Genomic DNA, 71,916 nt, shown 5'->3' with positions numbered 1-71,916 from the left:
TTAAAGGTGGTTTAGCTAATATGTCTTCTAGATTTGGCTTACATGTCAAGATTTGATTAACTGAAATTAAATAACATTGTGGAGTTGAAACATGATTTGAAAATCGCACACTCCTAAAACAATCACTAAAACTAAAAATCCTGCAGCTCAGCAAAGCCTCTTCGGGAATTATAAATGTGACTGTATCCACAGGGCATACTTTTTGTTGCTTGCAAGACATGGTGTATTTATTTTCAAGGTCTCCAAGTTTCTTGTTATGCTCTGTCATAATGTTCGCTATCTCTGCTGCAGGAAAACCTGCTCCAGCTGTTTCAATAATAATAAAATCTTGTTTTAAAACAAAATGGGTTTAATACTTTTAAATAATAAAAATAACACCAATAACTAGACTTTTTGACATATTAGAAAACATTAGGACCAGTGAATACAGAGTTTAACAATATAGTAAATTTAAAAAGATGACTGAAAAAATTAGGGTTGGGCATTTGACCAGTCAAATAAAATCCGGCTAATTGACCGGCCAAATACTCGTCAAATAGGTCAAATATTGGCCGAATACTATACACACCATCAAAATGCATTTGAAATTAAAAATAAACCTTGATTTTAACTTTAAACAAATATATAAACATTTTGGCTCAAGTACAATGGTTTGTAAAACAAAAACAATTATTTTTTGACTATCAATAAGAATTTTTGCAAAACCATGCCCATCTTGCAAGCAATACTATAGCAGTTAACGAGAAATTACCAACAAGTAAATGCATCAATAAAAAAATATTTTTTGTCACTATCTGCATTTTCTAAATAATCACCAGGGTCCACTGGAGACAAGGGATTTGGTTCTTCTAAATTTTTAAGTAGCCTAAAATTGGGATATACCCCAACTAATGTTTCCTTTTATGACAAATGCGATTCATCATATACATTCATTTATTTTAAACAAAATAAATCTACTTTGATATTACAAACACTTTGTTATTCCCACAGAACATGTGTTTGCATCAGATAAACCCTACGATGCAATCAAGATTATTAAAAATTCAAATCACAAAACAACCCTTAAAAAAAATTACAACATTTGAATCCAATATGAGTATTTGACCGGTTTAATAAAAAGTGCGGTCAATTGACCTTATTTGGCTGGTCAATTGACAGGCTTGCCAACACTAGAAAAAATTATCATCACCTTTGTAATATTTTGCATTTCAACATTTCTGGAAGGTAATAAGCCATTTTTGCTGTTTTTGTAAGAAAATATTGAATGTATTTATACAATTAAAGGCTGCAGTATAACATTAGTCATTGATAACTCCATGTTATTTTTGTCAAACCATATTTTGATAGTACCTGAAAACATGACTGTAGGCAAGTCAGGCTGCTCAGCTTTATAGCATATGACGACTTCATTTTCTGGCTTGTGAATATTTGCAAAGTACCCTTAAACACACAAAAAGTTTTAAGAAAGTGCTGTGCAGTTTAGCATTTAAAGCCTATATGTATATACTCACAGCTAACAGCTTTATCGGCTATCTCACTTCCGTCAACTGCAAGCAATACTTTCATCGTGAACAGTAAATTTACTTTTTTTAAACTGAAGTTTATATCCTGCAAACGTTTATTACAAATTAAAGTTTAACGATTTTTAGTAATATAGCAGGATGTCCAATCACACCAGTCTGCATTTTTAATTAATGCTGAAATTTTGCTTGTGCATAACTAAATTTAGAGGTGTGCAATTATGTTTTTTTGCCCACCACCTTAGGTTGGAAATCCTGACACAATTTACCCTTTTTTTTTCGAGCTTCCAAGTGTGCAATATACCAATTCAGGTGTGCACACAAATTTGTTTCACAAAAATTTAGGATGTGAACCTGCCAGGAAACTTAGACTGACAACCAGTCATCCCTGAGTGGTGAGCCATATATTTCAACTTGTGGCATGTTTCTTATATATAATGCAGCAGGTGGAGAGTTTTCGGCGCTCTTTCACTATTGTACGTAAAATTTAATAAAAATTTTTTTTTATCAAATGCCGCATACCACAACACATATTGTTTGGGTTAGGGTGCGGGTTAGCGTTTGGTTGAGGGTGGGTCAAGTTATTATTAACAATAAACATAATAGTACTTGACCCACCCTCACCCAAACGCTAACTCGCACCCTAGCCCAAACAATATGAGTTGTGGTATGCGGTATTATTATTTTTTTTTTTTTGCATAACTTTTCACGTACAATAGTGAAAGAGCGCCGAGTTTTCTTTACTTAGTTGACTTCATTCTTACATAAATGTCACATTTATAAACAATATATTTTTTTAAACTTAGTTAGTTTAATTGGATTAGTTTGACCATCAAACAGATGCTTTTTCACAGAAATAACTTGGAACAAAACAAAATCCGGCTAAATGAACAAATTTTAAAGGTGCACATGGTTGATATGTAGATAAATGTTTAAGGTTGTGTAACAGCATATAAAAAGCTTTAACTGCAAAAATGAGACACCCATTAAATTTGGTTAGGCTCGTTCTCAATATACTATGCCCTGCAAGGCCAGTCTGTATTCTATAGTAGCTGCACACCAAATATTTTTACAAAGCAATTTGTGTTGTATAGTAATTTTTTTATACTAAATTTCTCAACAAAACCAAAACGTGCGCATTGTGCGTACAATGTGCAATTGCGATATGTACAGGGTTCAGTGCACATTCTCCGACGCTGGTCTAGAATCCTACCATAACGCACATTGTTATTCGGGTTAGGGTGCGGGTTAGCATTCAGGTTCAGATAGGTCAAGAGTTATTTTAAAAACAAAAGTAATATTACTTGACCCACCCAAACCCAATTTTTAATGTCAAGCCTACGCGCCCTCGGCCAAGCAAAGCAATGCAGTATGCAGGTAACAGCAAGGTCAACAGAAAAAAAATTCTGAAGTAACGTGCTCGTGCTGACGCAGCAACGTCACGCCTAAAACAGGGTCAAAGGTGAAAGACCAAAACCTAGTCAGCAAAAAATTTCTGGCAAATTAGTTTAACGCTAAAATAAACTCATTTAAGTATAATTTTTTCGAAAGGTAAAGGAAAACAGTCAGCAGGAGTTAAAAAGAACGCAATGGTTTGGTAAGAAGTTTTGGATTAAAATGTTCACCTTGAATTATTTTCAAAAGACACATGGCTAAGCGACAAACGTATTGATTTAGTAATCTATATTATGGCAACACAATTTCCCCAAGTTAGAGGGTTACAAAGCATTTATGCTTATTAAACTCCGTTTTATTTTCCCTTCAGTAGATTCTCCTGGCGGAAAGTTTGTTTAAATTATAAATCTTCATTCAAACTATTGGGTAACGGCGTTCAACATTTTTTAAACGAAGTGTAATTCGATATCAATATACGACAAACTTTGGAACACAATACACGGGTTTCTTTAGTAATTTCAATAAAAATATAAAAGCCATAATATTTGATAAAAGCGACATTTCGCAATTTACAGACGTTTCAGCAATAACTCATGCCATCATCAGTGTAAAAATCAAGTGAAGATAAAAGCGATAAAACGTAAAAAGAAAGGAAAAAAGGACAAAAAATAGCAGATTCACCATCGCTACTCCACAAAACCAACGTGGTATACCGACTGCGATGCAGCTGCAACCAGACATACATCGGCCAAACGCAACGCAACCTAAAGACCCGTATGAAAGAACACCAGTCGTCACCTAAGTCGGAAGTTTGCGCCCATTTGCTCACGAATCCTACACATAAGGTTAATTTCAATAAACCGGAAATATTGGGTTCGCGGCATGACAAATATCGCCTTTTTTGCTGGAATCGCTGATGATCCAACATCATAAACCAGAACTCAACATAGATACAACCTCGACACCTTTATATCTTTTTAACTCCTAGCAGTATGAACTGACCCATACATCGCCTTTTTTTCGCTGCTATTTTTTGTCCTTTTTTCCTTTATCTTCACTTGATTTTTACACTGATGATGACATGAGTTATTGCTGAAACGTCTGTAAATTGCGAAATGTCGCTTTTATGAAATATTATGGCTTTTATATTTTGATTGAAATATACGACAGTTATTATAGCGAATATAACTCGGACGATCTATCCAAATTGTCCAACTTTGTCTACAAACATCGAGCTTGAATTTACTAAGGTATGCCAACCGAAGGGAAGCTCAAATTGTGGTCCTTTTGCAATAGCTTTTGCATGCAGTTGCATAACTATCCGAAACAAACCAGAAGAGGAAACATTGCGCAGTGACATTCAGAAAACTATTTTAAATCGAACTGTCGCTCCTTTTTTACGCGTACAAATAGACCAGGTAAGAAAACCTTCATCTACACACACTCGCATTTACTGTAATTGTAGATTAGCAGATAACAGAGCTTTTCTTCATAGAATGCAGCAATTGTAAGGAATGGGTTTAAACACTCATTCCTTAAAGAGTAATCGATAACAACGACGAACTATGGTTTTGCAATCAATGTTACAAAAAACACAACATAAATATAAACAAATACTTTGTAAGATTATTTTTATTAACCTTTAGAAAAGGTTAATTATATGGGCCGAAAATTTATTTGCGGAACATATCTTGTTTTTGCTCGAATTATATGGGCCTTCAAATGTCCATACAAGATGGAGGCGTATATGTAGATGAGCCTTTAAGGGTTTAGAAGTCTATTTACCCAGGGGCCTTCAGCTGGGGGTAGAAATTGAAAACAAAATATGACGTCATCGTAAAATTGGTTTTAGCTCTGTACTCCAACCTAGCGGTGGCAATATTTCCTAAAAAAAGGATCTGGTAAAATGACACCGGTTATACAGACTGTCTCGCGTTAATACGCGACAAAGGGTCAATGTTAAAGCAGCGAACCAGATTCCGCCAAAGGAGTACATTCTGCTTTGGACCGCCAGACACAAATATGTCAATATTTACAGCCGAAACCTAAACATATTCCCTGCCATCGGCTGATATAGGCCTACGCAATAAGAAAACTGACCATTATGTTTTTATAAGCCTTTAGATTTGTGTATTTTTATTTTTATCGTTAATGCAATAGGCAAACCATAATATAATCAATTCGTATAACGTCACTCTAAAAAACACCTACTACGGTATGTTATGAATTCTACACTTAAAGCTAACATTGTATAACGTTGTAGCCCTAGTATGATTTAGCTCGTTTCAAGGGAATCGTTGCGCAATTCTACAAGATTTCCCAAATTCAACTCTGTATCTCATGCGGCCCTTTGTAATAAACTTGCCCATTTTGGATTAAATGTTTACAAAACGATTTTCAATTAAAATATCATTTTTTCAAAGTTAATGTCACAATAATATGTCAATTACAGTCTTGTGATTTTCGGAAAATCATTTTTAAAACAAAAATACAATTTATCAGCTTCTTTCATCCATTATGTCACGGCTCCAATGCACCCAGTTGGAACAAACATACATAATGAATAGCGAAACATAATAATCAAACCGAATTAGGTTACGCTTAATCAGAACCGGAACCTTTTACGCGCTTGCGGTTACCCAACAACGTTTATTTATTGCTTCACTACCATAAAAATAATATTATTCGCAAGGACTAGGAAGAATTTCAATTTTGAATTTTAACTGGAAAAATTATTACATAAAAACTGCAAAACTTTTCGCTTGCAATGGTAGAATATAATGGGCAATTATAAAACGAAATTAGTCTTTGAATATAACGCCACAATTTTTTGTGGTCTTGGAAATTTCGTTTCCTGTTTAAAAGAACTAAACGAGTTTGCCGCAATCCATTAAGTGGAACATGCACTAAATGTTTTATAAATCTACAGAGCAAAATAGTTTCACTTTTAGCCAAAACACACACTTCAAAGAAACATTACAATCTCCATTACCAGGATTACCATCTAAAACGCAAAGGCTGGCATAAGTTATGTTAAAATTCGAATATTGGAGAAGATTCATAATAAGTGTGGTATAACTTCAATATTTTTCACAGTTTTAAGAAGAAAATGTAATTTTTGAAAATCCGCAAATTATTTTGACTATATTGTTAAAAGCAGTCATCTATTTATACAACGAAGATGATATAATAATTTTTTTTTCACAAGTAAACAAAACAAAATCTGTTAGGGAATACTATTTACTAGGGTTGCCATATTTTTTAAATAATCTCTGCTAAACAACATGATGGTTTGCAAAAAGGCCGAAAACGTCATAACGTTTTTAAATTTTTAAGAAACTTTCTGTTGTCACGCGAAACAGACCGCAAACAAGTTGCTGAAGTTAATTGTTTTTGCGCAAGGCGCGAAAATGTTTTTTTAATGGTTTTTACCATGTTCATTGTTCTTATTTAAAAACGGATTTTGTTAATTGTGCCTCAAATAGTTTTGACGGTCTATAATCTGGTACCGGTACTCATAAAGTTAACCTTGAAAACTTGACATATTCGGCTTTCATCTTTAAAATTCATGTTTATTATGTAAATTCGGTTTATAGGTTTAAAATTATGAGCGGGTCCTATTTTTTCGCTATAAAATAGTGTGATCTTAACTTATTTGAAGCTCTCTACGCCTACCTAGCGACAGTAATATCTAGTTATTTAAATCAAACCGCTAGAAAACCATAAAAATGATACTACGAATCCCTTTTTTGTTTATCAGGCCTAAACAACGCAACATTTGGGTGCTTTTGTGGAAAATTAATAAAAAAAGTTAATTTGAATTTACATAAAAAATATTATTTTGTTAATGAAATATTTACTCCCGGGTGGAGAATGTTGGTTTTGTTTATCGTTTATCTTTGGTTTCGGGAGAATCAAACATATTTTTTAATGGATTGCGGTTTTTTTAATAATATGGGAAAATAAGTTTTTTTTTTGGTTTGGGGGGAGGGGGTTAAATTAATAGGAATTTTTGTTTTGTAAAAATATTTGCATCTACGTCAGAAGTGAAGGCGGCAATTTTCGGCCCATATTCGTTTTTGCTTGCAGAAACAAGACAGGAGAAAGTACAACTTAATGTAAAGCGTAAAACGAATAAACCAAAGTATAATACGTAAAACTACAAAAACTAACCTGGTAGAGAACTCCATTTATAATGACCCAATTATTGAATCACCCATGAAAATAAGGCCCTGAAAAATACCCCATGACACAATATACAACAACCGCAACCCCGTCTAGTTTATTTTTGTTTTTCGACAAACTTGGCCTTTCCAAATGAACGTGTAAATGGTTCGTTTGACTCTGATTTATAATGGATATATTTGGGGTATGAAAAATTATTACGATTTACGGGCAATTACCGAGGAGCGTGCTTCTGTGATGAGTACAGCGTCACTTTCCCGCTAGTGGATAGTCTGCTGTACGTAGTAATGTGGCAAACTTTTCGGAAGCAAGTTCTATGCGAAGTCTGAGGACCAATGAAAAGGATCAGGTGAAAATAAAACTCGCTCGTGTTTGACGTTGGAAAAAAACCTATAGTAGGAGGCTATACAACACCTCAAATCATATAACACCCTGCTTTTCAGGCACAACTCGAACGGGAGGTCCAATCGAACCCCTAAAATTTTCTTTTAGTAGTATGTATACTGGAATTCGTGCTGTCAGTTACGTGCAACTCATCCGTTCAACATCACTTATCGTTTTTACTTAAAATTGTCCCAGTTCTTGTTAGAAATTAGAGTGAGGATCGAGGTAAAACATTATGCTTTTGCTGGACTTGTTTTTACTATTGGCGTTATTAAATCACTGATGAGGTGGCACAGGATCAATAAGGGTGCATCATAATTTAAAATATTATATCCTCGAGAGGATGTTGTCAACGTAAGGGTCTCAACTCGTATTCTAAGCAAATGGCTGTTTTGTCGCCGAAGAAGTGCAAAGCCTGCAATGAAAATGACAGTAGATTTGTCCCGTCAGGCTTTAGATGGGAGGACCGCTCGTCGCACACCTGCGTGAAATACTTTGGATTCACAATGATTAAGCACAAAAGTGAGGTGATGCGCCATCTTTAAGTGCATAAAAATGCGCACGATTTACTTGGAGGTCGCTCAGGATATATGGACGGATGACTTCTTTGAATTTATGTAGCAACGTGGACCAGTTGAAAACATATATTCGGACAATGGAACGAGATTTGTTGGCTGCTTTAGAATAGTGCGAGAGGCAGGTGTCGCTTAGAATGTGCATCAGATACCCGGTAAAGTGCGACAAAAAGGATTAAAGTTTTAAAAACCTAAGAAAGGGCACTGTGAATAAAAACATTAGTTACGTAATGTAAACGACTAATTAATGCATATATAGAGTCAGTGAAGCCGATTAAAGCAGGGATCGGCAACCTTTTTTGCACTGCGGACCGGTTTAAAACTGAAATTTTTTCGCGGACCGGCCTTAAAAAACAACAAATATTCAGTAAAGGAAATTTATTAGAACTTTTTTCAATGCGAACTTTTAAACTTGTTTTGCTGCAAAAAGATGCTCTCCTCTAGGAATTATTGAAACTAATGAAATCCGCCGTTGGCATTAGGCCCGCCAAGCAATTTTTTAAGTCCCAGTTTGTATTATATATCATAATGTATTTCAGATCCCCTTTGCTATAATGTATTTTCAGATGCCCTTATCATGCAGATCCTACACGGCACTTTCCAAAGTTAATTAATACAAAACCTTTCACACGTACATGCCAGATTGGCTTTTTGCAACAAAAATATATGCATTTTTGGATTTTGCGAACCTACCATGTAACTCATATGGTCACAGCACACTAATTGTTTTGATCCTCAACGAGAACTTGATACTAATTGTGATTTTTATCATATCGATTAACCGTGATGTATATTTAAACAAAAGTTAATGTATTTCGAATATAAAAATTTATTTTGACAGCCCTGCTACGGACCGGTAACAAACATCTCGCGGACCGGCGGTTGCCGACCACTAAATTAAACGGCATAAGTAAATCTGCATTTGATTGATTCAAGCCACGAATGGTTAACTTTTTTTAAATAAAAAAACTTGGTGAGCAACCTTCTTCTTTTCCAAAAGACAACTTTACTTACATGTGAGGCTAAGAAAACCAAACGATTAAAGTTGATTGGGTTACGTGTACTGGTTACCGAAAAAGGTATGCGCTTTACGGAGAAGGCGGTGGTAGGCTAATAACTTACGTATAAAAGTATATCTTTAAGTTCACTAGCTAAGTTTGAAATATTCTAAAATGGGATACTTGCCGTTCGGAATACAATCGGGTTAATTACACGGTAAATTTTTGGAGCATGGGCTCATATATATTTGCTGTAGAGTAAAATTTGTACGACTCAAATACGAAAGTTAAACCAATTTAGGAATTTAGCGCGGAGTGCAAACAAAGTTACATTTAGCTAATTTGAGTACTGGTATGCAAAGCTTGTGTTTTTGGAGGATGTGCGCATTAAAAACATAAAAAAGACACCTCTATAAAATGCCTCACCGCTTTATGGTTGCACAAAAACTAAGTTAAATCATCAATTTTGTTTAAGAAAAAAAACTCATTTTAGGAAAAAGTTTACATTTGGAACGAGTGTGTTACTCACAATGCTCTATAGGCCAGTGGTTCTCAACCTTCTATGCTTCGTGACCCCTTTGAAAGGCTCTCGGCCCTCGTGGGCCCCCTGCTTATAAAAATGCCTAGCGTCGTGTTTAACATCTTTTTGCGTGTTTTACTTCTTCACGTTAATAACTAATACAGCCATTAACAAAATAACAAAAAAGTCATTTTAGTGTAAGTTAACTTAGTTAGTCATTAAAAAGCTTATTCTTGGACTACACCAAATTATTTTGTTATATTCGGCTCTGTTTTGTACTGGGCCAAGTGATGCCACAACATTCATTGAGATAATTTCTTGATTTTCGTTTAATTAATGCTTTAGGCTACTATTACTTGACAAATAAATTGTGCATAAACTTGCTAAATATTGGCCGAAATTTGACTTGAGTAACCTTGTAGCGTACTTCATGCGTTTTACCATGGAATGTTTCTTTTGCAACCAAACGCCCTTCAAGGAAATTGCAAAATCGTTGCACCTGGCATTACACGTTAGTTGCTCACCCAACAGCATTTGCCACACTCTATAACAGTAATAGATCGCCCGAAAAAACGCTATCGCCGCACTTTATGGCTATGTATAAAGAAGCACAGTTTCGCTTTACCAAACTTGCCACTCGCGGGCGTTCCATTAGGCGGCGTAACTTTTCGCGATAAAAAGAATAAAAATGATCCAATTATCTGCTTTAAACATTCCTGCGGACGAGCCAAAGCAGGTGTTAGAAAAATGTGTTACGTATAACGTTACAAAAAAGTTTTACTGTCATAATTTAAAACACAAATTTAAGTTGACTGGCATATTGAAAAAAAAACGTGACACTTTGGTTTTGCAATACTCATAGCTAGAGAGTTATGTCCGTGGCCCCCCAATGACCGCTTCGTGGTCCCCCATGGGCACCGAGGGCCACGGTTGAGAAACCCTGCTCTAGGCTATGGTCAATTTTACCGATTTTTGATAAAGAATGAAGAAAATACTTTTATTAGATTACGTTTATCGAAGAAAGATTTATCAAGATATAGTTTGCTTTACGAAGACTAACGATGGTTCACAGTAACTTTAACGATGGTTTACAGTAATAATCAGGGCCATCCTTACATCTACCTGGTACCGGTAATAGAACAGCAACGTTGTGCATTTTTTGAGACGAATACTGTAAACACGTAAAGGTCATTGTAAGCAAACAGGTAAACATGCACTGCTTCAACAAATTAGGTTTAACATTCCAGTGCAAACATGTTATAACCTAGAACAGTGATGGCCAACAAGCGGCTCGCGATTATTGCCTGTTTGCCTTAAGCCCAATGTATTTTTAGCTACACTTTTAAAACAAGATAAACGCAAAAAATATTCTCAAATAATATTGATAAACGACATTATATCGAGAAATGTGTATTTTTTCAACCAATGCATTGAGTCTCCTTAAATAAATTAAAATTTTGTCTAGTTAAATAAAGACTTTTTTTCGCGCTTCGTGCGATCGCTTTGTGGGAGTGAGTGAGAAATGGAGTGATAGGCTATTCTTTTCGTTCGATGTGTGTAAGGTGTGGCTCTTTGCGGTTAACCAAGTAACAAACGCGGCTCTTGGTATCTGATTGGTTTGCCACCCCTGACCTAGAATATCAATATTGTATCAAACATCACGGATAATAACGAATATTAAGGTGGTGAAAAGTGCGACACCCTAAAACAGGGGTCGGCAACCTACGGCCCGCGGGCCGGAAATTCATCCGGCCCGCCGCCTCTTTGATAAACTGTAGGCACGATTCCATTTCAAATACTTTTTAACTATTTTAACTACGTATTGTCGGCAATGTAGGCTAATGAAAACTTGCAAGAAATGACGTTATACCAAAATAAAATCGCGCTCGCTTCGCTCGCCAGGTGTGCCCCAACTTCTAAAGGTTGACAAACACTCAACTAGATTAACTATTGTTATTGCGTTTCCTCGTAGATTTATTACACTTTTCATTAGTAGTATGGATGACGATTTGTGGACTCGGATTTTAAACCAAACAAACGCATTTTATTCGCGCTTTGTGCCAATACTTTATTACTGCCTCCTTAAATGTAATTAAACACGTTTTTAGGCGCAAAAAAGATCCGAGGTCCGCCTGATTCACGGTAGTTTTAACATTTTAATAACATAATTCCTAGTTAACATTTTGTGCGGCCCGCAGAGACCTTTCTGAGTTTGGTTTTGGCCCGCGACTACGAAAAGGTTGCCGACCCCTGGCCATAAAACCTGATGTCATTAATGTAAAATATTAATGTCTATAAGAGTAAAGACCATAAATAATTTTCATGTTATTAGGCTACCGACTTTATGTTTAAGTTACCTGAAAATAAAGAAATGGCAAAGTTGTTATTGGATAATTATATCATGAGCCCCTTGCGACCTAATCTGGCTTTTAGTGGTTGGCTAGATTGAAGCAATATTAGTGTGTTTTTGTGAGTTAAGGTTAATTTATAACCTGCAAAAAACGTGTTTGTTCGGAGATTTGGCTTGATGAATGTCAAACAGTAGATGGTTGTTTGCACGGTCACTTTGCAGTTTTGAACTGCTAACCAGGTCAGTGCATCTGTGTGTGCTCATCGTAAAGTGCGGCGCAGCTTTAGTAAATATCAACCAGGGACTGAAGGATATATGTTTAAGGGGGCATGCAACTTTTTAGTGATGATGTCACAGAGTTATGTCATTAACAATTAGTTTTAAAAATACCTCTCAATCTTAAGTAAACGCCTTGGCAAACATGTAGCCAGGGCCGGATCATGACTTTTAAAAGCCCTCAGCAGTTAAAAGATTGGTGACCTATATGTGTCATTCAAAAAAAAAACCTGGTCACGTTTGAGGTCTGAGTCGTCTGATCAACTTGAAATTCGTCTATTCGGCACCAAGTATTTAAACAGCATGCTTGGTCATCCTAAGCACTTGCTTATTTTGCTTAATGGTTAATCCAGCCCTGTATGTAGCTGAAATCCAAATTGATAGTTGAAACGTGAAAAACTCCATTAATATGGTTTAAATTGGCAAACCTTTTAATTTACAAGGATTCGTGATGTCTTAGAGCTAGGCAGATTGGCATATTGCTCGGTGTAATGGCATTTGTAGTGTAGTTTACCAGAAACAAGTATTTGTAGAGTTTATTGGTTTTCTTTAAACGGGTCAAAACATATACCAACAGCAGAAAAAAGGTTCCATTTACTTTATAACAATAGCCCGTTTAAGTACATAGGTGCTATATTCGTTGAAAGCTGCAGCAAGAATAGATATGCGTTTTCAGGATAAAGTAGTGCTGATTACTGGTAGGTATATAATTAAGTTATAAAACATTTTTTATTAGGAATATTACAGTGGTTGCCAACATGAACTACTGTAAGCAACGCTTGTAGTCTTATTTGGTAGTAAAATAATTATAACTGAATGGTTTTATTGGTTTTTATTTCGACTAAAATCAAACATTAGTTTAACAAAACTTAAAACCGCCATGATATGAACTGGCAAACAAGTTTGTTGCCTTCCGAGTGCCGCAAATTAAAGGCTTCATTACGATGTTTTTTCTCAAGATATATTTTTATCGGCAAACTGCGACTTATTTTGAAGTCATGCCACTCACATTTAAAGGGAAAGCTAAGCGACTTATTGTGTAAAGAACAACCTAAGCCTAAGACAAATAACGACTGAATACTATTACAATGGTTGTTGGTACGAATTTAACAAATGGCTTTTTTTTGTCATTTAAAAAACCCCAGCTCTTCCACAGATTTTATAAATACGGCCGTTTTAAACGACAAAGTAGTATCTTTTGAAGTAATTGGACCGTTATTTACTTTTAAAAAGCCTTTGATCACAAATAAATGTTACTCCCATCCATGCACAGGGAACACCTTGGGTGACGTTTGTTGCCCTATTATGTCTTTCGCAAAAAAATTACAAAAATAAGAAAATGCATTATTTAATGCCTTTTTATGTTTTTACTGAATTAATTTTTGTCATTTCTCTTTTACTGCCGGAGAATACAGTTGTTTAGTAGCCTAAAATTGCACTGCAACCTAATTGTATAAACCGCTGCATCAAAACGTTAACGAACAAAAGGTTCCATGACGTGTTATTTGTTTGCCTTTTACGCTACATGTAATTCTTTCAACAAGGTGCATCGAGCGGGATAGGAGCTGAGACAGCAATTCATTTCGCCAGAGAAGGAGCATCCTTATGTATCACTGGTCGGAACGAAACAAGGTTGGAAGAGACTGCAAGCAAATGTCGCGAGTTGGCAAATAACGTGAAGGTAACACTGTCGTTTGCCATGCTTGTACTTCGATGTGTTTACATGCTTTTAAACGTTTGGGGATCAAAGCCTGACTTTATCTCTCATTCAATCGCGAAAAGGTGTTATAATGCTTTGGAAGAACGTTGGCAGGAACCTAGGGCTGTGTAAATTCATAAATGGCGATTGCATTACAATTTAACATACTTTACACACACTTAAAATAAAAGGTTTAAAAAATACAGTCCGGCAAAGTAAAGAACGTATACACTCTGATGTGTTTTCTTAGACCTACGGTAGCCTACTCAATACCCCTTTGGCTGGTCGACGAGACCTGTGGTTGTGTGGTGTACATAGTAGGCCTAAAGAATCGTTACTATGATAATTCCAGGAGCTATTGTAGTACAAATTTTATTATTGTTGCTATTATTGAAACTAAGTTTAAAAACCAAACTTTATGATGTGACCCAGTGACCATAAAACAAGCAACATGGAGACTTGTTAGCACGATTCTGCTAAATGCTTTTACGGCCAAGCGATGTATACTAAAGCAGTGGTCGGCAACCGCCGGTCCGCGAGGAGTTCCTTACCGGTCCGCAGCAGCGTTGCCAAAAGAAAAAAAATTAAACCCAAAACGTATACGTAAAAAGCCGAAGAAAGCCAGATAAAAGTCAAAAACAATTTAAGTATTTTTACATTCAAAACATATCAACTTTCGTTTAAATATACTCCATGGTTGATTGGTATGATAAAAATCACAATTAGTGTCAAACACTAATATAATTCAGACAAAACTGATCTGCTGTGGCTATATTAGTTACATAGCACGTTCACAACCAGGGGCGCCCGCAAAAATTTTCCAGGGGGGGCAACCAGGGGCGTAACCAGAAAATCAAAGGGGTCCTGAATTTTCAACTTAGGGAATTCCCTATTTTTCGTCTGACGTTAATGAATAATGACGTCATAAAACAGTGACAGTATGACGTCATAGAATGGTGATTGCAAGACGTGATAAAAAAAATGATCAGAAACAGACAAATACGTCCAGCAAAAGCGACCACGTGCGTCGTCGACAATCCTGTCAGGCGCCAGCTGCGAAATCACGGTGTGCAATCGTTAACTTCAGGCAAAAAAAAACAAACCAAGACCGTGAAACATGTGTGATTAATTGTGGTAGAATCACACATAATTCGACTATCAGCAGCGCAGTTTTCAAGTTCCATGAACGGAACGAGCGCTAAATTACAAGCACGTCTTTCACCACCTGCAATACTAAACGAAGATCGTTTTTTTCGGGTGTTATTATGCCACGATAAGCGCAACATCTGCGCCGAGCTGTGTGCCAAGTCACCTAAATTACAAGCTGCGGTTGAGGGGAAATAAGTTGTGTCCTATGCACACTTAGTACGTGGTCTTAGACTTAAAGTATGCTTAAAGAGCATAATTTTGCTTTAACCATCATTACTTAAAATGGAGACTTTGAAACGCGCACGACAGTCAACATTATAATTCCTTTTAAAAATCTGCTTCAGTTAAACAAATGTCGATGTTACACCTACATCGGATATTAGCGCAGAGACCGAACAGCGAGGAACATACTGCGTATAACTCGACGTTTTTCAGCGAGAAAAAAAGAAAGAAGGTTTGACTTAGCGTTGTCAATTGTCGAATACACACCTGCTAATCAGTCAACCTAAACAAATAACGAAAGAGAAAAACTTCCAGCGTTTACGGTCGACCAAACAAAAGACGAAAAACGGCGTTTTGCACTCGATTTTGGTTTCACAACTCCCGCCCCCTGGATACGCTACTGGGGGGGCAATGGATAATGTATAATATTTTTAACCTTCATAAGTAATACATATTACACTTATAAATAATACTAATAATCGCATTTTGAAATTCCAGGGGGGTGCAAGTGCCCCACCTTGCCACCCCCCCGTGCGGGCGCCCATGTTCACAACATCTACTTGCGTAGAAGAATGTTGTAATAAATTTCCTTCACTGAACATTTGTTGTTTTTTAAGGCCGGTCCGCGACAAAATTTTAGTTTTAAACCGGTAGTGCAAAAAAGGTTGCCGACCCCTGTACTAAAGGATTGGCCATAAGCTAAAGGAGGCAAAATACCCCCTAAAAAAATTTTTTTGCAAACTTTTGCTATGAAAATCCAATTTTACGGGATTCGCGCAAACTATTATCCGCTTTTGTTGTATTTTTAAAAAAGTGTTATGGTCCAAATAACAAAAATCCTAGATCCGTTGCTTTTTATTACACCCATCCATGTACCTACAATTGGGTGGATATAAAGCAATCGACTCCTTTGAGTGTCGTACATACGTCGACATACGTTACATCCTATATTACAGTTTGACGACTAACAGTGTGCAGTCGTATCGGTTTGGAAATTGCTACTGCACAAACATAGCCTACTTAATACATATATGTAAACCGTTCATGAAACATCAAAACAGACGTGATGTTCTCGGCACGCCACAAACACTTGCTAAATGACTAGAACAGGGGTTCTTAAACTTTTTACACCGCGGACCCCTAAATTGTTGTTTTGCTTCACGTGGACCATGGTAAGCGATAAATTTAATAAAATGACGTCATAAATTGACGTCACAATACAAATCGACTGTAGAAATCTGCAGTTTTCGATCTACAAAATGTGAAAAGGAGAATAGAAATAGAGACATTCAGTGCAAAAACGTTTTATTTTTAATTAAACTCTTTCCTTAAAAAAATTGATTACTTGCTCAATATTCACCAATATTTCAATTTGGCCTTCACGGACCCCCTAAAAGTAGTTCACGGACCCCTGGGGTCCATGGACCCCAGTTTAAGAACCCCTGGACTAGAGGCAAAACGTTATCGCTAATTATTTTCATTAAGGTTTCGTTGCTCGGGTGTTTTCTTGCATTTTTTCCTTTGTGTTTTTTCCATGTATTTTACAAGCGTTCGGTGTCATTCATCCTGACGAAGGCGACTTGGATAGGTTGCCGAAGCGTTGGTAAATAATTACATCTTCCAGAGGAGCTGATTTTTCATTTAAACATCTTTGATGAAGTCCCGTCTGAAGCCCGACAAAACGACTCATTTAAACACAAAGTTTTAAGTTTGGCTCTGATTAAAGTTAAATTTTGCGGTTTGTTTACCTCGTCTGAAGGTAGTCAACGTTACCTTTTAGCGGATTTTAGATTTCAGATTTAGCTTTGCCCAAGCATAGAGCAAGCTAAACATGTTAGCACAGTTGCAAAAGCAGTGTCTAAAAAAGTTTTGCAATTTTGGACGCTTTCGAAAAAGCATTAACTGAAACTTGTGTTTACGCGCGGAGCTAATAGCCTACTTTGTTATTTAACCGTATTTCACGTAGACCTAAATACTAGGTGTAATAACAGCTAAGTTTTAGCGACCCAATAGTTTTCACTGCACTTTTTAAAGTCATAAGACATATCATTAATAAGTTCTCTATATGTCTTTATATTGCTTCCACAGTTTATCAAGTCTTGATCAATTCTTTCTCAGAATTTCAGTCAATAAATCTTACCACATAACACTACTACAGTGTTACAGTATACGCAACCCATTAGCAAGTTAAGAGTGACCCAATTCTAGGCCGCGACCTATATGGACATAGTAGACTATGATGCGAAAATTTGCGGTATGGTTAACTTCACTGAAACAAAATAAGGAGGAATTACATTATAGGAAATCACACAAATAGAACCCACGCAACCTTCCTCTAAAACAACAACGAAACCATTTTAAAAAAAAAGAAATTGCCCCTACTCGCGATTTTTTTTTGAAATTTGAATGCACAGAAAAAACAAAGCTTTAAACAATATTTCTTACTATTTTCGAACGTGAGGTTCATCTTTTTTTGTTAAAAACAGTCATTATACGTAAATAAATTAAACAGTTTTTTTTTATCTTGGAATAATAGTGATACCATCCGCGCTTACAACTTGATAAGTTTGTGTCTCACCTTCAATCTGCCTTTATTTCGCTCCAACCCATTCGCTAAAAGGTTCGTTTTATCCAGATTTTACAGGTCAAATCAGATTTAAGCACGACTGAAGGATGTGAGCATATTTTTTCAACATTTGCAAAGAGTTTTGACAAGCTGGACATCCTTGTTAACAACGCCGGAGTCGCATTTCTTGGTGGCATTAAATCAGTAAGCTTATTGTTTTTATTTTGTTAGTTACTACCTGTTTCTCAGACATACAATATGAATATTATATCGTTCTGTCATGCTTTTTCAACAAACAACATTACAAAACCAAATCTACATTAATAACTTTAGGAAGGAATACGACATAAGCTTGTTTGAATAATACCTAAACTGGTCGTAATAAGTCCCAATCCATCGAAATAAGATCTAAATTATCTAAATAATGTTTGAAAACAGACGTATGGTCGCCTTAGTTTTGTACCTGACTGTTGGCCCTTGTTTGGGGCTAGGGGTGGGAAATAGGTTGGATTGTAATTATTAATGGAGTTAGTGATAAGGTTTGGGTAGGGTTTAGGATTAGTTAAATGGTAGTAGTTTAAATTTCACTTTGAACGTTTGTGTGTTATTCCGATTTATACCTTCTTCCGAATGTTAGCTTATTCCGACGATGTTTCTTACTTATTTCCATCAAACTTCTGGAATTCATAAACTTTTAAAAATGCAGCAAAACACATAAGCTTTATTTAACGTTCGCAGACAAATATGGATGACTATGATTTTTTGTTCAACGTAAACGTGAAAGCAGTTATCCACTTATCGAAGCTAGCAATTCCCTATCTTGAGAAGACCAAAGGTATATTGATAACTATATCATTATGACAAAAATTTGCTCTTCCGAGGCTATAGCAATAGGATCGGTTTTCGCATTATTGTTTTTTTAATCTGTGCATCAGTACAGTTTGTGTTTTATGATCCGACGCGGAACAAGAGTTTTTTGGGGGGAGGGATTTTTCAGAGTAACGTTACGTCACAAGTTATTTCTAAACATGGCGTAATAAATAAGCAATGTATTAGTTTATTAAATGTTTTTTTGTAGTTCTGACCATGCTTCTGGACCCATAATTACAATGCTATTTTTTTAAACGTAGACCAGGCCGAAATATAACTCCCTAAAAAGCAATCTAAGTTGAAGCCTTAATTATTAAAAAGGTATGAACATAGGCCAGAATTTAGTCAGACGTTTTAAAACTTTATTCTTGGATCAGGTGGAACTTAAATGTTAACGGTTCTTACCCGATCCAAAGAGCCCGACCGTAAAGCTTTGTATTAACCTCATTTATAAACGTTTTATTAGTTTTAACCATTGGCCTCAAATATTACTATTCTTGCAGGTTGTATTGTAAATGTGTCGAGCTGCATAAGTCTTGTTGCGTCTAGCAAATTTTCTTTATACGGAATAAGCAAGGCAGCTCTTGATTATTTAACCAGGAGTGCAGCTTTAGGTAAGTAATAGAAATTTACATAATTTTCATGATAGTTTGTGTCACGACAGAATGCAAAATTATTTACAGATTTGTCTTCATCCGGGGTGCGAGTCAATTCTGTAAAGTAAGTACTTAGCATTGTAATAATTTATTAAGCTTTTTAAAAACTAAAACATACTTGCCTCAAGAAGTGTTGGTTTGGTCCCGAAACGCTTACAGAATTGCAACAACTTTAGGACTGTAACAAATGGTGTGCTGTTAAATGTAGTACAAGTAGCCTAGTTTATACAAACTGGTAAAATTTAAATTCGTTAAACTAACTATAGAAACAGGTTGTGAATTTCTTCGATAGTATGTGCAGTTACACTTTTAAGACATGGGCGCCTAAAACAATCAAAATAGCTTTTGGTCGGTATATTAGTAGCAAGATTTTAATAATAATCTTTAATGAACTTTTCTGAATGATTTCGGTAATGAAAATGTTACACCCAGGATACCTACTTATTAACGTCCTGTCGGATGCCAAGCGCTACACGTGTCGTAAACTGTATTAATATAAGCTAACTGGAATAAAACAATAAAACACAGATAAAATAAAAAGAGGCAACGTCTAAAAAGGTAGCAGAAACACCATTAAGTGCCAAACGTAACTAATTATTGGGTGCCAACAGATAATAATTAATTTGTCAACCGCTGCTGGCGCTATATGTGCGAAAAAGCGCTCTACTTAACGCAAAAAATCTCTTAAACTTCTTGCTGTTTGCGCAAATCTATGGCATCTTTACTATATGGCAGTTCCAATTGTTAAAGTAAGGTAAACGCAATGATTGCTTGTTTGCTTTCGTGCGAAATGTTACTTATTTTTGGCAATGTATGCCTATATTGTATTGACCGATGTCAACGCACATGATTACTGTTTTCAAATGTCTTGACTTGACTAAGATTATATTTGCGCCAAACAAATTTGACCTTAAACATATTCTTTTGCGATATGTTACTTTTTGGTTTTGTAGTTGAGTTGTTCATAATCAGAAATCTGTCAATTTGAGTGAATTAACATTTTATTTTTGTGTCAATTACTTGACATGAAGTTGCCTAGCACCAATTATGACTTTGACTGGAACTTGACTTAAGGAAACTCGTGACTTTGGCTGGGAATTCACTCATTAGTCATGGCAAAGTGCCTGCCTTTCCAGTTAGTTTGCGAATCACTTCACTAGGATTTAATTATGCCTAAAAAATATTCTGCCTCCCCAACCCAATATCCTTGATCCGTTTCAGGTAGAATGCATTTTCACCAATATGTACAGTACATGCAGTCATGCACATTTTGTAGATTAGTTAGAAATCCGTAGCAAAAATATGTGTTTGCTTTCAAATGCTAATATTTTTTAATGAAAACAACGCTCCTTAATCTTTTTTGAAACAGTTTTTCAAAACAGGTATTTTTTACCGTTTGCATTAATCATACTCGAAATCCAAATTACGCAAAACATTGAAAAAATTGGGCATGTCCTATAAATACTGTCGCACTCAAAACGGCCTACTCGGATGTATTTTTTTATATTGGTTATTAAAGACGCAAAATAATATATAATATCGGTTTAAACGTAACACGTCAATTAAGTATTTGTATCAAAGCGGCATTTTAAGAAAAATATTTTAAGTATTTAACAATATATAATGTATTTCAGCTCTGTCAATAGATAAGTGTCTCTTGTTAGTGTACCGCAAGTTGATAACGATTGCGGAGCAATAATGTAAATTTTAAATCAACAGTTAGCTTTCGCTCATTCGTTCTTTGTTTAATGGAGCATAACAGTGTTAAAATCTATTTTAAGACTTTTTAATTAAGCAACTGCGCAAGAATCCTGATTTAGGAAGCGACAAACAATTATTTTAAAAGCGAAGTTATATATGAGTAACAGATCTAAAGTCATTCGGCCCGCAGCGGAGCTGTTTCTCTCGTGTTTTGTTGACAATAAACATCCTAGCTACATTCATTTTGACACCGTCGACTGCTCGATACCACATGAAAGCATGTCATTATTTTATTTCTACCACTAAAGCGGGTGACCGTATCGGTCGCGCACAATTTGTCTACTCCTATTTATTAATTGCCAAAAAATATAAACAGATATCAAAGTGTAAAGCTAATACTGATAACACCGTAACAAAGTGCCATTGCTAGTAAAGTAATGGAAACAAACGACATGAAGGCTCCATAATACATATGAGTGCCGTTTACACCAATTAAAACCTAACGTTCAAACATCTTACCGTGCGCAGCCCAGGCCTAGTTCGGACACCAATTCAAACGTGGTTTGGCGATGACGAAAAAACAAAGGACGAATTCTACAAGCAAGCAGCTCGTAACTGTCCACTTGGTCACAACGTCCCGATCGCTGAAGTAGCCGAATCGATCCTCTATCTTTCTTCGGATGCAGCTTCCTCTATAACTGGCACATGCTTATTAATAGATGCCGGTTTAAGCATGAAAATGCCTTAACATTCGTCTTGTGTTTCATCCTTCATTTTCATTAAATAGATAACTCCAAATAAAAAAAATGTTTTGTTAGATCGGTTGGCATTTTATTTACATTGATCAAATTTGATTATTATGATAAGGCGATATTTTCGTCGCGGCTCAATTCATCGTATGGCACAATTTTAAATACCATCTTATTGTTACCCAACTTATATTGTCTATAATACGCATAGAGTTCCAAAGCTATATTTCTTGAATCACAAAACAACTAGGTGTACTTTGTCTATTCCTTGGTTGCTTTGTATTAATTGCTTTTTCAGTCGTTTGTGTTTGCCTGTAAATGCGAAAAATTAAAACATAACACACCCACACATTTTTGTGAAAAAAAGTAACTAAGACCGTTAGATTTTGCCAATCTCGTACTTATCAATAGTCAGTGTATTAACACGTTCGCTCCGAGAAATGATTGAGCCGGGACGGAGAAATGATTTAGTGATGGATTTCGATTATACATTATTTCGGTAACAATTTTGCGGAGACAATTAACTTTGCGAGGGGAGGCGCTACACTATGCATGACCGGTCCGAACGAGACCGCACACAAATGGCTCAATTCTAGTAATGCGCGATTTTACGTGAAGTCATGTGTAAAGAACTAAGCATATTCGTTTTGTGTTTGTCTGTAAATGAAAGTAACAAAGCAGAACGTGCACGCACACTTTTTCCCAATTAACATTTTTTTCGTCCGGCATGCTAGCGTCACTATGCATAGCTTCACACAATCGCTCCGCAAAATGATTGAACCCGTGCAACAATCTTGCCCTAGAAACCACTATTGTGTCTGTTTTAAATCTTAGTGTATTTGCCATAGTCCATATAACAATCTTCCAGTAATTCACCGATGTCTTCGCAAAGAACTAGATCAGGTCCGAACTAATGACCTCCGGCCATACAGGGACTGACCATTGCCTGTTGAATCCTGTTCGTACATGCAACAACACAATGAGTATGTGTGCCGTGGCTTGATCACAATATAAAACAAAGAAGTGTAGTATGTGCTGTAACAAACTCCAATTCGATGTATAGGGTCCATTTTAAACCTTACTTATGCATTGGGATGCCCGATAATATCAAATCGGAGCAGATACACAATATATACCAAAAATGCATGAAGTACATTGATTTAGCAGTAATTGCACTTCGTATAGTGTATGGGTTTTTGCAGTCACATAATATGGAACAATAAATTATTTTCGGAAGATAAAATTAATTCGTAATATTAAGTCATACAAAATTGAAATTGAAATAGGGTCGTCATACGTTCACCACAATGTTCATACTAAAATCATGAAATATATGACATGGTATGAACGGCGCCTTTTGACTCATAGTAGCCTTTCCTCAGCTACACCTAAAACACGTTAAAATGTTGCCTTAACATATCGTTACTTGTGGCTATAAATATAGCTTTGTGTACATGGTCTGATGAAATTATTGGTGATATATTTAAAATCTCAAAGTTTTGAGCACATTTTCGCGATTTGTTATCACTCAGATATAAACGATTAATCACTGTTAAGTGCATCATTACTTGAGTTAGTTTTGCTTAAAAAGTCGTAGGATTCTCTAAAAAATTCAAATTTTAACGAGTGAGGTTGTATTTATTTCTGTTCTAAATATAATGCTAATTTACAAAATTGCTCTTTAAATTTCTAACTAACCCCCATGTTATTGAGCTAAGCAGTTGAGATATAGTATACTTACCAAGCTAAACTATCGAATAAGTTAATTGAGGAGACGGGTCAAGATGGGCCCGAGGCCACGCACTATAAAATATTTGTTAAGCAACTTGCCCAATCAATTTCTGTAAAACTGGATCCAGCCTGTACTGTTTTACGAGGCGTGATATCCAAGAAATCAACAGACACCTTAGGATGGCTTGACGCGAATATTTTAGCGTCAATTAACCGGTTTTAGGGCAGGCTTCAGTTAAACATTTGAATACGTGTTCAGCTGTGCATAGTACAACTCACGTATTGCACCCGCGGGGGCCATGAAACATATAAAGTTGATAACCACGGTTCTAGACTTTTTTGCCTCAAAAAAAAAGTTTCTCAAAAAAGATGGCCCATGGCTGCTGCAGTAACAAAAACTGCAGCAGCCATCGGCCATCCTTTACAAAAAAACACATTGGCACAAATTCACTTTTTGTTTACGTATAACACTATTATTAAATAGAAATGCTATATATTCCTAACAACCAAGGTATATATACGTAGTTTTATCAGGCGCGTCTAACGGAATAGGCACCGAAACAGCAATCCATTTCGCCAGGGAAGGGGCGTCTCTGTTTTGTTACTGGTCGGGACTAGCCAGGCTGGCAGAGACCGCAGACAAATGCCGCGAAGTTGCGAAAGACATTAAAGTAAACTTTGCTTTCTGTTCTCTCCTTAATACTTGCGTCCCTTATGTTAATATTTTTAAGAGGTTTAGATGTCAAAGGCAGAGCGATTCGAATCTTTCAATAGGTAAAATAGATTTTTTGGATGACAAGAAGCATCACAAAGCGCTGTGCACAAAATAACGACATTTATACGGGGGCTTAAGTATAAAAATTAATCATGGTTTAAAACTTTGTTGTAGGTGATACAAGTCATATCGGATTTAAGCAATGCTGAAGGATGCGAGCATATTTTTTCAACGTTTGTAAAGAGTTTTGACAAGCTGGACAGTGGACATATTTGTAAACAAGGCTGGAGTTGCCATAATTGGTGGAATTGAATCAGTAAGATGTAATAAGAATATCAAAGCCCATACAGAAGTATATCATTTTGAACGTTTCGAATAACTCTTTATTCATTTTCAACATCTGACAAATGAATAAATGTTGAAAATGAAACGTTCAAAATGATACCTATACTTCTGTATGGGCTTTGATATTCTTATTACGTCTTACTACAACCTCCAACCATAATGCACCTGAATCAGTAAGCTGTTGCGTTTTTAATTTATTTATCACTAAAATCGTTTAACAGGGCTTCTAAAATTAAATTGTTTCTAATGTTGCCCTAATTGTACTTTTAAAAGCATATTACGGACCTTAACACACGCTGTCAGGCCAACGTTGTTTAGCGTGACAATCTGCTAATTACACATTCAAACTTAACAATTAAAAGTTTCATAAAACAAAAACCACGAAGGATTTTTTTTAATTTACGTCAATTATTGTTTACGGAAAACATTTATACCATACGACCAAATGCAATAACTTTTATTCATTGATTACAGGAAACTATGGAGGACTATGATTTGATGTTTATGTAAACTTGATAGCAGTTATTCGTTTATCCAAGCTAGCAATCCCATATCTTAAGGCAGGGGTCGGCAAGCTTTTTCTAGTCGGGCCAAAACCAAAACTCGGAAAGATCTCTGCGGGCCGCGCAAAATGTTCACTGCGAATTATGTTATTTTCATGTTAGGACAACTCGTTTTTGCACTTAAAAACGTGTTTAATTACGTTAAGGAGACACTAAAGTGTTAGCGCAAAGCGCGAAAAAAGGCGTTTGTTTGATTTAAAATTTGAGTTCACACGTCGTCATCCATACTACTAATGCAAAGTGTAATAAAACTACTTTGAGGGAACGCGATAACACCTAAAGTTAATCTATAGCTGAGTGTTTTTTACCCTTTTTCATTAGGTAAGACCTGGCGAGCGAAAGTGAGCGCGATTTTTTTGGGTATACCGGTATTTCTTTTAAATTTCTTGCATTTTTTATTTACAAATGCCGAAAATAGAAAAAGGTAAAAAATATATGTCCAATATTTTGAATACGTTTTCCGTTTTTCCGTGACGCACTTGGCTGCCTTCCACGGCGCAACGGTAAAGAAGAGCTGATCTAGGTGGAAAACCGCATCAAATCGTAAACAAACCGTAGCTAGAACGATGATTCGTATTTTTTGCAATTACGTAGTTAAAATAGTCAAAAAGTAATTGAAATGGACTCGTATCTAATTTGTCAAGGAGGCGGCGGGCCGGGCGAATTACATCGACGGGCCGCGGGCCGTAGGTTGCCGACCCCTGTCTTAAGGTGACCAAAGGTATATTGAAATTTATCCTGACTGGATTTTGTCGTGGTAATAAATAAATTTAGCATTACTGCATAATTAGCTTTTTAAAGAGTCTAGATAGATTATTGTGTATATGCTCAACCTATATGGTCATTGTAACCATTATGTATATTCTAAGATACATGCCATTAACCATTCTTGTTATTGTAGATTGTATAGTAAATGTATCAAGCTGTGGCAGTACAAAGGTGTATCGCAATATATTATTTTATGGAATGAGCAAAGCTGCGGTGGATTATTTCACCAGGAGTGCAGCTTTAGGCGAGTAAATAAAAGTCAGTTACATTACCGTCATATAACACAAACGAACATAATATTTGTTTTTAGATTTGTCTTCATATGGCGTGCGAGTGAACTGAGTAAAGTAAGTTTTTTTTTTATTGGATAATTTAATAGGATAATCTTTTTAGAATTGATCTCGGCCCGCCACAGGTTTTATAACTGGGCATACAAGACACATCCTCATAGATTTTTGTCTATTTTAACTTGGTCATTGCGATTTTTTGCGCTTCACGTACGTCTTGTTCTTACGTTTTGTATAGAGGGGTGGACCATTCTTTTTTTACGGCGGGCTGCAAGAAAAAAACAAAATGTTGGCGGGCCGTGTGATTTAGGGTTTAGGTTGTAAATGTGTTACTTACGAGAGCCTATAATGGCCATAATATGAAGACGGTATAGCCTATATTGGGCGATACACAAATAAAAAGCATTATTAAATTATAATACATGATGTGAATCAGGATGTTATATATATAAGAGATTGTTATAAATATAAAAGACATAATTCAATTCAAATGCATTTTACGATGCTTTACACAAATGTATAGTGTCTATTCAATATGTTAACATGTCATAGAGTTCATCAGCCTTTTAGTCGACACGTTTTCTTAAAGTATTGTCATTGCACCATAGTTTGCGATCATAGATGACGCGATGTAGACGCAAATCTCAAACCAAATTGTAATATAATTTTCGGCGCTTCCCGCAAAAGATAGTTGGACCAATCCTTATTTTCAAAAACTTACCCGCCACTGTTAAACAGTCGTTCCCTTTCAAATTTAACGGTCCGCAGAATCCTTTCGGAGTTTGTTTTTAGCCTGAGACTAGAAAAAGGTTGCCCCTAATATATCCGATAAAATATATTCTTCATTATAATATGTTTATTCATTTATTTTCTATCGGATTTAAACCGCCTTTAAAAAAATTATAAATGTATTATGTTGTTTCAACATTTAACTCTGGCTTATACTAAATAGTTGCCTCAAATTTCACATTCGATTAGCGATATTTCATAATTCAAGTGCCATTTTTATGCATCCCAACAGCACGTCCTAATTTTTTCAATATGCGCAGTCCAGGAGTGGTGCGGAAAGGCCTTCAAAAGTGCTGGTTTGGCGGCGACAAAGAAGCAGAGGAGGAAAATTAAAAGAAACTGGCTCGTGACTGCCCTCTAGTTCACAACGTGCCGATCGCCGAAGCGGCTAAGTCAATCCTGTACCTTTCGTCTGATGAAGCTTTTTCCATCACTGGCACTTGTTTGCTGATTGACGCGGGTATAACCATAGGCAACGTTTGAAGAGTTCTTTGTTTGTACAATATCGTAATAAAAACTCCAAGAAAAAAATACTAATGTCCAGCAGTTACGAAGTTAGTGAATTGTTAAAGGCTTGTGTAATTACATATATATGAGAACATTTGTGGTTATTAAATGTTTTCAATTCATTTAAATCAAAAAGAGTTAAAAGGATGCACAAGGAAATGATACCTTAAGTCAGATTTTTAATGCTAATTGCACAAATGCAATATTAATTCGCGATTTTGTGCGAATCTTGCTGGACTGTGTAATATATATTTTTATTAGTATAACTGGGCTAGGGGATTCCCCCAAACGGTGAGGGTAAACCTTGGCGAGCTATTTACGGGGGAACTCCCGAAACTGATATCTGCACTTTCGCTAGTTTTTTTATTTCGGTAGAATAATTTGCCGCGAATCGATGATGAATTTCCACGTATTACGTCATCAACAATCGCGACCTATTGATTATTGGTTTGATAATTATGACGTCACTTCCATGACGTAATGTTTAATGACGACCAATTTATGACGCATAAGCGTTCGCGTAAATTTAAAATATCTTTAGATATAAAGTTATCATTTAAAACATTTATTAGTGTTTTTGGGTATTGACTTAACAGCTGAACCCACCAGTTTTAATCCACTGACTCCGGTGTAAAGCGGAAAAGACCTAAAAACTAAAATAAATATTAAGTTTGCAAAATTTTGATTAACAAACATTCTATAGTACGTGGGGCAAATTTTCTCTAATATACCAAAAAAGACGTAACATTAGCTAGAAAGAGATTCGCTTTGCGAAGAATATGCCTGAATTAACCAACCGGTAAGAGTAGGGTATGTAGGCTATATTAATTCGGTATGTAAATATTCAACGTTAATTTTTGCTTTACTTACTTCATAGCGGCTGTGAAGGTAAGCCGGAACGGCGTATATCTAGGCTAACTTAATTTCTTTTGGAACAGCGTTTCCTTAGATTTTATTTGCAGGTATGCTGTACCGATAAAAAATTGCTTTGTTTTTTTCGGTTCTTTTTGGACCAGACCGTACCTCCATAGTCCCAAACGTCTTTAAACTAATATTTTAGATGCATATTTGTGCAACACGTCAAACGATAACCCTCAGGTTTTGTAAGATTGCTTGTTTTAGACGTTACGCTACTTGCTATATCCATTTTGAAGAGTTTGATGCAGTAATTATTTTTTTATTTTACCTTAATTCCTGCTTCATAGAAACATTTTATTTTAAACAGGTTAGAACATGCATGGTTACATATATGTGTTTCAAATGAGCGCTAAAATGTTTAATTGTTAGCATGAAATTAAGCCGCTTGCCGGATTAAATTGCTTAGCGTGCCGGATGTAGCCCGCGGGCTTCAAGTCAGCACGATGCAGAAAAACTAAAGAGAGTAAAAAGGTACAAAATCTCTGACGAAGGAAAAGGGCAAACCGGTCAGACGCAGTCGCTTCGACTGTTTACATTATAAAATAGGACGGGACGCCGGCAAAAGATTCAAGAAAACGTAGCCTATTACGATATTAGGTGAATACTTACAGCAAAAGAAATGAGTTTCAAAGACAAAATTGTTCTGATAACCGGTAAGTAGATCTTTTTTTCATAAATTGTTTATAGTGTAGAACAACAAACTAACGTATTTTGTTTAAAGTTACATATTGTGTTGAATATACGCAAATTTGTATACCATAAATCGTTATTTAATTTCAAAAGTCAACTATTTAAAATAGGTTTAATGCAGGTAAAAATGCAAGCTAAATCCGTTGTTGCAGCAACCTTTATGTAAACATCTAAAAGGTTTTGTCGAGAATGTACGCCGCCTTGCTTACCTCATGTTAAAACCAGGGCCGTCGGACTCGGGACTCGACGGAGTCGGTTTATTTTGCCGGAGTCGGACTCGGGACTAGGGTAAGACCGCGTAAAACTACCCGAGTCCGACGTGCGCATGCACAGTATCAAATTTCAAAACTGTCAAGGCGGCAAAATGTAAGTTGTAAAAGTGTAATAGCAAATAATAAAATATTTTTTAACAATGTAATGCGGGTGGATCAATCATGACATCATATGAGTGGATTGCAAAAAATCCACCTTAATTTATAGAGTAGGGCTATCATATTTTCAGCACCTTAAAAGAGGACATTTTCTTGCCTGCATGTAAAACGAAAGTTGAATTGTTACGTTTGAGAAAAACGTGCCATATCTAAGTATTGCATTCAGCTTCGAAATTAACACGTCCTTTTCTGAAACACGGATACTTCTGGCGTAGCTCATCAGTAAACATAGTTTTCCTTTTCAGCATTATAATGTATAGCTTATATGTTGCTTTATTGTTGTCTAAATTTAAAGAAAGCGTCTGCTGAGAACCACCTGATGCCATAGACAAGTGGTTCTGAATCTTTTTCAGCCGTGTCCCCCTTGGTAATTTTCCCATGTCTTGCGCCCCCTTTTTTTGGCCGGAGTAGTCGGACTCGGGACTCGGGACTCGGACTTGTTTTTTTTAACCGACTCCGCAGCCCTGGTTAAAACCATACCGGTCCATAGTGTTGTGCCTTTAAAATCGCCAATGACATATGACTGAAAGGTTATAACTAAAGTTGAAAATGGAGCGATTACTAAGCACGTTGATCCCAACCAGGGTTGCGCAAACATCAGTCATAAAGTGTGGGAATGATTTGCAAGTAGATACACCTGACATTAAAAAATTATGTAAGAATGTAAAATTGGACTACAATTAATTTAAAGACATGTAAATGGTTTATTGAAGTAATAATCAAAAGTGTATATTCAAAACAATTAATATTTTTTTATTTTTTCTAGGCGCTTCAAGCGGAATAGGTGCTGAAACAGCAATTCATTTCGCCAGGGAAGGGGCGTCTCTGTGTATTACAGGAAGACACGAAGCAAGACTGGCAGAGACCGCAGACAAATGCCGCGAGGTAGAAAATGGCAGCAAGGTAAGCGTGATTAATAAATCAACGCTTGTTGAGATTATACGCTAAACGCATGCAAGTCTCTCTTGTATGCTCCTCACAATTAACGCGTTTACAAGGAAGGGGGCTATTGAGAGGCGTTTCTTAACGATTCGTTAATAATTTAGCTTTACAAAAGGCGATATTTGTTTTTTTGTGCTAACAAGTGAGCAAAAGCCAGCTGTTCCTGATTTGCTTTTTATTCAATGATTTTAACAGATCGTCCAAATTCTGGCGGATCTAAGTAATGTCGATGCGTGTAATAGCATTTTTTCCAAATTCGGGATGGAATTCGACAGGCTTGATGTGCTTGTCAACAATGCTGGTATCGCGATTATATCAGACATTGAATCGGTAAGTCAAGTTACTGCCATTCACATTAGATTAATTATATTGACAGACAAGCAAAATACCATAGTATTTAGACATAATAAAACAAATACGACGAGAACTGAAATAGTAGAGTTTTACCGAAATTTAATCAGATTGGCTAAATGAAATGCAATGTTTTGGTTATTAACGTAAACACAAATGCTGTTATTTTAATATTATTTTTACCCTGTCTTAATTTTTTAATTAAATTATATAGGCCACTTTAGATGACTACGATGCAACGTTCAACGTGAATGTAAAGGCAATCTTTCACCTTACCAAGCTCGCTATTCCGTACCTTAAACTTGCAAAGGGTAGGTAAAATAAAACATGTTAGCGAATGCATGTCAAGATAAAAACATTCCCGTGCGTAAATAAACTTTGGTAGCAACTATAGAGGTCCACGACAAAGTCGAGGAAAAGGAAGCTTCGGCAGAACCTTAAGTTTTATGTTACCAATAGGCTTTACCTATATACAAGAGAAAAACACATTGTGCCTTGGTCCAGCTTTTATCGAAACCTATACAAAAATCCAGATAAATTGGTTTCAAAAATTTATTTGTTTCTTCTGTTGGGATTACTATCAATATGTGTAAAATACCTTTTAATGTATAGTGTTGGGAGATAGATGGAAAACATTAAATTTGGTTTTCGGTGCTAAAATCGCTACCGTATAGCTTTTTAGCCATTTATTCAACCTAACTATTGAACCAAAAAGTTGCTCTAAATATAGATTCGATTGTATTTTCGCCTACATAACCATTTAAAAGTATTTTTTCTAAATTAGGTTGCATAGTTAACGTATCAAGTTGTGCCAGTTTAAGAGCATTCCATGGATTCACCTTATACGGAATGAGCAAGGCGGCGATCGACTACTTCACTAAATGCACAGCTTTAGGTATGTCTAAATACTGTAGCAGTGTTGTAATACCTTAAGACATTGACTTGACTTGTTTCTCACTTTTTTAATTACTTGACTTGACCTAAGGCGTTTGGTCAAAATGTCGTAATTTATGTGTTATTTTTTAATTGAATTGTTGCTCTTAACTGGACGAGTTCAGCAATTTCAATTGTTTAAAAGTTTACTTTTATGTCAATGACATGACTTGAAATTCAATTTCTATCACAATGACTTGAATGGAACTTGACATGGGCAACCGACAGGGACGTGCGGTCAGGGGAGGCAGGTGAGGCAGTGCCTCACCTGCCAACATCTGGCAAAGCAAAAAGTATATTAAAGAGATGTTTATCACAGAATATTATATTATTTGCTAAAGTACAGTACACATTGCATGTTTTTGGGTGCTTTAATTTGAATGGATTCCTGTAGTCCATTCTCCTTCTCCCGCAAATTTTACACTTCTATACCTAAAGCGTTATTATTTCCATTTTCTGTTGCGTTATTTATATCAAGCGTTCAAAATCGTTGAAATACGTGAAAAGAGGCAGTGCCAAGCTGTGCCTCTCTTCAGATCACAAAAGCTCTATGTACTGCATTATGCGTGCTTTTTTCTTTCCCATTTCTCTCGGAAAACATGATAAACGATTTAGCTAGGATTTGAGGCATGCCTCAAATTTGACGTCCCAGCTTCTCTCTCAGATCACAAAAGTTCTATGTACTGCATTATGCGTCCTTTTTTCTTTCCCAATTCTGTCGGAAAACATGATAAACGATATAGCTAGGATTTGAAGCATGCCTCAAATGTGACGTTCCAGCTATGAAACATTTCTACATTGACTTCTTGCAGTGTAAAAGATTGTTTTTTATATAAAATTTAACTAAAATGAAGGAAAATTTACACTTTTAATCAATCTAAAGTTAGAGTCATAAATAAAGGCAATTAATCTGTTTCCCATTTAAAACGTTTGCATCAGACGACTGGACAAAAAAATAACACGCAAATTTCAAAGAGATTGGTAAAAAAATGAGTGGATGTGACTGTCATAGGCTCAGCCAGGGGGCCACAGAAGCCATGACCCCCTAAAAATTTATAAATATTGTGTACACTAAATAATATTTGTTTTGCAGTACCACAAAAGTCGATCACAGGCATGCCAGAACTTCAATTGTCATGCACTGTTACGTCATAAACGATTTAGTTATTATTAAATTCGCTATAGGCTACTTATTGATGTAGTTTTACTTTTTAGTCATTTTGTTTTTGCTCTCTGAATGATTTTTTAGTATTGTGCTGACTAAAACCCAGTAAGTTGCTGCTCGAAACGGTTTGCTAGCGTATTTATTTGTGTTCGATACGCAGTTCATACAATGGCAAAAGCTAAACAACAAAGGTTTTTAAACTTTTTGCCCAGACCCCACCTTCCTAAATTTTTGGCTGGCTACGCTACCGGTGGCTGTGCTTTAAAAATATCCCCTTTTATACTTTCCCTGTTTCTTATTTTCATTTTTGTAATAAACGTAAAAGTGTGGGGCGCAGCCACAAAGAAAGAATGTAAACATTAAACATTATATAAACATTTTTTTATTGTGGCTGCGCCCCACAAAAGCATGCCGCTAATTTTTTTATCTTTATTAGTACGATACCGTTTTTGTGATTGTTAAAGAAAAGCGTGGCTTGCAAAAAATAGTGCCTCACCATCTGGAACGTCACCGCACGTCACTGGCAACCGATGAGCTGAAGTGGGAGTTGAGTTATTTTTGTAAACGACTTATATTAAACTTGTTATTTTTCAAATGACTTGTCGGGCTTAAGTCATATCAAAATGACATGTTTAAAACCAGGGCTGGGGAGCCGGAGCCGGAGCTGGAGCCCGGAGCTAAGCATTTTCTCTGGAGCCAGAGCCGGAGCCGGAGCCATTGTTATTATTTTTGTGGAGGTGGAGCCGGAGCCGAAGCCATTTTTATTATTTTTGTGGAGCTGGAGCCGGAGCCGGAGCCATTTTATTATTTTTGTGGAGCTGGAGCCGGAGCCCTTTTTATTATTTTTGCGGAGCTGGAGCCATCTCCAACGTTAGTTAGCCAAAAGCAATTTTTAAAACTTGCGATTGAATAAGTGACTGGTGGCAACAGAGCTGGAGCCGGAGTCATTGAGTGTGTGTTTGATGGCTCCGGAGCTGGAGCCGGAGCCAAGGGATATGAGTTTTACTACTCCGGAGCTGGAGCCGGAGCCAAAGGATTGAGTTTTACGACTCCGGAGCTGGGGCTGGAGCCATTTAATAATTGCCTGATGGCTCCGGAGCTAATGCTATTTTACGGTCGCTCCCTAGCCCTGTTTACAACACTGCACAATAGTACAGATGACACCATAGCATCAGGGAAGAAAAAACTTTTAGGGTTGAAAATCAGCAAAAGGCTATAGTAACTTTAAAGTCGGCATGCGCCTCACTATACAAGATAATGTCATACAAGATAACGCATACCTATAAAAAAATTTAGTTATAACGAGATATTTGTTTTACAGAGCTAGCTTCTTCGGGTATTAGAGTCAATGCTGTAAAGTAAGTAAACATATAGAGGACGATTTCTTTCTTATTATATGCTTTTTACCACGCGACAACGGTATTTTTTTCTAAAATGTATAGCCTTTAATTGCCGCTTAATGGATGCTAATTCGTCTGTCATAAATAAAACAAGAAAAAATAGGCACGCAACTTTGAAAGTAAGCACAACTCTTAGAAATAAGCACGGATTGTAACCTGGCTACAATATACGGCAAAGCAGTTACTTTTTTTCAATAAACTGAATAAACAAAGTTAAGTTAAGTTATTTAAATGGGGTAATTAAGTTATTTATATACTGACCGGGTTCCTCCACTTGGGTATCCCAGCGATTAAGGGACGTATTTTTCCTAAATTTTACAAGTTTGTTTTATATTCAGCCCGGGTGCAGCGGAAACGTCTGTCCACGAAAAGCGATTCGGCTACAGCAAAGAAGCACTAAACGAATACCACAAAGGAATGACCGACCAGTCTCCACTTGGCCGTTTGGTGTTAGTATCCGAGGTCGCCGCGTCGATTCTCTATCTTTCTTCGGATGCGGCTGCCTCTACAACTGGCACTTGTCTGTTGCTGGACGCTGGACTTAACCTGAGCTAATAAACTTTGCAGACAACGTTTAATAAAACAATAAGACAGTTAAGGACACGCGCCGCGTCGACGAATTGTTAATTTAGAACGGCTTTGTTTGTGCATTTATTCCCGTACTATACGTGGATGGCCATTTGCCACTTGTTCAGTCTTTTTTGACCCATTGAATGCACTGTATAGTCACGCATTAAAGTTTTTCATCTAATGCTAAGCGGTTTTCTTGCTACCTTAATAACTGGACAGTTGTAGCCTACACCCAATGCACTGTTTTCTGTGACATCCAGAAAACTGCGGTATCTGTCCTTTCTCTTATAGTTACAGTATGTAAACCAAAGCTGCTAAATAAAAATATGTAACAAAGCGTAATGCTTTTCTGTCAGCTTACGAAAGGATTACAGTTAAACTTCTATTAGCACTGTCCGAAAATAGGCAGGAAGCTAAGAATTATAAAGTTGAGTTTTAATCACGGCTAACAAAAGAGTAATAGGCATAAGGAGAAACAGCTTAAAGAAAAATATACCCCAAAGTACAGTAGGCATGGGTAATGTTGCCTTTGTTTATGTAGAAGTGGTTTATTCGGATTACGATTATAAATTCATTATTCGTTATATTTTTTTGCAAACTCTTAGTGTCATTTTTGTACTGTAATTTTTTTTCTTTTATTATAATTTTTAGTTGCAGAACTATGTAGCTCTTAAAGACGTCATCTCTTCCTGCGGTTGCATGCGTCTCTTACGCGATGTAAGCTATATATGGTGCTCCTTTAAAATCATCTTACTCATTAATTATTTAGTGTTTGCTTGCAGTTTAACTTTTATGTACTGTGTCTTGTTATAGAGCAGGTGTTCTTAAACTGAGGTCCATGGACGCCTTAAGTGTCCGTGAACTAATTATAGGGGGTCCATTAAGGCCAAATTAAAATATTAGTGTATATTTAGGAAGTAATCCTGTTTTCAAAGAAAAGAGTTTAATTAAAAATAAAACGTTTTACAACTGAATGTATTTAGACTTCGTTTTACTTTAATCATTAGCTTATTTCTAAAAGTCAATGTGTATTGGGACTAAAATTTATGAAATATTAGCATATTTCTGAAGTCTATTGATTGTGACGTCAGTGAGTTTATGACGTCATTTTTGAAAGTTTATTGCCTAACGGAGTCTACGTAAGGCAAAAAATATAGGGGTCCGCGGTAGAAAAAAGTTTAAAAACCCTGTTCTAAATCGTTACTCTGCGCGTTTGCCACGAATCAGTCAATAATCTCGCCGGGTGTAGCGTGTAGTCAGGTGGGAAGTCAGCAGCACTTATTTATGGCAGTTCGTGCGTTTTTGAGAGTAGCGTTTTTAGCGATCCGCATTGTGTGATCTGATTGTATTTTTTATAGTTTGCAACTTTGTAACGTAGATATAAATATTTGTTTATTAATAAACTGTGGTACTACTTTAATATCTAAACAAACTGTTTTCTTGGTAATAATTGATGAGCTTCGGTTTATCTTATTCACTGGTCGTTTAACTGGGGATAGTTTCCAGTATCACAACCACAGTTATTAGGTATTTAAAAATATCCGTTATTTTTATTATATTTAAAAAATATCCGTTAAGAACGTTACACTGAAACATATCAACCACTCGCCCACAGACAAATTAATTGCTAGTTATGCGTGATTTAATGAGTTGTACTGGCGATAACTGTTTCGAAAAACTTGTATGTAAAACGTTGAAACGTATTGCCGTGGTGATTTGGCATAAGCAAGAGTAACTTTAGTTATGTTGTTTTTCTCCGCATATCTGTTACAGATCGGTAAATCAGTAGGATAAAACGAAGTTAAAAGCAGTCATGCCGATTGTCGGGAAAGTCGTCATTGTTACAGGTGAGATAACTGCCACAAAATCAAATCACATTTTTATCAATAAACAGAACATTTTAAAACTTTATTTTGTTGCATTGCCATTTGCTGTAGGTGCGTCCAGCGGAATCGGGGAGGCAATTGCAAAAGGTTTCGCCAAGGCAGGATGCCGTCTTTGCATTACTGCTCGGAACGAAAAAAAGTTGAAAAAAGTAGCACAGGATTGCAAGGACCTAGGCGCCGAAACGGTAAAGTTTTATTGACAGAGAAGCCAATAACTTTTTTACGACACAATTTACTGTCCTATTTATTTGGGATTGATATCAGTGTTGTTAAGTGCACTTAAGTCACTGTTTTCAAATGACTTGACTTTACTTAAGTCTTTTGAGCAAAATACCTTGACTTGACTTAAGTCATTTGAACAGATGACTTGGGTTAAAATAAATTGTTTTTCATTAGGCAATTATATACAATTTTTTGTAAAATTGCGTTATTTATCCTAATCTTTGCACATAAAACAATTTGCTTGTTATATGAAGTTGACTTGCTCTAACTATGACTTGACTGGGATTTAGTCATTTCAAAATGACTTGTTTACAACACTGATTGATACATCCTTCCTTTGAAAAACAAATGTGTCAACTTAACAGCCAATGTCCACATTTCACACTGACCCTAATTCGACTTCAGGTAAAAGAAGTGATTGCAGACTTGTCGGTAGAAAATGATGTTAAGAAAATATTGCGTGTGGCCATTGCCGCTTACGGAAAGTTGGATGTGTTGGTCAACAATGCTGGTCTTGCAATTCCTGGAGGGACGACTGAAGTAAGTTTGCTTTAAACCAAAAACTGTAACAGAATACGAGAAGACATCTAAAAATTGATATTCAGTGATTACCGGTACGTGATTATAGTTCGAAGAACAACCAAATTATTTGAATTAAAACTAGCAACGGATTACCAATTTTTTGGCTCAAGATTTCTTTAAATGGCTCAATAAACTTTTGCTGCAATAAATAATTAAAAAAATAATTATATTAGCGTACATCAGCTGCCTTTGTCTATATTTATTCAGGGCGACCTTAAAGACCTTGACATGATGTACAAAGTCAATGTAAGAGCCGTGGTTCAATTATCAAAGCTTGCCATTACGTACTTAAAACAAACAAAAGGTTAGTTGTCAGACAAATACTTTGCCTTTTTTTAATTTACAATGCCTGTAAAAAAAAGCGTTAGACAAAAAATTTAACATTTTTGCATAAAAACATGCAATACAGTCAGGTAAACCGTGAACGAGATAATTCATGCTCTATTAAATCGTGAGATTGTTTTATCATCTGCGTGATAGAAACTCTTTTAATACCACTTTTGACAACAGACAACAAAACATTTACTACCATATTTCTCGCAGGTTCAATAGTAAATACGTCAAGCTGCACAACCACAAATCTTTCGCCAGACATGTCGTTTTACAGCATGACAAAGTCGGCCATCGACTATCACACAAAATGCTCTGCGATGGGTGAGTTTTAACATTACAGCCAACACATATAGACTGTTTAATGACAACGTATATCACGATAATGTGATTGTTGGTTGGCTTCACTCTCATCTCTCGGCGATGCAACAAAATAAAACAGCGACGCAAAGATATTTTTAAACTGCTCTGTAGGATAGTGTGATTTATCCAACCTTAAATAGGCTAATATTTACAACTTTTTTACACCAAATCTTTTTTATTTGGAATTGTCTTCTTAAATTAAATAAAAATCATGAACAAGCTTTTTCGTATATTTGATGAATATCAGTGCTATTTGACTAGCTTAATCACAACATAGCGGACGTGGTTAGGCCTACACACAATCAGATAAAAAATGAACAGCTTCCAGACGGTGGTTTGTGTGATGCCACTTGCTTCCTAATCGCTTCATCACGTGGGCAATTACTAAGTATAAAAACAATATAGGCCTGCATAAATTATCGTAAAATAGGTAATGTTAATTTCCTGAGCGGTTTCCTACCCATAGACCTGTCAGGCAACTTCCTTAATTAATAATTTTCTGACATCATTCAAGCCATTATTAACGTCATACCGGTACGTTTTCAGATTTAGCATCGAGCGGAGTTCGAGTCAACGCAGTCAAGTAAGAAAACATTATTACAATTTAAACTTAACATAGTTATTCTAACTTTTTGGGAATTTCGGGGCTACAAAGACAAGAAAAAAGATTGCATAAATCTTACTTGCATTCAAAGTGGTTAACCGCGCTATAACAAAGAACAAAATCAAATCAACTCTTTTTGGTTTTATTGCACCCTTTCCGTGGCAAATAAATGTGTAACAGCATATCAGTTAAGCAAATATTATAATCCTAAATCACTTACGTAACACGTTAAAGTTAGTTAAGCTGTAAAAAATAACCTCAAAGTTTGTCGTTTGCAGTCCGGGGGCTGTCCTAACCGACACAATCACCAGCTTACCACAGAAAGATATGGAAGGATTTGTAGCGATGGGCAAGCGCCAGCCGCTCGGCAGGTTGGTCGAGGCGAGCGAAATAGCTGACACCGTGCTTTTCCTGGCTTCCGAACAGGCCGCGATGATCACCGGCTCTTGTATTTGTGTCGACGGCGGTCTGAGCCTCCATTCTCTATTCACGCTACGTTAATGGGTTCAACGCTACACTAATGTGGGATTCCATTCAAATATGCGACAAAAATAAATAGGCCTACCATATGTCCTCTTTTAGGAGGATTTGTCCTCTTTTCTCAAGAAAACTAAATGGTCCTTTGAGGACGCTCAAAAATGTCTAAATGTCCTATTTTTTCGCATTTCGAGTTAGTTGGTTATACTTTTAACAAGACTTTTAGACATTGTATTTATTTCCAAAAAAATACTGTAGCCATAAACATGCTGATTGAACATGAGTTTGCTAGGACTGGCCTACTATCAGTGTTACACTGTTACTGTATTGTAGGCTATGTTCTTATATCTTACAGAAAATTGTCTAGTTAGTCTATAACCGCGGTTCTTAACCGGGGGGGGGGGGGCGCGGGCTCTAAGTTAATATTGAATTTTTTTGCAATAATTCTAATGGTTTCGTTTGGGTTGTACACCACTCCTACAGCGATGTACATACTCTTTTTTTGCCAATTTAACGTTGAAACTACAAAAAAAGTTCGCGCTCCGCGCGAGCACAAAACCCCTTTGAGTGCCATTGCAGGTTTTCACATTAAGGTACAACGACCCTATATTTAATTACAATTTTGCTAACTTATAGATATACGATAAAAGTCATCCATCGTTCGAGCTATTTTTTAATCATATTTTATTTATGATAACAGGCTAGCAACAGGGGGACTTGAACTTTTTTGCGCAAATCGATAATGTTTTTACAATACTGCCGTTGTATTGTGTGTCGTAACATCTTTTAAAATACGATAACGCGTTTAATTTTTGCGCTTGACATTTTTATTTGCGCTCGACATCACAGCCTTACAACTGTCGAGTAAATGCCTTCACAACACGCTTGTCAAAACCAGCTTGTGCACGAGCAATTTGCTGTGTGCCCAATGAGAAAAGCCTCCTGAATTTACAGTTAAGCGCCAATTCAACCAATTCAACTTTTTTTTAATCTTCACTATTTTCGATATTTAATTGAAAATGCCGAATTGCGTTTCGTAGGGGGAGGGGGCTCAAGGCATAGGAAAATTACCAAAGGGGGGAGCGGCTAAAAAAAGGTTCAGACTTGTCTATCGCATACAGGTGGTTTTCAGCAGATGCTTTCATTTTTCTTTATCATTCTTTAAATTTAGACAACCATAAAGCAAAATAAGCTATAAATTATAATGCCGAAGAGGAACTCTGTTTACTGATGAGCTACACCAGACGTATCCTTGTTTCAGAAAAGAACGTATTAATTCCGAAGCTGAATGCATTACTTGTGGATATGGCACGTTTTTCTCAAACGTAACAATTCGACTTTCGTTTTACAAAAAAATGTCCTCTTTTTGGGTGCTGAAAATATGGTAGCCCTAAGAATAAACCTTTCTGCGCATAAACGATCGAAAGTTGCCGATCTCGCTTACAGGCAGAAGTTGCAAAAGAAACCCTAATATAGTAAAATATAATCTAAAACAAGTCAGTTATGCTACGAGTAAAGTCTCCTAAATCCGTCAGCGCAGCTGCGAACCTGTTAATTCAAGCTTTTCTATGATTGTCTTGCTTATGTGCGAATTGTAGCAAAATGCCTATTGAAATAATAAACAGAAATTTTGTTGAAAGCTTATACAAATATCCAGTTTACTTAAAAAATCAACTATAGCAAATACGTCCGCTTGTTCATTTTGTTAAAATGGAGAAAATGATGTTGGCCTAGGCACATCCAGAAATCCAAAAACGGGGTATCCCCGATCTTTAGTTTAGGGAATTCCCCATTTGGCGTTAAAATGATTAAAGTCATAAACAAATCAGAAACAGTCAATTAACGTCCCGCGAAAGCGAACCTTTCGACGCAGAGCGAACAAGTGCATCCTCGACCTTGTGCCAGGCGCGATCTACCAGCTGCGAAACCGCTTAGTGTGCAACCGTTAACTTTAGTTGAAAACCTCCTTAATGCGTACAAAATATTCAAATATTTTCAAGTTGCACATAAATATACTAACAGGCATGATTTTAAAACCTCAAAAAAGGGCAATATAAAAATTCAATTGTATTAGAAATAAATTGAATGGATCAGTAACAGGCAAAAATACATTTCATAAAGCCTATGCATAAAAGCAAAATCTATCAAATATATATATATAAACCAAAACAAAACACAAAACTAATTAGGCAACAATAAAAGCGTACATATAGGTTAGTCTTTAGGCTACTCCTCTTGAAGGCTGATAAGATTGTCCTTTGCCCAAACGTTAATTGTTCGGATTATGTACTCAGATTGTGGATTGCTGGTGTTTTGCAACATCATTAACAGTTCGTGAAGAGTTTCCCTAAAAAGAAAAGACAAATTATGTTGTAACTGCATGGTTTTAAAGGCCATTGTTAAACCATCATTTATATTAATCTCGATCTTTGTAACTTGCCAGAAAAAAATTAAGCAGAAGCGTGTTAATGAAAGAGTCGTATTTTGACCAAACAATAAGAAGATTTTGGTATTTTTTACGTTGATAGGAAATTTATCAACATTATTAGGTACCGTAAAAAAAGGCGTACCAACTATGGAATCTTCCAACTATACTGCTCATGCCTAATAGTTCACGTGTGATATGAGAAACTGTATATGCTGTTCTCACATCCAACACATGTGTTCATCAAATTGCCGAACTGGTATTTATTTACAGAAAAGGTTTGGGGCGCGCGTGTCCGAGGCCCATTCCGTTTTACTATATACACTTAGCCGAAGTAAGCCCATTACGTTATAGCGTTTGAGGAGAGAAAGCATTTTACACAGAACAAAACTTTTAGTTTAATCAGAACATTTTAATGATAATTATACAGGACAAGTCCTGAGCTGTTTGTCTTTCAAGGCGACAAGTTGGTTGTCAAGTATCTTGACTATATGCCAAAAGTATTTTTGCAAAACCTAAATGTGTAACAACTGCTTTATATTGGATACAAACTGTGGAGCAGTAAGTTTCGCTGAATGAACGACCATTAAGTATTTTAATTAAGAAAGCAAAGTTACACTTCCCAATATCATTCAACAGAGTGACGTTGCTTTATTTTTGTGGTTGAACATGGGGCTGCAAAACGTCCTGTTTTCTAAAAACAATGGTCCTCCGAAGACACTACATAATGCCCAAATATAGTCATTCTGAATTTCCTTCATTATCTTTTAAAAAATATTATATTTTTATGTTACTTTTCAGATGAAACTTAATATAAGTCAAACGACTTTTCCAGAATGAGTTACAATGTTTTTTTTTTTTCTCATCAACGTTTCCCCACGGAAAATTTAAGGGACACCTGTCTTATTTTGCTGAATACGCGTATAATTATCTGAAAAGACGAAATAAATCCATAAAACAAAACTCCATTTGCATATACTTTTAATTTGTTTTAGGAAATTGTCCGATTTTGTGGTTATAAAAAAAATAGCTAAGCCTATTGAAACTAACACTAAAAATTGCAATCAAAAAAGCTTCAGATACCTTGGTTCCCTCCCTCCGACGATTTGCTGGAAGAGTCCGACACAGGCTCCTCTCTTTCCGTCCCAGTACTCTGGGTTCGGGTCGATCCGCTCCAACACGTCAAAAGCTTTCGCGGCCACGTAAAAGTGCCGCGTCTAAACGTGTTTTGTCACAGAATGCGTGCTTTTAATGGCAGAGGTTGCGATCGGGTTGGTGTAATAACGCTACTTTTGAAGCAAATTTATTGTCACCTTCCTGGAACCGACCAGATCGTTTAACATTAAACCGAAAACGCAGGTAAATAATGCAGGTAAATTTTTTTCTTTTTCATTTTTTTTGGGGGGGTGTTTTTTTTTACTTCAGCGGTGTACAAAGGTGGATATGTCCACCCAATGGTCACAAATAAGTTGAATAAAAACATGCCTAAAATTACCGAAACATGTTCTAATTTTAAACCTATTAGTTTTCGTTTTTTTTTAGATCTAACGTATCATCGCTTTCGTGAAACCGACCAGATCGTTTAACATTATGCAGAATAAGATAATGCAGGTAAATATGTTCGATCTTTTTCATTTTTTTTTTAATGGCTTTTTTACATCAGCGGTATACAAAGGTGGATAGGGTCACCAAATGATCACAAATATATTGAATAAAAACATGCCTTAAACTAACAACACATGTCCTATTTTCAAACCTAGGTTTTATTCAAAACTATCAGCCTTCGTGTTTTTAGATCTAACGTCTATTTTCTCACGTCAACAGTGCGTATTTATTAAATCTAGCTGTTAACCTTATAGCAGTCGTTAGCAATGAGCTGCAGCATGCTGTACGAGTCAGCTGAAGTTTCCATTTTTAGGTACATCTCCCACGCCAAATGAGGTTGCTTGTTGATTATATCTATAGATAAAAAATAAGGTGAACGCAGCAAAGCAATTTAAGCAACACCATTCCAATGCGTTACTTACAACACCGCGCCAGCCAGCTCATGTAGACATACTCATTTCGAAGTCGCTCACTTTGTATCAGCTTAAACACCTACATATATGTAAAGAACGTGGGTATTTATCGTGTCCACTTTAAAGGGGTTTATAGTGTTAAGAAATTGATAAGTATTACTTCTTCTGCGTCTTTGTAATTGCCGCAAGCCGCCTTAGCCTGAGCGAAATTAAAGTTGTAGATGTCGTCGTGGTAGAGGTAGCCCTGTAAGTTTACTTGTTTAGAAAGACAAACTAACACAGCGTGTAACTCGAACTATAAAATGACCTTTATCGTATCCATGTAAATGACGACCTCGTCAAACTGTCGCAGTAGAAAAAAGTGCGCAGCTAGGCATCTTCTTCCGACAACCGTATCTAAAATGTTGTACTTGAGAATTGTGTATTTTTATAGATGTTGCTTATGGCATTCAATTGTACGCACCACATTCGCCAGACGAATGTCCAACCAGATGGTAGTACTGCTGGGCAGCTTTTATGAGACCAGGCTAGAAAAAGAAAAAAACGCTTGCAAATATTGACTTTTAACAAATTAGGGTTACAACTAGCTATAGATCGTAGGGTACAATATTTCTGGTTTACTTTAAATAGGAACACACAATAAGACCTACAAAGCAAAAATATCTATACAATATTAATATCTATACAATGGTAATAAGACCAATGAAATAATAAAGTAAGTTATATAGTAATTAACAAGACAGAATAAGATCTAATTCGTTTGAAAAAGACCCAAACCTGACTAAATAAGTCCTCATTTGATCGGAATAAGGCCTAAATAACCAAAATAACGCCCGAAACTGTAGGGAGGGGAATGGAACGTTTGGGGGTGATCGGTCTGGCATCGGTCGATTTGGTGTAGACGTTTGCGCCCCAGTTTAAACGCAGTCGTTAGGGCGCCGATCTATCGGCACCGGATTGTTTGTCCCATTAAACAGTTTGGACATTAAATAGAATATATTTAGATTAATGGCGCGGTGTAAAACTAGTATTAACTGGATAATGTAACTTTTCGCCTTTTACGCAAATCTATAGCGTGTTTGCAATAACACGTAGCTTTTAAAATAAGAAAAACATAATGTATTGTTTTGCGCTTTGTTTGACTTTGTCACGTGATTTCGGCGCAGTCATATAGCAGTGGACACAATGCAAATATATATCGAGCAATGTGCTTATATTTCATGTGCCAAATACATCATCCATAGGGTTTAGTTTTCTCTAACCTTAAATAGGTTAAACTTCACTTGGATACATATTTATACACCAGTTCGTCCAATAACAGCACGCTTTTCAAGATAACTTAAATTCCGACGTTGCGTAGTGACATTGTGACAATATACGTAAAAAAATTAGGCCCCAAGAAACAAAAACCCTGTTGGCAACATACCAATCCTTCTTCTTGGCCATACGCTGCAAAGGCAGCTGCTTTCAAAATGTAGTCCGGAGACCCAGTCGGTCTTATGGTTTTGCAGAGTTTGTAAGCCTGTTCGTATTCATCTGCATTTGACAACAAGCGCTATAGTGGAATCGAGTGAAAAACATGCACTACAACAACGACGTTACCTTGTTGGAAATAATAAATTGCTAGATTTATCCTTGCTTCATCGATTACATCAACCAGACGGGGTAAGACTTGGAGGGCCCCTTCACCTCGTTTAAAAACCACCTTAAGTGCAGATTAAATATCGGTAAATACAATATTAGTGTCTACATAACCAAACAAGGCAACCTTTAACGATATTAAAGCCTTATTAAATACCTTATTGTGTCGAATAAGATCAAGACCGAACTGCATAGATGGCGTACAAGCCTTTGTCAAGGAACGGAGTTCAGCATCAGCCTGTTTGTCTCCGTATTGTTTAAAGTGAAGGCACGCTTTCAAATTTAGTCCAATGAAGCTATGTGGGTATATTGAAATGTATTCCTCAACGAGTTCCTATGAACGGCATTCAGTTAAAACGATGAAGACGAATAACTCAAAGGGCCTTGCACTTACCCTTGATAGGTCATAGTAACCAAGCTTGTAATAACACAAAGCGGTGTATACATTTAGTGCCAAAAAGTCTCTGAAAATACAAAAAACTAAAACTACGTTAAATTTGAAAAAACTACTAAACAAACAACTTGAATTTTAATTTTCGCGACTAAACTCTTCCACAATTTAATTTTAAGACGTACCGTAAGGCAAATTGTTACATATATATACCTTGCAAGGTTTTTTTCTTTCTTGCAAGACTCTAGAATTAATAAAACTTTTCTGGTATACGATATCCTTTTTTACAGCAGGCGTAGGGTAAATCTGAGACTAAAACACCCTTACTTCTTCAAAGTCTGCAAGTTTTTGCATAAAGCGACCGCTTCGCGGAAATGACCTCTCATAAACTGAAAGCTAGCATAACTTAGTTTATCCTCAAAGCTTTCAGCTAGTTTCGAATGACACCTCATCAAATTTTTATCGTCGTTTAACTGCAAGGCAAAAATTAGAATCGTCTTTATTACAACAGGTTATACTAACTGAAACAAAAAAGAATATTTTTGCGTCAAGGCGCATTCAAAATAAAACTAGCCTAAAGTGAGCCCACTTGCAACCTCGGCCAAAGGCCTCCTTTAAAAGTTTTTTTTTTAACAAAAGAACTGTTAGGCTTATAGGAACGCAAACTGTACCGCCTGCCTGTTGTATCTTATATCTTCAACTTCGTTTTGTGGAGAATTTTCGGTACAATTTTAAGATACCCAAACCTTCATAGTGTGTACCCCAGTAATCTAGCTCTAGCAAAGTCGGTATGATCCATGGTAATGGAACACGAATTTTAACGTAAGTAATAAAGAGGAAGTACTACAGCACAATTTTTAGCTTAGTCCAAAGCGCCCGATTCTAGATACAAAACATACACATGTGTTTTTTAGTTACTAGTTGAACATTCGGAACTAATGCTCACCGTCTATGAGTAGATATACGACCAAGAGTTAACAGAGAGGGTTGAAATCGATCGTTTTTTTTAATTCTTTTATCCTGCATAACTTAGTTAGTAGACCGAAGGCAAGAATGGTTTAGATTGCGCGTTGGAACCCACAGCAATCCATTTCTAGCTGTCAGTGACTCAGTGTTTTGTTTGTAAACAACTAATTTATCCTTATGGACCGACAATACTAATATACACAGGTGGGATGTGTCCATTTGTTTCAGGCTATCGTAATACTAGTTATCCACAATGAGCAAAGTTATACTGACCTTGTGAGCTAGGTGAAACTTCAAGCGATAGTTTAATGCAGATTCATCTCCTATTAAATTTATTATTTTACCACCTTTTTCATTTACAAATGATTGACGTACGAAATACGAATGTATACTTTTTAATGTTCAAATTACCCTTCTCTGAAGCGTCTTTGGCTTCTTTATAAACACCGAGATAAAAACAGCAGCAAGCCAAATTAGTCCAGAAAATTCCATCGCAGTTTGGAGTTTTGCAGCAGTGTAAATATATCTGCGAACGTCATGATGTGTTACAGTATACGTATGCCCGTACAGAATGCAAAATGCACAACTTACATCATATGCTCTTCTATAATCACCCAAATGAAAGGCACAGTATGCAATCCATGACTCACTTGTTGAACTTTGCTTAGTGAAGGTTTTTCCAAACTGATTAGGGTTAAAAATAGACATTACAGTGCAATTTTTTAATTAAGTATGTCAGTAAAGTTTAAAAGACTGACTTCAAGAAGTGTAATAGCACCGAGATAATCCCTTTCTTCCAATAGATCGTTCAACTTAGGAACCTTTTTTCGTTTAGATTTTTCCTTTTCAACTGAAAAACTTGTTCCACAAGATGCTGACTTTTGTCGCGACAGTAACTGAATGTAAAACAACATACAACAAATACAAGAACAGAAAACCTTAATAAAATAACAAAGATAAAATCTCACCATCTTACAAACTCTTTCAGAACTTTGAACGGCAGCTAGCAAGCGACAAATCACGTGTTTAAATCTGCCCACAAAAATTATTTACCACGGTGACTGGATAACTATTGGTAATTTTTAGGCAAAAATGTTTGTATTTTTTATGACTATTTTCATAATTAATAATGAATATTTTCACAATTACTAATGTAATTAAAGTTTTCTTAATGTACGATTATTATTTACGGTCACTTCCATTGTAATGTATATACAATAAAAAAAATCCGTGTATGTTTTTTCTTGTGACTTATTTTATTAAGATTATTTTTTTTTTAAGAATAATAAACTTTACTACATGTTTCGTTTTACAAGTTTTACGCCATTTAAAATCTTTTGAACTAAAATTGCAAAAACTTGCCAATCTGTTTAACCGTTTTTGGCACTACAAGTACAAAATGTGTGAAATACTATCCGTATCACGTAGTTCTTGTTAAGTTTGAGGACCAACAACATAAACAGTTTACATGTCGTTGGATAAATAATTCAAGCAATGATACTATAGTATCATGCGTGTATCTTTAAGTTTTAACTACTCTATATATACACCTATGTTGTATGGAGAAATTTAATTATTAAAAAAAATTAAATTGGTAACGCTTCGGTAACTTGACCGGCAAGGTTGGCCAATGACCTGCAGTCTACGACCCGTGTCGATTGGTTACAAGGACGCAAGGAGTCGTGCGACAAATTCTTTGCAAATTATTATTATTACCTCTAACTTATTTGCAAAAAAACATTTTTAAGGTACAACTTATTAGATTAAACGTCCATTATAGCTGTCCATAATGAAAGTTTTGATTGCAGTCGACGGAAGTGATATTTCAGAAAAGGCTTATAACTGTGGGTATTACTTTAAATGTAATCCAATCTGCATTCCATGGCACTTTACGCCAAAATCTCAGTTGTGCATCTCGAAATTTGGACGTGTGCAAACATTATTTATTGCACACCTAGGTTTGGAAATCTTAGCATAATATACCTTTATTTAAATACAGAGGTATACAAATCCAGCTGTACACACAAATTTATTTTTAAGACTAATGGCTTGGCCAGAAATGCAGACTGATATATGTAATTAATGCAATTTACTCAATAAATTAATTTATTATCTGGTGTTTAGGGTATTTTGCCAATATCCACAAGCCGGCAAATGAAGTTCTTGTTTGTTATAAAGCTGAACAACCAAACTTGCCCACAATCATGTTTTCAGGTACTTTAGCACATGTCAAAATAGTGGCATTAAGTATATAACTTATCACTACCTAAAACAATTTGTTTTTTGAGTTATATTTAATATTACAACGTCTAATAACACATGCCTTTTGGTATTATGATATATAATGTATCAAAAATTGTTTGATTATTTATGTATATAATATGACCAAAAGTTAATTATGCAAGAATTCTGTTGTTATTTAATCCGATGCAATATAGATAGTCATTTTAGGTACCAAACTTAACAGAAAAAAAATTGATGTCAAGTGCAGGGTTTTAAATTAAGAACTGAAAATATATTCCTAAAGTCTTCGACCACAATTTTTTTACCAACAAAATTGAATGTATTAAATTTGCCCCACTAAACCTTTATTTTCATACAGGCGGAGCAAGCTTTCCTGCAGCAGAGATTGCATCCATTATGACAGAACACAACAAGAAACTGGGAGACCTTGAAAATAAATATACCATGTCTTGCAAGCAGCACAAAGTATGCATAGAATAATAATAATAATACATATTGAAATTAAAAAAGCATTATGCAGTTAACCATTCCTAACTGATTAAATATGCAGCTGGTTATTTGCCTAGCTCTGAATTGTAAAGTTTGTGCCACAAACTGTTTTGTATTTATTTTTGACACAACCTATTCCTATAACATTAATGCAATCATGCAAGATCTGAATGTACATGTCAATAGATACGTGATAGCGATAATATTATGAAATTACCGGTTTGCCTAGTAATAAAGGTGGAAGAACTACTAGCCGAATTCTAACTTCTGCAGTGAATCTTGATAATGAATTACAAAGCCAAAAAGGTCAAGTAGATTGAGGTTAAGTCATTTATTATCGGAGTATAGAAACTTATAATGATAACAAATGAGTCCCACATTTAATAAGTGATACTTTGATTTACTTCTCAGTCACATTAACTAATGATTATACAAGTTTGAATCAAAATGTCTTAAACAAGATAATGTCTATCTACTCATTCTTTTTTGCTTTGCAATTCATTATTAAGCTACATTACAAATCTGTGAATTGTGTACCCAGGTTGCTAACTAATATGCTAAAATGTATGGCATAGAAATGTTGCTTTCTTTACTTCACAGGAATGTAGTAATTACAATTATTGATTTTGATAATTTTGTTTCCTTGAGTATTTTTTTTTTACAGGCTTCATACCATATCAATATTGAAACAATTTCAGGAAAGCCAGGAGAAAATATCATTAAGGAAGCTGAAAAACAGCATGTTAACTTAATTGTAATGGGTTCTCGTGGGCATGGCTTGTTAAAAAGGACTGTTTTAGGCTCTGTCAGCAGCCATGTTGTGCATCATGCTCGCATTCCTGTTTGCATCTGTCCCATGTAATGGAATGTTTATGTCCCCAAACTAAAACGTTCTTTCCATAGAATCAATCATGTATAGCCTGGTAGCAGTTTTATGTTTAACAATCAAGATTTTGTCACAATAATTGTTTGTAATTTTATTATGCGAATTTTTACATAAACAATCTTTAAACAAGGGCCACAGAAGTAATGCTTAGTTGTGTTGCATTGCATTGTATTGATATTGTTGGTTTACCTTCTAGAGTGGTGCTTCCTACTAAATTAAATTGTGTTTTAAAAATACTAAAAGTGTTAATAACTTTAAAAGCATAAACTCATTTCAGTTGTGACATATTTGTGCAAAACCAACAGACCTACCAATCTCGTCAAATAATATAATAAATTCACCATGGTATGTAGTAGTTCTCATCATAGCGTCATTTTTGTTCCAAAATCGTATTACAGATACAAAAAATAGAAGTAAAGCGTAAGAAACTGCCATTTTAAACTAAAAAAACGTCAAAATTCTGCACATTTTGTACTATCCTCGCCTGGTTTATCGTGTTTTAACGCCTTAATAGTAACCCTATTTGGTTGCGAACATGTATATTTCTTTGTCCACCTATTTCTTCAGTCGTGTTGCAAAAATTAGGCAAAACGCATTATAAACTTTTGAAGTTAGTGTCTTTATATATTGCTACTGTATGGTACTTCAACGTGTTTTCTTCATGCTTGTTTTAAATTTATCACGCAATATTTATTAGGCTTAGCTATAAACCAATAATTAATTGCTGTCTATCACTATTTGTAAATGCCCCAGTGTTCCCTGAAACTGTTATGCATGTATCTGGCGTACCCCCAGGGCAAATCCATAATCTTTGTTTTAGGGGCATAACATTTTTCAGAGATGACGTCACAATGTGACTTCTACCTTTTATCAAAAAAGTAAATTTATTAACAATAGGAAGTTAACTTCGTAACTAAACCTAACACTTAACGTAAGGTTTAAACCAAATTACCTTTGAACGTTTTTATTTTATCTAATTTGTTTGTTTGAGGATAGTAATGACGACATTTGGTATCTGATAATATCGTGATACTTTTTGTCCAAAATATCGGTTATCGGAATAAAATATCAGGTATCGGACATCTCTAGGCACGGCACGTCTGAGTTATGACTTTTGCATGTTTGTGGCTTGTAAGCCTATTAAGTGAATTTTTGTTGAGGAAATTGCCACTTTTAGTAATAATGCTTTAGGTGACGCTTACAATTTTTTTAATATCGTTTGTACTCCTCGTTGGAGTGACTAAGAAGAAGAAGCGAAGCACGGTTAAAAAACATTGCCCGCCATATTGTACAGAAACCACAGAAAATTTTCGAGCGAAGTTTTACAATTTTTAAGTCCATTCAGTGTAGACGGACCGCGAAATTTCAAAAAAATCTTAAATAACGTTTTGTCAGGGATTTCGACCTTCCCCAAAACGGATTTTTATGAACTTGTTTAGAGCGATTTTTTAAGCCGTGGTCGCGAACCGTTATACAAATCGTTATTTTAACAAAACCTTAGTTCAGGGGTCCGCAAATAGCCTACTTTCTGACGTGACCCAAAATTACTTGTTCTAAATTCTCGCGACTCAAATTATATGTATTTGTACCAATTTTGTAACAACTTGTAGAAGTAAGTAGGTTACAAAAACAAAAACCTGTTGGGTCTTTATTTATAACTGTAAAAATCTGTTTCTCTTTGTTTATTGTAAAAAACATAGGTTTTAATATTATTTGCTGACAAGAAAGTGTAGACATTTTAAGACACGATGTTACAAATCTACGTCTAAACGCAAAAACATTTGTCGAAACTTTAGCTACAAATGCGAAAGCGCGCAAACATGACGTTTTTTGCAAAAAAATGTTTTATTTGGGAGGAGTGGGGACTTATTGGTCACATAAAAAGGTTCATTCAAAACTAGGTTATTTTGGAAAAACGTTGGGATTGGGAGGGGTGACGCAGAAACCACGTAAACAATCGCGTTAAGCATGTTAAAATAGCGTGTTTGTCTCGTAAAAGCTTGCGAAAAAGTCCATTAACTTGGTTAAGTAGTTTATATTTAAAAATAAAAATATTGTTACCGGTATAGGGACTTTAATACTCAGTTCATACTGTAAAGATAAACATAACTTTTTAGAAAGTTCAACGTGCTCACTGCGCTTTGGCTAAATAGGGAAGGCTGGAAAAGATTAAAGAATATTTTGTGTAGAATGAAGCATATTAGGAAGCAAAAAATATACGACTCATAAAACTCGTTTCCCGATGTAACATTTTTCAAATAAATTTATTAGGTATCTTTGCTCAGAAGGAAAATATTATAACAAAACGTGAACCGTTGTTTCTCAACCTGCGACAAACCTGTGCATCAAACGAAAAACTAGTGGTAGTGTAAGCGGCTAAAAATTGAGGTCAGAGTTAGTAAAAAGTTCGTCAAGGCCGGGCAGATTATAATATAAGTCCGTGCTTCACAATCACGTGTAGCGTTATCGGGTACACTACCCTATAACGCCGTTTCACGGGATTTTACAACTTCCTACAGAGCTAATCATAAACAGTTCGCTCAAGACTGATCGGATCGTAAGACCAGCGTGTTTCAGTGTATTCTGTAATTTATGTGTTTAATTTGCAGGATATAATCGACTTTTTTAACGAGAAAATATTAAATAAACGGCACGCTGGCAAGGCATGTTCACCCGCGTTTCTTTACAGAAAAATACTTATATTTAACATAGGGTGCACCCGGGTAACACTAATTTACGGAATGATGAATGGTCGGAACGAACACAGTATTATTATTAAATATAATACCACTTGACGCACCCGAACGCTAACCCACACCCTAACTCAAATATTGTGCGTTGGTTTAATAATAGTTTTAACGGGGTAACACTTAAATTAGTGAGCGTTCCGACCATTCATTATTCCGTAAATTAGTGTTACCCGGTGCACCCTAACCCAAATATGCTATATAACCCCTCGAACAAAAATATGGTAGGATTTTAGACCAGCGCCGTTAGATGTCCTGTTTTTAACAATATTATAATATAATGTGTCCTATATCTCCAACCTGCCTCCTAACCAAAAAAATATTAAGTGTTAATTCATCTTAAAAAAACAAGCCTGGTAAAACATTGTTTTTCTGTAAAATAGATCTAACCTACTTTCAAGTCGTATTAAATTGTAAACCAATTAATTAACATAATGGTTACTGCTGATGAAGATGTCACAGACTTGGAAAAGAAGCTGATTCGTCAAGTTGAGTTTTACTTTGGCGACTTCAATTTGCACAGAGACAAATTTATGCAGGAAGAAATGAAAAAAAATGATGGATGGTTCCCTATGGAGACCATGCTTAAATTTCAAAGGTTAAGTAGTATCTGTTCCGAGCCTGGCACTATTCTAGCTGCCCTCAAAAAGTCCAAAAAGAACCTTATGGAAATTGATGTAGAGCATCAAAAAATTAGGCGAAACCCATCATTACAAGTCCCCACAAATGATAACAACTACAGACGGGTGCTCAGTCAAAGAACTGTGTATGTCAAAGGCTTCCCTCAAACCGAAACCATTGAAGCAATCACAGAATTTTTGGAGGATTATGGGGAGATTGATGGAGTACAACTTCGTAGATTTAATAACAAGCACACAGGATCGATGTTCAAGGGATCTCTTTTCGCCACATTCAACAAGTTGGAAAAGGCTCAGGCATTTATTGATGCACCCATGGTTTACTACAAGGATAAAGAGCTCGAGAAAAAAACAAAAGATGCCTTTTGGAAAGAAAAGGAAGCTGAAAAGTCAAATTTACCAGCAAAAAAACACAAGCAGACTGAGGCACCCAAAGAGGACAATGAAACACAAGAGGAAGAGGTGTACAGTTGGTTGCATGTTGCCAACTTGTCTGACACCTCAATAAGCCATTTGGACATAAAGGAGTTGTTTACAGAGATTGAAGCTCCTCAGGCAAAGTTTTTCAGTCGTTATGAGAAGGATGGACCAGCTGGTTATGTTCTATTTGTAGGTGAATCAGGTGCAAAGGAAGCTATAACACAACTGACCAAATGCAAAAATGGCCTGGTAGTGAGTTTAAAATCATCAGAAGACATAACCTTTTCAGAAATGACCGACGAGAATTTGCAAGCAGCTAAAGATTGCTATGAAGAATTTCGTAACAAGGGTTCACAAAGAGGAAAAAAGGGTAAATTCAACAAAAAGAAGCGGCCTTTTAAAAAGCAGCACCACAAATTCAATTCTGGTGATGAACCTCGTGCCAAGCAAACAAAGACACAAGAATAAAACATTTGTAGTTAATTAACCTGAAGGCTAAATATAAGTTCAAAGGTGCTCAGTGTATTTTCAACAATTTTGCCTGAACTAAAAGTACTGACAGTGGTTGACAGAAAATAAACCTTCAAAGAACTTAATATGTTAAATTGGTGACTTCAAAAGTGTGATTATTATGTTTTTCTATTTAATTTCTATTAAGTAACTTAAATTTGTAATGGCTTTTTGTTTTTTGTCCTTATGTTCCTTTAGAACCACTGTCAATACTTTTCCAATCATTTTACCATTATGTTTTATTTGTAAAAACTCTCAAGTTCATAATCTTTATTGATTTTGTAACTGTGTTTAAACAAGTACTGATATTTCAAAACTGCCATACCATTTTAACTTGATTGTGAAAAGGTTGTTTAATGAACCTGACCAAAATTTTCTTTGCTGTAGAACCTAGGTATTAATATAAACATGCACTTGAAAATTAATTTTGTGTCTTTTTAACTGCTTGGACTTGTTGGCGACTTATAAAAATAATCATGAAGAAACAGTTGATGCGGTACAAACTGATTGCAGATCAAAAAGTCGGACGGTAAATTTGTTATTTTTTTATGTTTAGCAATATATTTTACCTTAGTTTATTTTTGTTATAATAGATAACAATGGATAAAAAAATCTTATTTATGTTTGAAATTTCTGTTACAGAGCCAACAAGAGTGAAGTGCTCAATGAAGAACTTCTTCAGGTAAAAATTTGTGTTTAACTCAAATTGTTTTAAATAAAATAAGTACTGTCTCTAACAAAAACTCAAATGTCATCGTCCTGTATATTTTAGATTGAGAGGCACATGGAGCATGTGAGAATTGCTTGTCAATCGGCATACAAGAAACTTTCACAATGCTTACAGACACATGCAGGGGGTGATCATGAAAAACGACTGGTGAGTTGTATTTTTGTATTTTAACAAAACATTTTTTGACAGTCTTTTCTTAGGTCTATAATTTTTTAAATAATTTTTTTTAAATTAATTTTTTAACAAAATTAAATGTGTTTGAGAATAACAAATTAATGTTTCTGTTTTGTTATGACAGTTTTTGCTTAATCTTTGATCTGATTTTGTTGTAGAAAAAACTGCATGAAACCAGTTTTTCAATGTCTCTGGCAGAAGCCAGCAAAATCCTGCTATCCGAAATGGAGAGCAATCAAACTTTAGGGTAAGACAGTTTAAACACTTTTTTGTAATGCACAAAATTTGTGCACTTTTTGGTGTATTGTGTAATAGTGATGGATATAAATTTATAGTTCAAGTTTTCAAGTTTGCGCGGAAACGCAAGGAAAAATGGCCGAGGAAAGGGCGGTTTATGAAGAGTTTATAGACAATCATGTTATTACACCCCTTCAACAGTTAGTTGAGGTAAAAATTTTGTTTCACTATTGTATGCTGTCCTAAGTCTTAAAAAATGATGTCCTGAGCACAGATAGAACGATAATATCGGCCAACATTTGGCTTCTACCTATATATATATGTTGGTATCGGTAAATGTAGGCCGGCCGATATTTTAGTACAAAAATATGATATATATTTCCTGTACAACAAACAACTTACCCATTTTTTAATGAACAAATTTGAGTTTTAGCATCACGCACCGTTAATATGCAAAATAATAGTTTTATAATTAATAAAGGTACACAATCTAAAACTTCTTTAAATTTTATTTTCAATTAATTTAAGTTTCCCCCTTTTTCCAGTTGGCAAAATTGTAAAAATTCAGGTATTGGTATTGGTCAAAAAAAGTGATATCGGCCGATATCTAGTCCTGAGTCTACATCACAGTTGTTGGAATTAGAATTTAGAAATGAATAACAATGCTAGTTAAACTGTTTTTACTAAAAGTCATGTTTTCTTTCAGACTGAAATTCCTGGTTTGTTTAAGCAGCGTGAGCGGCTACGCAAAATGGTACTTGACCGCGATGGTGCGGTTTTGAATCACCACAAAGCCCACAAAGCACAGTTTACGCCTGGCATTAACTTGCAGCAAGCCACTGCAAAAGTTGATGCTTCAAAAGAAGAACTTGACCAGGCAACAGCTCGCATGGAACTTTGCAAGGTAAAACCCAACTAAAAACTGTGTCATTTAAAACTTAAAAAATGCAGATTGTGGTTATACATTTGTCCTTCCAGTGTTTGATTAATAGTATGCTTGGTGTTGGTAGCAACAATTTATATTTAATATGTTGCTCAATTGTTTGCTTTGTTTTAATATATGATTTTCAGGACTAAAAATAAATATTTTCGTGTGCAGATGCATAGTCCATATTCTAAAACTTATTACACAAAAACTAATTTATGGATAACACTGTCACTTTCCTAGATAAATGTAGTATGATATTTTGCGATACTGTCTATTGTTGATATTTTGTTCCATGCCCTTGTTTGCTTGATTTGTATTACTTGCTATATGCTGAAGTACAACTGTATATGTAATTTCAATTACACTCTAGGATCAAATTATCACGGAAATGTATGAGTTTGTAGCAAAAGAAGTTGGCCATGGGCAAAGAATATATGATGTAAGTCAGTTTTGAATTCAATAATAATAGTTAATTCTCATTTCTCAAGCAGTGTTTTAAAACCTATTCAAACAAAGCTTTTGACCTGTGGATGAATAGATTGGTTATAAACCAGTGTAAAGTATATTAACTCCCAGGAGGTTGAACTCCTCCATTGTAATTTTAACTTTTGCTTTTTTCAAGTTTCATGCAAAGCAATTGGATTATCACAGGAGGTGTGTTGAAATTCTTGAAAAATCTGAAGTGGAGCTAAAATCCTTACAAGGTAAACTTGTTTTTTTGTATGAAATTTATGTTGATAGTTTGCTAAATGGAAGTAATAAATGTCTTTAATAGAGCTTATAACTTAAAACCAGGCAATTACTTTAAGTTGCCCTTTCTTAACAGATCACTCTGTGGTACGCTCATGTTTTGGCCGATCTTTACAAGAACATTTAAATGGGACAAAAAGGAAAATTGCTTTGCCATTGGAAGCATGTTGCCTATGCATTTTGGCACTCGGGACAAAAGAAGAGGTAATTTTCAAATTATAATTCTACTTTTGCTAGTGTAGTTACTTGGTAATCAAGCACTTACTAAGTTGTACATTAGGGTTGTTCAAAAAAACTCTTTTTTGTCAAATTTCAGCGGGACCCCCTGGAATTGTTAGGTTGCGTATAAAAACCCCACAAATAAAATCTGAGCACTTTTGGTTCAGTATTGACCGTGCTACGTCAATTTGAAAATTCAGATCACATTTCAACAACATTTTTTAGTCTGTGATGTATAAAAAAATGGCTTAAAATTTTAAAATAAAGTACATGCAGGGTCATTCCATTGCTACTGGTACAGTGGTGGTGGCACCCTATGTCATAGATTTTTTTAAAATTTTATATGTATAATCTCCCTGCAATTCTATGAAAAATGATACCAATTTTACCGAAATTGGTCAAGTACTTTTTGAAATATCAGCGACTGAAAATTGGCCCTTTTTAGGCTTTTTAGTGATCGCTCATGCGTAAAATTTAACTGCAAATTTTGTTTGACCTATTATGAAAGTGTTTTAAATGGTAACTAAAAAATTCCAATGCATATCAGTTCTTCAAAGTGAGCAGATTCTAAAAAGATATATTGTTGTTTGTTTTTGTATCACTACAGGCCACCAAGTGGCTAGTTTCACACATGACTATTTGTGATCAGTCATGCATGACAAAACTTTGATCGTTTATAGCGAAAAATACTCTACTTCGATTTTTCTGCAACTTAGCTTAAATGAAAGGTAATTTTGTTGGCTTTCTACCTTCCAAATATGAAGTGGGATATTTGAGTAGAAATTACAAAATTTCATTGCTTTGTAATAGATTGCGAAAAAAGCTTTATGACGCACTATTATAATTTATAATTATGAAATGTGATTGTCTGGTGCTTCCAAGAAGTCAAAAAACTTAAATCTGAAAAAAAAAAAATTTAAATCTGCTGGTACAGCAATGCACACTAGAGAAGCCAATACATAGACCAATAATTTTAATCAATGTATGGCAAAATTGCTATTAATTGTAATGTTTTGCGACTGAAAACTTTATTCACAGTCAGCGCACAATACTACTTATACTAAGACAGAGGAGGATTCTATATGATGACAAAGAGAAAGATACTATACAATGTTAAGTACAAGTATAATTATATGTATATTGGAAGACACCTCATATTCAAGTAACATACTACCAAGAGCTTAAATCTTTCGCAATGTTATTGCAAAGCACCTTTTTAACTAAGGGAGCCATAATAGTCAAATATTCTTTTGTGTTTTCATGAGAGCCACAAACATCTAGCTATATGTTGGCAAAAACTAGTAAATTGTGCAAGGCCATTTATTTTGTTCTCATTTAAAGGACAGAAAATAATGTGCATTAAATTTAATTAGTTAGGTTTGCACAAATTTGATTACGGAGTTCGGTTAAAAGAATTGGGCCTTTCGAATATAAAGAGATTCGCTAGAAGGAAAAAAAATTGCTACTATGAGTAATAAAAAGAAAATATAGAGTTAGGAAAGCGGTTGTGGCCGCTTGCAATTTTATTCAGATCATGCTGATAAATGACAGCTTACATTTATCTGCAAGCAAGATTCTTTTATCAAAAGAGCCATATGGCCTTACCAAAAGAACCATACATAACTCAGGTTCCCGACCCCTGAGTTCACAATATTAACTGTACAGTATGTTCTAAACAGCCATTATTACTAAGTACTAGTTAATAATACATCTAAAGATCTATCACTCATTAAGGTTGAAAGTTGGTGGAAATAAGCTTCGGTGTGATTTCAAATCAGGACTGAAACTAGCTGCAATTCATACTGCCTCAAGTTACAAAAACTTATAAAGATGTGTTGGACCAGTCACACCACTTTTTAAAAATCAGGCTTCCATCAGACTTGGAGATGTGGTATTGTCCTCTTAATGTTAACAAAACATCACATGCAATGTGGCACAAAACATGATCAAATGGAAAAAAGTACATAAGGACAAAGTTGTGACCTTGAATTTGCTGCGCAATCTAAAATTTGAAAAAGCACTACACCACCTTAAATGCCAATGCTTTCCCTGTTGCTTATGTTTCACAAGTTTGTATATGAGCATGACTGGTACATAGGCTACATAGTCTCTATTGCTAAAGATGATGGTATATATGTCAAGTTGTTACTGCATGCATCCAAAAAGACCTGCTTAATCATATTACTGGCCTCAAAGGCAAGACCAATATTTTTTCCATTGGAAAGTCTGATGGAAGCCTGTTTTTTGAAAAGTGGTGTGACTGGTCTCACACATCTTTATAAGTTTTTGTAACTTGAAGCAGAGTGAATTGCAGTTAGTTTCAGTCATGATTTATAAAACAAACCAAAGTTTATTTACATCAAATTTTCAACCTTAATAAGTGATAGATCTTTAGATGTATAATTAGTTATTACTTAGTAATAACGGTTACTTGGAACATACGGTGCAGTTATTATTGTGTAACTGAAGGAAGGGCGGTGCTTTGCAATAACATTGCGAAAGATTTAAGCTCTTGGTAGTATGTTACTTGAATATGAGGTGTCTTCCAATATATATATATATACTTGTACTTAACGTTGTATAATATCTTTCTCTTTGTCATCGTATAGAATCCTCCTCTGTTAGTATAAGTAGTATTGTGCGCTGATTGTGCATTAAGTTTTCAGTCGCAAATCATTAAAATTATTGGTCTATGTATTGGCTTCTAGTGTGCATTGCTGTACCAGCAGACTTCTATAAGTTTTTTTGACTTCCTGGAAGCACCAGACAATCATATTTCATAATTATACATTATAATAGTGCGTCATAAAGCTTTTTCGCAATCTATTACAAAGCAATGAAATTTTGTAATTTCTACTCAAATATCCCACTTCATATTTGGAAGGTAGAAAGCCAACAAAATTACCTTTCATTTAAGCTAAGTTGCAGAAAAATCGAAGTAGAGTATTTTTCGCTATAAACGATCAAAGTTTTGTCATGCATGACTGATCACAAATAGTCATGTGTGAAACTAGCCACTTCGTGGCCTGTAGTGATACAAAAACAAACAACAATATATCTTTTTCGAATCTGCTTACTTTGGAGAACTGATATGCATTGGAATTTTTAAGTTACTATTTAAAACACCTTCATAATAGGTCAAACAAAATTTGCAGTTAAATTTTATGCATGAGCGATCAGAAAAAAGCCTAAAAAGGGCCAATTTTCAGTCGCTGATATCTCAAAAAGTACTTGACCAATTTCGGTAAAATTGGTATCACTTTTCATAGAATTGCAGGGAGATTCTACAAATAAAATTTAAAAAAAATCTATGACATAGGGTGCCACCACTGTACCAGTAGCAATGGAATGACCCTGCAGCAAACATGACATCAAATTAATATAATAGTGCATTTAGTCTTCACACAATTATATCAATTACTTATCTAAAGTTCAAAAATTGTGCTAAAGAGCCATTTTTCGTACAAAACAGCCTAACAAATATTGTTGAAATGTGACATTTGTACCATGACCACTCCCTTTTTTACTGCAAAACAGGTTTATTTATGGCTATTCAATTGCAAAGCAATGCAAAAAAAAGAAGAAAAAAAATTTTTTATGGGGAGGACAATTTATTTTTTTCAAAATTTTAGCCCAAATCTGAATTTTCAAATTGACGTAGCACGGTCAATACTAAACCAAACATGCTCAGATTTGGTTTGTGGGGTTTTTAGACGCAACCCAACAATTCCAGGGGATCCCCACTGAAATTTGACAAAAAAGTGTTGTTTTGAACAACCCTATTGTACATAATATATACAGCTTTTGTGGTTATGAATGTATGAAAATTTTTAAAAAAGGTTTAAATTGTTACTCAGGATTATAAACAGTCCTTCTGGTAAAAATCCTTTATTGTAACTTCTGAAAACAGTAAGGCCTTGTCATTTTCTGTTTTCGCTTTCCCCAAGAGTTTTATTTTAATTTTACATTACGGAAGTTGAAAAATAACCTGTGAGATAAGTTTTACATTTAATTTACCCACGTTGCTGTAGGGTATATTTCGGATCGGTGGTGGTGCTAGCAAACTGAAAAAGTTCAGGGCCCTCGTTGATGGTGGTGTAATCGACCTTAGTGATTATGAGGCCCAGGATGACATTCATGCTGTAGCTGGTGCCTTGAAGCAATACCTAAGGGAGCTGCCAGAGCCTCTTCTTACTCATAAGCTGCATGACGATTGGATAGCCGCTGCTAGGTAAGGCGGATTTGAGGTGCTAAGTTGTTGAAAACATCAATTCATTCTTTGCACTTTCTGTTTTCTTGTTGTTGTAAATCTTAATTAAATTAAAAAAAAGGTTTTTAAAGTAGCTTGATTTAACATGTTGCCTTATTTAAAAACTTTTTCACTGAATATAAAAATAATTTTAATCATTCAAGCATACGAATAACGTCGCCAGCAGCACCGCCTTCTATGGGTATATTCATTTAATTTATGTGAGCTCAGAATTTATGTCCACTCTATATTCTCAAAAAGCAATAGCCTTGATTAAAACTTTTGTGTGAGGCAAATAAAATAAGGGATTGTTTTAGCATACAAGATCACAATAAGAAGTTGGAAAGCCTTTGGACCTTAATAGATCAACTTCCCCAAGAGAACAGAGTCAACTTCAGGTAATGGAATTATGGCACACAATGTTTTGAGATATCTGCAACATGTAGGATGAACAATTTTTTTTGTAGGTACCTAATGAAGTTTTGTTCTGTAATTGCGGAGCAACAGGAAGTAAATAAAATGAGTCCGCACAACCTTTCCCTTGTCATCGCACCCAATCTCCTGTGGTCACATATCGATGACATAAGGTATTTGATGCACATGCTATTTTGACGTGAATGGTTTGTGTAGTATGACGTAAAATACAAACCTAAATTGCAAACAAAAATGTCATTTTACCTTTTTCTTTAATTTGTAAAATTAGCGTTTATTCTTTGGCCGTCAATTTGTAAATTAGCGTTATTGAAGGGTATGACGCATATCTCTTGTCAGTTTTTTTCCTTCGTTTACTTGAAACGTTCATAACACCCGACATAAACGTAGATTTCGGTTGTTTAAAACGCTGCCGGACGTTCAACCCTCGATGTGCACTTAGAATAACAACGAACGGCCCATTAATTATTGTGTCGTTTTAACTACAAAACTGTGCGGCTACTTTTACCTATTGTAATCGCCTCGGCGCAGGTAGATTTTGTATAGCAATAAAAATAATGGGGTGTGTGTGCTCATTGATCACTGTGCTTTAGCAGCGCGGCCGGTTGTGTGACGCACCGTGGTCTACATGCGTGGCTTGTTTATGTTAGTGCACCAATAGACCAATGTGTATATCCATATATATACCAGCACCGTTCGCAGAATCCTACCACTCAATCGCAATCAAAATTGAAGCTGCCTTGGTTTGTTTAACAGCCATATTAAATTCTTTGGAGGAATACGCTACGATATTTTATTGAACCTAGTTTTGTTTTACAGCAACCCTGCCCGTTTATGCCAAGAACTGCGTAGTTCGAATGGGAACACACAATAGGACCAAAGCAACAATATTTAAAGCAAAAGAATCTATATTACCATAGTATTAGACCCAACTACATAATAAACCAAATACGCAGTAATATCCACGACAGAATAAGATCAACGATCGCTGTTATGCCATTGGTGTTTGTCCCTGTTTAGATAAAAGCGTTGCCAGCGTTAACAGCAAATTTTTTCGTTCCTAACGGAAAGCGTCTAAGTTTAAATTTTTAAACTTCCGCAACTGAAAGCATTCTTTTACGTTTTAGGCGTCGTCGTTTTCCGTTAATGCAAAACGCCTCTAGTGCGAAGCAACTTCAATGTTGTTCTAATTTCGGTCTTATGGCTGGAGTTAGTTTAAATATCACACGGATAGGCATTTTAGGGTATCAATCTTAGTTTGTTTTATGTCCGAAGCTTCAATGTCGGCAAAATAGGCTGCCAGCAGTCCGAAACGTGTTCCAGCCTATATTGTGTTTTCTATAGAAGCGCAAAGCCGATTATACCTTTAAGTTTAACACGCATGATGGCTATACCCCGACATACACCCAGGGACACCATGCGCACCGTCTCATATAAGTGTGGCTCGACATTAGGCACCCAGACTAGAGTAATGCCCTACTTTGTTGTCCCTTCCTCTTTCCAGCGCAGTTTACGGTCGCCACGTTTTTTTTTTTATGCTGTATGTCGCACCCGTTTTTGGCCACCTCACCCATACATAAACGCTACCTCTAATTTATTTTGCCGGGTTTAAAAGTGTTTTACGCTCTTGACTTTGATCCTATAACAACTAGTCGCGTATAATTCGGTGCACCAAGTGTTTACCGATTATTTACGAGTCTGCATAGTTGAGTAAATTATCACTTTTAGTCCGCTAGCCGCGTCATGTAACCGGAAATTACTGTTGTTGCTGACACTCTATCTCCCAGCCGCTTAGAGGTTTTGTTGGGGTAAACCTGCTTCGGTGAAAACTTATGCCAACGAGCAAAAGATGATTGGTGAGTGCCAAACTGTCTAGCGATGATGGTTTGCCGACAGGTGCCGTTGTTGTCTGCGACGATGGTGTGACGTCTATAGTGATTGGAGCGCTTCTGTTTTGTCAACGCCTATGAGTACCCGGGGCCCACTTGTATACCATGAGTAATATGCAAAATTTATCACTAACAGCGAAACCTACGCGCCGTCAGATCAAGGAAGTATAGCCACTCGTGTTGTGTGCCTGCTTCTTGATATTGTTTTCTAAGCGCGCCTTCGGTTAAGGCTGCGCTCTACTTCCAAGTTAAGTTATTTTTAAAATAACGGACAATGTAGCGAACAATTAAAGCTTCCAAGTATTAAAGCCTAAAATTCTTAGGTCGTGTTTGGTTCTGCAGTCAATTCCTCGAAATCTCTATTTTTAGTTTTTTCACCACATGTAACCACACCGTTAACACCCTTTGCCGCGTCGCGCTACTGTTCCTTGGAACAAGTCGGATACAAATGCACACCGCTACTGTAAGGTCGCACAAAGTACAACATCAGGACACCATTAAGCATTTGTAATGTTTCTGCTTCCGATTTACTGGGCCTTGTTAAGAATAGGCGCCCTTTGTCAGTAAACATGACTGCTCAATTAACACACCGCTCGACACTACGTTTTTTATTGCAGCAAAAGAATGATGGAATCTAACCTGATATCATCCGTTATTGAATCGGTCATCACATATCACGACTACTTCTTCAAAGGCGGTAAGCGTCTAATAACTGATAATAATTACTGTGATATTTGAAGGTTTCTTGGTGAAATGGTCATAAACATGCGTAAGAGCGTAGCACTGTTGCATTTCTTGTGGCACCTATTTCATGAATTGTGGCACCTATTTCTAACTGACGCCCGTTAAGGGTATATACCTAAAAACAAATTATAAAATGTTTTTGCCATTGTTTTCCCATGAACTTCGCTTCACTTCTCAGTTGCTTTGCATTATAGGCCAAATCTGTCGGCCTTAGTCTAATGTATAATTCATTAACTAAACCCTTCAAGTAACTACCGCAGCTAATGGAAAAGCGCACTTAAATTACTCCACATGATTTAGATTAGTAAGTAGTGCACTTTGCTATAATATGACGATTATGACCAACCCCCAAAAGTTAATCAATTAAGAACCGCGGCTGTTAAGCAGTTAAATCTTTTTTGGACGGCTGTTGGGCATTTCGGCGTCTCGCTAATCTTCTAGTGTTATGGCGATTACCGATAAACGATGTTAAAGGCAAACTTTGCATAGGCGAACATAAAAAAACAGTAGCTCTGTTGACAAAATACGCCTTAGCGTTTCCGTAATACCTGCGGTTAAAATGATACAAAACAACCACACGTTTGACCTCGAATCGCGACTTTACATTTTGATAAGTCTTACGCACAACTCTGCCAGTCACTACCAATTGCAAAAGTAAAACGTTACCGATAATATTACTCTTTGCATTGGATATCACCTCCGAGTAAATATAATTGGTCATCACTAACATACCGTGTTGTATACATGGGAAAGTCACTCGGTTTAGAAAACGTCCAGACACGAAATAACATAGTCTTTTTAGACTCTGTACAGTGTACATGCAGAAATATTTTATAATATTGCGAATACAATATGTCTCAGGAACACAAGGTTGTGTTAGTTTAGCTAGTTGGAAATCTGTCTCTTTTCCAGTACTAGAAAGTGTCACCAAATAATAGCGCAAAGTAGTTAATTATTTTCAGTAAAATAGACATTTTGGTCCATGTTCAAAACCTCAAAGATCCGGATATGAACCTCGGTCTAGCAGTTGACTGGTCCTTGTGTCTATACCAACGTGTGTGTGACCTTGGCGCCTTTTCTGCAGATATCGACTTTGCCGTGACGCCCAACGCCACCACCTATCACTTGCACAAGCAAGATGGGGCCCACGTCGACCCCCCTAAGGCGTCTGGCGCCAGCCTGCAGGTGAATCACCATCACCCTGCCCCCGCCCCATCGACCCACAAGTCACCCTCCCACTCGCGAAGCCCTTCCACTGATCTTGCACTGGAAGCTGGGTAAGGTTTTAGACGTGCGTAGATATTGTTTCTATTGCTCTTCACTGTCACGTTAAAATCATAGGTGTTACAGAGTTCCACCTTTTGCGACCTTGCGCCGTAAATTGGAGCACCGCTTCTTTACATCGCCGCCCTATTAAGGCGAACATTACCGATTTGTCGTTGTTTTACAGCGGCACGTTTTAAAAGTTGGCAAAGAGCCTTGGCCGTTTTACGTGGACATTTTGTAAGAGCTCAATGTTTGTGCTGTTTTAGAACATCTGAAAAGCAAACTGTGCACATCGCGCCATTAGGAAACAAGATACAAAAGCATCGCTTGGAGCATAGAGTGTTTCGTGTTTGATGTTTGTATATGGACGTATTTGTCTAATTCTAAATAGAGGAATCATGTGGCACTGTATAAAGACAAACTGTATTTGATTTTCGACAAGCTTTCGCACAACCGTGCTTCATCAGGTCAAAGTATAAATGAAAACAATTAAAATGCACGTAAAAGCACAAGCGCAAGTAAAAGGCGATAGTGTTTGATGTTGTATCCATAAAACATTTGGCGTGATTTTTGTATTACCCATTCTGCCAATGTAAGAAAAACTTATTCGAATATTCTTCCGTGGTTATATCTAAAGAAATTCTTGCTTTAGCTCGCTTTACGCCGCTAAAATGCCTGTTTGGTGTACCACTAATATCTTTGAAGTCGACACGTTCTTATCCTGGTGTCTGGTATCGTCCCGCACTCTGGGTCGGGTCCAGCATTTCAATCCAATTTAATTTCTAGAAATCTATTTTAAGTACAATACGCCTTTATGTTTTTCGCTTTGGTTTTAATAGATTTTATTTTATAAATTACACGAAGGTAACCTTACTTCTTCCCATAATCTTTTCAGTTTATCAAAACAATGCTTTTTACATAACATTTAACGTTCCAATTTTTGCTTGACTTGTTTGCCAGTTTTGTGTGCTAAGTGCTGAACGATTGTTGTAAAAATCCTCACACATAATACTGTGCTTTCAAAAATAACAGTCAATATAAATTATAACAACGGTTTTCTAGGGAAAGACATAAAACACAGGACAAAAACAATTGGAATTCGTATAGCGTGTCAGTTCAATTTCGTACATGATCTTATTTTTTAAGTTTGCTTTTCGTGTAACCAGGTTTATCGTTCCGGGACAAACGGCAACAACACCCTCCGGAAAAGCAAGGAAACATAAGGGGAAAGCACCGCCGCCGCCAACTGAACCACCGAAGTAAGTCAAACAATTCTACTCGCGTTCGGCAAATAAATACCGACATGTATCTTTGCTTGTTTTCCATGTCGTAACATGTGTGATCCATATAGTGCCTAAAACTACAACCGCCGAGACTACTTGTGCCGGTCTATTTCGAGTATACTTAACTGCAATGCATCCTTTGCCTCCCAGAGCCGAACGTCGCCGCACCCCGCCGCCGCAGCAGACGCCCAACTCTCTCATGCCATCTAGCAGCGTGGTGGGCGCTTCCAGCAAGCCGCCAGTGGCAGCAAAGCGCGTCTCGATGCGTCGCCCGCAAGCGCCGCCTCCACAACCGCCGGAGGACGGCGCGGAAGACGAGGGCCACGTCCCACAGAACGGCGGCGGCACTTTTCCCAAAGCAAAACCGAGGCCGCCGGCTCGCAAGCGCCAGTCAGGCCCAACGGAAAATGACACAGCGTCCGTCGCCGAAGTGTATCCCGAGCCCCCGAGCTTTCCAAGCAGCGGCGGCGATGGCGACCATCTCACCCCACCGATGCCCGACCTTCCTCCGCCGCCTTTGCCCGACGAGTTCGACCCGGATGTGGACGTGGGCGCCGGCCTGATGTCTGAACTTCAGTCGGAGAACAACGCCGCCTTTCTCAATTCCGACGACGAGACGGATCAGATGACCCCACTCTAGTCGAAGTTGGACGTTTCTTTCGTTCTGACTTGATCGATTTTATTCGGCCGTAGTTTCTATACATTATATATTATTTTTCTTTAATCTCGTGTGTATTACTGATCGACAGAAAGAAATGTGTTCAATTTTAAGGGCAACAGTTCGATTTTGCTTGTCCACTGTTTCGTTCCATGTTAGTGTTGTGAATGTATAAAGCGCAATCCACAATCGAAATTTTGCAATAACTTTTTTAGAGTCGGAAAAGATAAAGTCATCGGTCGATTATATAAACCGCAACAAGGGCCCGCATTTATTTTCTGACAGGCACGATCAATATTTGGTCTGTAGTGCCGCTAAACAAGAATACAAAAATAGCTTTTCAGCTTTGTTCTTCGCTGACATTTAAAAAGCGATAAATAAGTTCCAGACGTTGTACAAATTATTACTTTAGTTTTAAATCTTGTCTTAATTTTCAAAATTTTCGCAGCAACGTTGCTTGTTTAAACATTTCCTGCTACATCAGCCTAAGGCCAATATTTGCGGACCCTTCCATTGCGCTGTTCAGTCGTTATTCTGATCGTCGTAAATCGAATTGTTATGTCGTCACGCGGTGTCGCTGTACATTTGTTCTGAAACGAGTAGTTCGCGCAGCCAGAAATTTGTGTCTAGACCCAATAGTAATAGCATTCCACGGTCTGTCGGCAAGTGAAAACTATGTACTTTGCGTAATGTACTCCCCAATCCATTAGATAGGAAGAGTTTTGTCCACAGGGCGATATTTCCAATTCACTTACCAGCGTAAGCCATTGTTTAATGTTTATCGGCTGTTTTGTATCTATTGCTCGCCACTGTCACTTTGAAATTATAGCTGTTATAGAGTTCCACCTTTTGCGGCCGTCCGCCGTTAATTGGAGCACCGCTTCTTCACACCCCGCCCTAAAGGCAAACATTCCCGATTATCGTTGTTTTACAGCGGCACGTTTTGAAAGTTGGAAAAAGAGGTTCAGCATGGTCTCAAATTTGCGGGCCTGATGCCAGATTTCGTTCAGTCCTGAGAAGCTGAACATGGCCACCCTTTGCATAGTGCATCGTGTTCCATTTACCCGCCCACATCGATAGCGGTACGGGCACTTGGCCTGTTTATATGTGTACGATACGTAGAGGAAATGTTCTTTTTCGATTAATAGACAAGACCCCCAAACCACATTCTCGCGCTTAATCTTTGTACTTAGGTTGTTTCTGTCGCACCTCGTTGTTCTACTGTGCCCGATTTGTTTCATTTCCCTTTTTCGTTGCGTGCAGCACGATCAAATTGCCAGGTACTATTCATTGGATATATACTTCTCGTTATTAGCCTTTTAATCGTGTTGATCATAGTTGGTCCATTTCTGATTACTGTTGCGTCAACTTCTGTGTTTCGATTTGTTTTCAATGCTAACTTACGACCTTTGCCACAGCATCTGTAGCCCAGTGACCCCTCGGATTTGCCGCGTCGGCGTTTTTTTCGCGAAAACAATGCGCTCAAGTAAAGGCCGTTGACCTTTGCCGGCGGTAAGATAATCCCCCGGGCTCACTGCGCACAGTTCGACGACCTTTTCCGGTTACAAAAAAACACCAACCGAAAGGCTCATTAGAACGCCTGTGCTTAGTCAAGCGCGCCAAATGGCGTGCACTTTGAAGCCCATAGGTTATGTTGTAGTCTGGGACTGTTAACCCCGTCGACACTGCGTAGACCAGGCATTGCCTACTTGTTGTTGTACCCAAACTTTGCAACAAATGCGAAAGGCGAAAAAAGAAGCCGGGCTAGGCTCGTTGCAGGCCAACTAACTCATTTCAACGATTCTGTCAGTTTTGTGCGCGCGCTGGTCGCCCGACCCTGGACGGCAAAGGGTTAGCATGACTTTTCTCCAGTTTTATTGCACGGTCCTATCCGCGTTCTTGCTTCGGTTGAATTTCATTGGTTGTTTCTCGGAGGCCAGCCAACCATTTCAAATTCGGCAGCGAAGTTTAACTCCCGCGCTAACTATCGAAAGCTGCACTTGTTGTTTAAAATCGCGGTAATGTTTGCAAGACAAGTAACCATCGACTGTTTTCCTCTCGCACTAATACTAAAATCATAACGAAAACTACGTGTGGCATTTAGTTAAAATTTCCAAAACGATGTCATTCCAGCAGGCAACCCCGTGCGTTTATTTCACGTCCAAAGCGTTGGCCAATCGAGGTTGGTTGCATTGTGCGGTGTTTAAAGAAATCGACTTAAATTTGTTACTTAGTGTGGGTGAATGCACTACGGCATAACTAAATGATAATTTGTATTTCTTTGCGATAGAGGGTCAACATCGGCTTGTTTTTCATTTTTGCGAAGCAGGGCGTTTGGACCTATTACAAGTTTTGACGCTGTTCAGCCATCGTTCATTTTTCTGATTTTTAGGCCACAAATTCCCACCACTCACACATACCTGTTCTGTCATTTCCGTTTTCATGTTAAAACATGCAAGGCCAAAGGCAGATCATTTTCGTCGTCGCCTTGCAGCCCAGCAAAGCGAATATAGAAACGGCTCTTGTGTATAACTCGTGCGACGTGCTTGTTTCATTTATTTGCCCCTTATGATCTCGCACTTGGCGATGAGCTGGCCTCTTTCAGCTGCTTCGTGATGCAATAAATATCGAACGATTATTGAATGACAGTGTGCTTTTTAAGTATATTGACGGACATAGCTAGACGACTATTGTATTTAAATATGTTTTATTTATTTACCTGATATTTTTAGGAAAAGGTACTGCAGTCCGATTTAAAATAGGCCATTATGGACAAAAAAAATGCGGAAAGTTTTGTGGACCAATATGTGCCTGAAACTCAGTTACCTTTGATATGTAAATAGCGAGTTTGTGGAAAACTTGTCGTGCCGGTCTCCAACTTATTTGCAGCAGACCAGGTATTTTGGACTTACAAACTAATTTTGTGATTTCCAGTGATATATTTAAAACAAAGGCATCTCGACCAAAGCCGGATTTTAGTGAAGCAAAACAATGTAAGTTTTCAGATTGGGTGTTTTTAATATCATTTTAACAGTTTGCAGAATTTGAGGCGCGGATTTATTTGTGGCCATAGACGTAGCCTGAGGGGCCATGCCCCCCCCAAAAAAAATTTATAAATATTTTATTCTTAATCATTTGTTTTTTATCATTTATGAGCAGTATCACAACAGTCGATCACAGGCATGCCACACATTCAATTGCCATGCACTGTTACGTCACAAACGATGAAGTTTAATATTACGTTTGCTATACATTAATGCAGTATAGTACTTAAAAAGTCGGTTTTTGCTGTTTGAATAATTTTTGGGTATTGCGTTAACACTCGGTCAGTTGCTGCTCGAAACGGTTTGCTAACATTGTTATTTGTGTTCGTTACGGCGGTTAATACAATGACAAAAGCTAAACAAAATAGTTCAAACGTTTTGGCCCTCAAAATTTTCACCTGGCTACGCCACTGTTTGTGAATTTCTTCTGTGGCAAGTAGGTTACATGTTACAGCCTTTCAGACATGGCCGAAAACTTGCTGGCGGAAACCAGTACAGCTCTGCAAATTTAGCCGACCACCGCGTAACTTTGCAAATGCGTTGTAAAGTTGCGG

The 71,916-nt window shown here is 36.4% G+C and overlaps 6 protein-coding genes across 6 annotated transcripts in view; 4 read left to right on the top strand and 2 right to left on the bottom strand.

The window, feature by feature from the left end:
* Positions 1-1,604, bottom strand: part of LOC146161129 (uncharacterized) — a 2,920-nt gene extending 1,316 nt beyond the window's left edge. Inside the window, exons 1-3 of the mRNA XM_083384382.1 lie at positions 1,512-1,604; positions 1,351-1,440; positions 200-306 (exon numbers count right to left, since the gene is read on the bottom strand). Of these exons, the coding sequence (XP_083240508.1) occupies positions 200-306; positions 1,351-1,440; positions 1,512-1,566 (252 nt within the window). The 5' untranslated portion in view covers positions 1,567-1,604. The remainder of the gene's footprint in view (positions 1-199; positions 307-1,350; positions 1,441-1,511) is intronic.
* A 27,347-nt stretch (positions 1,605-28,951) lies between these two features.
* LOC146161128 (uncharacterized) lies at positions 28,952-39,408 on the top strand. The gene is made up of 13 exons (XM_083385090.1): positions 28,952-29,091; positions 30,326-30,462; positions 30,697-30,831; positions 31,067-31,163; positions 31,637-31,747; positions 34,272-34,308; positions 34,689-34,900; positions 36,858-36,991; positions 37,434-37,568; positions 37,818-37,914; positions 38,154-38,264; positions 38,850-38,886; positions 39,186-39,408. Exons 1-13 carry the CDS (start codon positions 29,058-29,060, stop codon positions 39,406-39,408), a joined length of 1,500 nt encoding a protein of 499 aa, XP_083241216.1. The 5' UTR covers positions 28,952-29,057.
* Positions 39,409-41,610: 2,202 nt separating this feature from the next.
* Positions 41,611-48,027, bottom strand: LOC146161127 (intraflagellar transport protein 56-like). Its single transcript, XM_083385089.1, has 17 exons — positions 48,016-48,027; positions 47,584-47,721; positions 47,417-47,509; positions 47,237-47,351; positions 47,099-47,148; positions 46,187-46,332; positions 45,863-45,932; positions 45,626-45,802; positions 45,430-45,532; positions 45,254-45,363; positions 44,291-44,354; positions 44,135-44,223; positions 43,988-44,071; positions 43,837-43,906; positions 43,662-43,768; positions 42,893-43,026; positions 41,611-41,731 (listed from the first exon to the last, which is right to left on the bottom strand). Exons 1-17 carry the CDS (start codon positions 48,025-48,027, stop codon positions 41,611-41,613), a joined length of 1,683 nt encoding a protein of 560 aa, XP_083241215.1.
* A 461-nt stretch (positions 48,028-48,488) lies between these two features.
* Positions 48,489-51,214, top strand: LOC146161126 (uncharacterized). Its single transcript, XM_083384663.1, has 4 exons — positions 48,489-48,669; positions 48,950-49,039; positions 49,428-49,534; positions 50,223-51,214. Exons 1-4 carry the CDS (start codon positions 48,615-48,617, stop codon positions 50,418-50,420), a joined length of 450 nt encoding a protein of 149 aa, XP_083240789.1. The 5' UTR covers positions 48,489-48,614; the 3' UTR covers positions 50,421-51,214.
* Positions 51,215-53,578: 2,364 nt separating this feature from the next.
* Positions 53,579-55,153, top strand: LOC146161125 (lupus La protein homolog). The gene has a single exon (XM_083384103.1). The coding sequence runs from the start codon at positions 53,626-53,628 to the stop codon at positions 54,715-54,717; it is 1,092 nt and encodes a 363-aa protein (XP_083240229.1). The 5' UTR covers positions 53,579-53,625; the 3' UTR covers positions 54,718-55,153.
* An 8-nt stretch (positions 55,154-55,161) lies between these two features.
* On the top strand, positions 55,162-70,971 carry LOC146161124 (rho GTPase-activating protein 17-like). Its single transcript, XM_083384102.1, has 16 exons — positions 55,162-55,288; positions 55,402-55,441; positions 55,532-55,636; positions 55,822-55,910; positions 55,999-56,110; positions 56,607-56,804; positions 57,199-57,267; positions 57,451-57,532; positions 57,655-57,782; positions 61,829-62,028; positions 62,364-62,444; positions 62,514-62,633; positions 64,985-65,064; positions 66,196-66,388; positions 67,544-67,636; positions 67,811-70,971. Exons 1-16 carry the CDS (start codon positions 55,236-55,238, stop codon positions 68,298-68,300), a joined length of 2,133 nt encoding a protein of 710 aa, XP_083240228.1. The 5' UTR covers positions 55,162-55,235; the 3' UTR covers positions 68,301-70,971.
* The last annotated feature ends 945 nt before the right edge of the window (positions 70,972-71,916 follow it).

The sequence above is a fragment of the Ascidiella aspersa genome, chromosome 3 (assembly GCF_963924565.1).
Source record: "Ascidiella aspersa chromosome 3, kaAscAspe10.2, whole genome shotgun sequence".
NCBI lineage: Eukaryota > Metazoa > Chordata > Ascidiacea > Phlebobranchia > Ascidiidae > Ascidiella > Ascidiella aspersa.
Note: the sequence above shows the minus strand (reverse complement) of the source record. Positions and strands in the feature narration are given on the sequence as shown.

Coding starts and splice junctions, on each gene's coding strand:
- LOC146161124 (XM_083384102.1), top strand. CDS start 55,236: ATGAAGAAACAGTTGATGCGGTACAAACTGATTGCAGATCAAAAAGTC. Junction 55,911..55,998: donor GAGAGCAATCAAACTTTAGG/GTAAGACAGTTT, acceptor ATAAATTTATAG/TTCAAGTTTTCAAGTTTGCG. Junction 62,029..62,363: donor GATTGGATAGCCGCTGCTAG/GTAAGGCGGATT, acceptor GGATTGTTTTAG/CATACAAGATCACAATAAGA.
- LOC146161128 (XM_083385090.1), top strand. CDS start 29,058: ATGAGTTTCAAAGACAAAATTGTTCTGATAACCG. Junction 31,164..31,636: donor GTACCTTAAACTTGCAAAGG/GTAGGTAAAATA, acceptor TTTCTAAATTAG/GTTGCATAGTTAACGTATCA. Junction 34,309..34,688: donor ATTAGAGTCAATGCTGTAAA/GTAAGTAAACAT, acceptor TTTTATATTCAG/CCCGGGTGCAGCGGAAACGT.
- LOC146161127 (XM_083385089.1), bottom strand. Junction 45,364..45,429: donor AATTTATTATTTCCAACAAG/GTAACGTCGTTG, acceptor TGTCAAATGCAG/ATGAATACGAACAGGCTTAC. Junction 44,224..44,290: donor ACATTCGTCTGGCGAATGTG/GTGCGTACAATT, acceptor ACAACATTTTAG/ATACGGTTGTCGGAAGAAGA.
- LOC146161126 (XM_083384663.1), top strand. CDS start 48,615: ATGAAAGTTTTGATTGCAGTCGACGGAAGTGATATTTCAGAAAAGGCT. Junction 49,040..49,427: donor GCCCACAATCATGTTTTCAG/GTACTTTAGCAC, acceptor ATTTTCATACAG/GCGGAGCAAGCTTTCCTGCA. Junction 49,535..50,222: donor TGTCTTGCAAGCAGCACAAA/GTATGCATAGAA, acceptor TTTTTTTTACAG/GCTTCATACCATATCAATAT.
- LOC146161125 (XM_083384103.1), top strand. CDS start 53,626: ATGGTTACTGCTGATGAAGATGTCACAGACTTGGAAAAGAAGCTGATT.